Source organism: Rhinolophus hipposideros (assembly GCF_964194185.1).
Source record: "Rhinolophus hipposideros genome assembly, chromosome: 11".
NCBI lineage: Eukaryota > Metazoa > Chordata > Mammalia > Chiroptera > Rhinolophidae > Rhinolophus > Rhinolophus hipposideros.
In genome coordinates this window covers 78,418,912-78,479,859 of record NC_138057.1, presented here as the reverse complement: position 1 = coordinate 78,479,859, position 60,948 = coordinate 78,418,912, and the positions used below count along the sequence as shown (strand labels likewise).

The window sequence follows — 60,948 nt, the reverse complement described above, 5'->3', positions numbered from 1 at the left end:
AGGACCCAGCTGGACATCCTGCAGGGCAAACAGCCCCCCAGATGTCCTCAAACTATGGTCCCCAGACCAGCAGCTCTGGCGATGAGGCAGGCGGGCTGGGTGTTAACAAGTCTACGGGTGACGCTGATGCACTCTGAGAACCACTGGTCCAGACCAATTTGTTTTCAAACATGTTTAAACCTTTATACAAACCCTTTCAAGACTCGGAATAGATGAAGCAGGCAGGAATGGAGATGCTAGGAGTGATACATGGGGTGGGGGCTCACCCTGCTCAACTCTTGGGCTCCCAGAAGCCCTCCTTGACATTTTCTGGTCAAATCATGATGCCAAAGGCTCTCTTTGCAAATTACTTCTTGGGGAAACTGGGCAGACAACACCCAAAGCAAGAGAAAGGGTGTCACAAGAGGAAGGAAAACCTAAAATGAAATGAAAAAAACAGAAACAGACAAAGCAACAGGTCCACACAAGGGAGGCAAGGACAAGTCAGGAAGCGTGTTTAATTGGTGTGACGTGGACAACATACAGAGGAACACGAGGAGGCCTGGGCATGCTACGTGGCCCGTCCACCCCAGGGCCTCGCCCTGCCCCTGCTGCACCACCAGGGCAAGGGCCTGCCCCTTCCCCGGAGACACACACCAGCAGATTCAGACAGGACAGCACCCCAAGAAGAGGCTCAGAGGGAGCTGGGGAGGCAAACAGAAAGAAAACAACTACAGACGGGAAGCACTGCTTTTTTTTTTTTTGTAAGTTACCCAAATTCCTTTCCAAAGTTGAGGCTCGTGGTGGGGGCATCAAGACAATTCAGGCCCCTGCACTAGCTTTTCACTGCTGTGAGGTGCTTTGATGACTGTGCTCATGTCTGTTCCCCACAACGCCCCAGTGAGGTGAGCTGACAGACTCTCACTTCCGTCTGAGGGGTGGAGAAACCGACTCCCATCGAGCAGAAGTGACTTTCCCAGAGTCCCAGGAAAGCTGGTCACTGAGTCAGAGTAGGAGCGAGTGGCCCTCCCTGGGGTCATGGGCCACTGCAAACATGGAGAAAATGACCATGGACAGCTTGGGGGAGAGGGGATTGCATTCTGCACTTGTCCCAGTCCTAGAGCATAGACAGAGCCTGAGCCTAGATGCCAAGACAGAGATGGGACCAGCTGTTTATTCAACAAAAGCCTTTTATTCATTCAAAAGTCAACCATTGGGTTTATTCTGCAGATATTTAAAAAAAGTGAAGGGCAATGCTTCTCATCACAGTGCCCTTATGCTAATTAACTTGCTATCCCTGGGGGACACCTAGAAGAGGGGCATCTGGAAAACACGCTGGCACTAAGGTGGGGCTGGAGGCCCAGGGCCTGGGTGAGATCACCCCCTCCTGCCCTCTGGAATCACCGCTTTGGCCTGTGGGGTCCCCCAAATGCCTATGCAACTCAGTGCCACCAGGGAGCGCTCCCACATTCCCTTGAATCCCTTAAAAGCTGAAGCTGCGGTGGGAACAGGGTAGCTCTCCATCCCTGGGCATGGGACTTTCTTCAGGGAGAGGCTGCCTCATATCTGGGAACCCAGGCACCGCAATCTCTTCCCCCACACAGAGCGAGAAGAGACGATGTCCCCGAAAGTCCAAATGTGCCTGTCATCTAGGAAATTGGCTGTCAAACTGAAAAGCGTTTCAGGGGAAGAGAGGAACGCAACGTTTGCATTGATGTCACTCTCTAAAAGTTGACTGGTTAAACACTGCAAATTCGTGACATTCTCCTAAGTACCATCAACACAGAGTGGGGAGAGCTGCTGTGAGAAGAGGCCAGGGCTGCTGCAGCCAGCTGCCCGAGGCTGGACCCTGCTCCTGGGCCCGGAAGCAAGGACTGGCAGAGGGAGTAAGAGCCTGGCTTCCAGCTAGGCTGGGGTCCTGAAAGCAACATCTCTTGGAGCTGGGCCTCCAGTGGAAAAGGGTGCTGGGGAGAGGGGCCACGGGCTGCTCTGGGTTCCCAGGGTGCCACAGCTAGAGGCCTGGTGAGAGGAAGGGACAGAACTGTCTCTTCCTGGCAACCTTGGGTACAAATGACCAGTGTCCAGCATGCTGCCAGGAAGAAGGGTGGCCTTTCTGGCAGCTCTGAGCTGTCTCAGGGCATGGACCCAAGGTGTGCCTGAGGCATGGGTCCACGGTACCGCTTACTAAGGCCAAAAGCCACATCCATTGCTCCAAACCAAAAGGCCAAACCACCTCCCTAGAAGGTGGGAGAATGCTTTGATGCTCTCCAGTTGTCTAGGGATGGATGTGTCATCTGGAAGGGTCCATATGCTTAACCTTGGGTAAAGCTCAGCCACAGTCCATTTCCCGTGATGCCTCCAGGACAAGCTGCACAATAGCATCCTTCCCACTGGACAACAGACGCAATCAAGGCTGAGGCACAGGCCAGAGAAGCAATCTGACCCGGGACGGGCCCCACTCTCCTCCCCTCAAACCTCAAGTTGCCAAGTTCATCTCCTTCCCTAGGGTCCTAGGTCAGAACCAGGTGAAGGATTTGGTGGTGAGTCCTGGACCCCCTGGGCCAGTGGCCTGAGCAGAAAGGTGACCACAGGGGCCTCAAGGAGCCCAGCCTTCCAAGTCACCTATGAAAATGGAACTCCTCCTCCCATCCCCACAAGATCTGGGGGCTTACAGTGGAGGCCAGTGTAGCCAAAAGGCCTGTTAATGCAAGAAGGGTGAGTTTTGGGGTGGCTGAGCATTCCAGCCAACAGGAAGACCACAGCCCCACACTGGCAGAGCCGCTCTCGTGGAGGGCATCCTCTGGCCGAGGGTCTGTTGCCTGAGGGTTAATTAGCAGAAGCTCTGGCCGCCTGGAAAAGTGCAAAGTAGAGACCAAGGACAATGCAAAGCGGGAACTAAGGCCCAGCATTTCTGCTTCTAGGGCTGGGATAGCAGGGAGGACAGGCTGTTGGCTTTTGCAAAGAAGCGGCAGGGATTCTAGACTCAGGCCTGGCCCTACAGTCTGGGAGGCTCCTCACCCCAGAAGCCTTCTCTGAATGAGGACTAGTTCTGGGCCAAAAAGACAGCTCAGGAGTCCAGGAGGGACCAGGAATCACTGCAGGAAGAGACGGGAGTGTCATCTGAGCCCACACACCACGACCAGTGGCGGCCATGGCCCCGAAGACTTGTGCCAAGAGACAAAATAGTGATTCAGACGCTCCCCGTGTCTTCTGGGGTCTGGCACACTTAGCCACAGACCACAGAATCACAAAATGCAGGAAACTCAGACTCCGAAGTACACAGGGTCAGCATGGAGGGGACTTTCCACATCGAACAGCCAGGTATCCTGGCTCTGCCAACGGGGTAGTTGGGGCCTGGAGAGGGCAGGGGCTGGCCCACATTCTCAGAGCCAGAGCCAGCCTCCTAAGCCAGGCTCCTTACCTCTGGTCCAAGATCGGCTGACTTTCCGGGTGGTGGTTCTGGGGCCACCCTGTCTCAGGAGCAGGCAGAGCAAAAAGCTTCCTGTGAGCGCATGTGGGCCACAGGCCCGAGGAACGGCCATCACCTGAACGGGATGGCCTGTACCCGTCTCCCCCGCCCTCCCAGCATCAGGCTAAGAGGGTGCAGGGGAAAAAGAGGCCAGTGGCCCCTGGACCAGGCAGACAGGAAGGCAGGAAAGCAGGTGGGAGAATACTGAGAGACGATTTTCAAAACCCCCAAGGAGGGAGAAGGGGCCATGACTTTTGCTTCCTTGCTGGGAAAGACTCCCCTCCGGCTCCCCACTCTTTCCTCATGTACCCAACTCCCTTCCTGGTTCCTAGGCCCAGGACAAGCCCCTCTATTCTCCATGCCGCTACAACTACCAAAACAGGAGCTGAGAAACCAAAAGCTGTCCCGTTCGTCCTCAGAAGAGATGTTATGGACCGAGAGGAGGACACAGGACGGGGCAGAGAAAAGGGATTCAAGGAGACATTTGGGCTGGAGGGAACAGTGCATTAGCCAGTTAAGAAACCCACCTTACCCTTTTCCAAACATCAAGCACAGTAACTGAAAAAAAACAAAATAGTTTTTTTGGCTTCTTGGCCACTGCCGGCCGCCATCGTCCCAAGCGCATGGGCAGGTGGGCGAGGGCTGCACATGTAAACGGTGGGCCCCACATCCCTGGAAGCTTTGGACACAGAGGCAGCAGCAACAGTTAATGACCAATAAATAAAAGGTATCAGTTATATATGTATAAAAAAAACACCTCACTTTCCCCACAAAAAGCACAATACTGTTATCACAAAAATCATCATAATCAATCCCCCGGCCACGCAGGTGGGTTGCTGCTCGAGGATGGGACGACAAGTGACGTTAATCAGGCAGCCTTCTGACACCTGAGCCCACCCGTGGTCAGGCCATGACTTCCGTGACCTCTGGCAGAGTTCTTTGAGGTCCCCGAGGCCTTCTCCCCATCTGTCAGTCCGAATCTTCTAGAACAGAAGGTAGCTTTTTTTTTTCTTTTTCAATGTCTGTTTGAAATAAAAAACAAAAGCACACACGCAGGAGAGCAGGAGGGACCGAGAGGCTGCCTGCGAAGCAGCTGAGTCCTTGGTTTTTGCAGAGGGCTGAAGCCTTTTCCTTCTCGTGTTGTTGTTTTCCAGACAGCAGAGGTTGTTGGCAACTGGAGCCAATGGCTTCAGGAGGTGGGTGGGTGCAGGGTGGGTGGGGGAGGAGAGCTGGGCCTCACGGGTGGAGGGCAGCCCGGCTGGGTGTGGATGCGGAGAAAGGCTGGGTGGACACAGGAGGATGGCGTCGGGGCTGAGGTGGCCTCATGGCACGGGAGGAGGTGAGTAGTTCCCAGGCATCTGAAAGACACAAGGAGGTGAGGTGCGTTCAGGGCTGGCTGCCAGGGACACGCACACAGAGCTGAAGAGAGAGCCAACGAGAGGACACGGTGGTGTGATGTGTCAGGAAGCCTAAAACCGCACACCCTCCGACTCACCCATTTGGTGCTTCATATTTACCCTTAAGAAGGAAATAGCACGTGTCCTATAGTATCAACTGTAACGGCAAGATTAAAAGGGAGGGAGCCAGCTCAGTGTCCTCACTCAGGGGCCTGGTTGGATAAAGGAGGACGTCGCCGTAAGATGAAACCGTTTGCAACCAGGAAGAACAAGGAGAAATAGCCAAGGAGATACCAACAGCACTAGCCATCGGGAGTGCAAATCAAAACCACAACGAGATACCACCCCACTAGGATGGTCACCAAAAACCTGGACAAGAACAAGTTTTGGCAAGGGGGGAGAACAATGAGAACGCTTGTCCATCGCTGCTGGGAACTTAAAATGAGGCGGCTGCTGTGGGACAGAGTTTGGCAGTTCCTCAAACTCAAACTTAAGAGTTACCCTATGACCCAGCAATTCCACCCGTAGGGAATCTACCCAAAGAAATTGAAAATAGGGACTCAAACAAACCCACGTACAGCCGTGCTCACAGCAGCGCTATTCACAACAGCCAAAAAAGGCAAACAACCCGGGTGGGCACCAATGGATGATGGATAAACAAAATGGGGTCTATCCACACAATGGAACATTATTCAGCCCTACAAAGGGATGAAGTACTGACACGCTACAACATGGAAGAACCTTGAGGACACTGGGCTGAGTGAAAGGAGCCAGACACAAAGGCCGCATATTATATGATTCTATTTACATCAAATGTACAGAAGAGGCAGATTAGTGTTTGCCAGGGGCGTGGGGGGTGGGGATGGGGGAAAACTGCTTAATGAGTACGGAGTTTTATTTTGGAGTGATGCAAATATTTTAGAACTAGATAGAGGCGGTGGTTACACAACATTGTGAATGTACAAAACGCCACTGAATTGTTCACTGAAATGGTTCATTTGATGTTCTGTGAATTTCACTTCAGTAAATTTTTTCTAAAAAGCAGCATCGGGACAGTCCCACTGCACTGCCCACAGATCCTTCCCATAACCTGCTCCATACCTGTGTTAATAAAGCAAATGTCCCTGTCCCCACCCTTTGGACAGGGTTCGGTGTCTGACCCAAAAGGGGCCGTTTTCCTGCTGTGTGTGAGGCCACCTGAAAACATTCTCTGGGCCCATCAGAACCTATGTGGAGGGGGCCCTGCAGGAGTCAGAAGGCCCCACAGGACCAGGGCTGGGGTGGCCATCATTAGTGCAGGTGTGATAGGAGAGAAGCCAGAGCCCCCGAGGGAGAGGCCAGTGTCCTCTCGCATTCCGGTTCCCCGTGCCAACCCCGGAGGCTTGGCTAAGGTTTCAATCACATTTGTAGCCTTCTGCAGCGACCTGTGAACCCTTGGGATTTTCAGTATTGTATCAGCTGGTTAAAACCGCCAACATGATGAAACTCACTGAATGAATTTAAATCCAGAAATTCGTAATTTATATATATATAAATTATATAAATATATATAAATTGTATATATATAATATATATATATTTGTATATGTAAATTGTATATATAGATATATAATTGTATATATATATGAATACATATATACATACACATACTTTTTTTTCAAGCTTCATTAGTCACCTCTAAAGGATGTTAGAAAGCCAACTCATTTTGAAAACTGAGAAAGAATCAAGTATCTACCCTGCCTTTCCTATTAAAAACTAGGACTCAGGGTAACCAAATAGTTGATACAGGGAAGTCTGCCTTTGTAGAAGTGATCCCGCTAACAGTAAAGAAGGAAAGACAGCATAAGGATGTCACCATTTGGCACCATCTGTGAATGAATGAATGAATGAATGAATGAATGAATGAATCGCAGAGGTGCCCATCATTGGCTGTTGACATCGACATACATCACATGCTGCCTGGTGGTATTCTTGCCAAAAGTGGATCACGTTGAATGCCCATCAAGCCTGTCGATGTATCTGCCCATTTCCAGGAAGAACAGGGAACAGAAGAGCATGTAAACACCATCATGGGATATAATCAGCAAACCCCATACCACAGAAATGCTACAGAATGTGTTTCTGGGCAAACATGAAGAAAAAAAAAGGAAGGGGAAATTTTACAGATTACAGTAAACTTAAGAGACCTATTAACCAATTGCAATACGTGGACTTTATTGAGATTCTGATTCCAATAAGCAAAGTGGGGGAAAAAAAAAGGGAGATAACAGGAAACTGCAATTTACCAATGGAAGATTGGAAAATAGTAAGGAATTAATATTGGTTTTGGGGATCTAATGATTTTTCTAAAGAACCGTTCTTTTAAAAGTACATTTTGAAATATTTATGTATGAAATGATATGATGTCTTGAATTTGCTTCAAAATAACCCAGTGTGGGGGTGGATGTAGGAGGGTAGAGATGGTACAAGATTGGCTGTGAATTGCTGATTCTGAAGCTGGGTGATAGGTACATGGTGTTACACTATGCTCTCTACCATTATGTGTGACTGACTCCGTGATAAACAATTTTTTAACCCACTCCCAAATTTCCAACGACCTGAGGGTCCCACACCACAGGACTGGTTAAATTATGGCCCAGCTACATAACAGAATCCTATGCGGTTACTAAAAATGATGGTCTCAAACAACATTTACTGATGTAGAAAATATGAATGATTTCAGTTCCTGAATAATTTAGTGAATTCTATAACAGTAATTTATCTAAGGAATTTGAGAAGGCAAATAAATCACAAAAATGATACAACGCAAAAGGAATATAATTACTTTCTAGTAAGCTCTAGGAAACGACTTAGGAAAAGAGGAGGGCAATTTTGGGGAAGAGCTATAGAAAGGTGGATCTTGTCACTCCGAAAAGCTTGTCATGGAAATAAAGTGACACCTTTTTGGTTGACATGTTGCTGGTAAGGGTAAGATATATGTCTTCACAAATCGTGATAAGGAAAGCCAGGGCGGGCCCGACAAGATGCGAACTTTAAGCCAGCTAGGGTAAAACACACTAAAAATATCTTTTCTTTGTGTTGAGTCTCCAAAGGAAAAAAACAAATGTTTCCTATACGTAAGCTGTTTATTTAAAAAAAAAAGCCAACAATATATGGTTATGAGCTCATTGTTGCTGAGCAAAAAATAATTATACACACACACACAGAGAAAACTGAGAAAAAATAGAGTGATTCAAAAATAATTCCACACTTTAAGTAAATTAATTACACTGTACAACTTTTTCTTGGGGGTGGACACATCAAGAACCCATGTTTGTGTCACTTTTTCACACCGCCTGGAGGAAAGGAAGCAGTGTATCATAGGACAGTTGCCAACGAGACTACGGGTGGTAATTCACGACAGGGGACTCTGAAAAATTAGACAGTGGATCAGTGTGCACTGTGGGACTCAGAGCTGCAGACTGTTTCCAAGATTTATACACAGAAATACCTGTGATTGTTCCTTTACAAATTGGTATGATTATATGTTCCTATGTGACCTAGTTACTGAGTATTAAGTTTTTGTAATTGTTCAATTCTTTTCGAATCACTCTGGACACAAGTGTTCACAGGTTATATTTGCATTATATATGAAGGTTTTTTTTAAAATAAACTTTTTATTAAGGTTTTCTTTTTTAGACATATTTTCTAATGTCCTTTCAATGAAAAAGGATTCATTGTGTAAAATAATAATGGAAGTTTCAATAGAGTGTAGGTCTCCTAAATAAAATATTAGCAAATCAAATCTGATGACACATAAAAAGGACAATGCATTGTGGCAAAATGAAGTTTACTGTAGGAATGCAAGGGTGGCTTGGCATTCAAAAATCAATGTAATTTATCTATCACATTATCAACAAAAAGGGGAGAAAAATCATATGAGCATCTTGACAGATGTAGGAAAAAACTGATAAAATTCAACACTATTCATGGTTTTTTAAAACAAATAACTCCTAGCGAACTAGAAAAGGAAACCATCTAAATCTGATAAAATCTATATACAAACACCTATTGCAAACATCCTAACTAATGGTAAATTCTTGAAAGCTTTCTTCCAAGACCAAAAGTGAAACATTCAAGAATGTTCACATTCACTACTCTTATGTGACATCGCATTGGCGAGGCCCAACCCGTGGAACGAATCAGGAACAAGAAACAAACAGCAGAAGGATAGGAAAGGAAGAAATAAAATGTAGACAATCCAAAAGAATCTAAGGCGGACTCTGAGATTTAATAAATGAATTTAGCAGGATCATGAATATATATAATCAATAAACAAAAACCAACTGAATTTCTATAAGCCAGAAATAAATGAAAAATATAATTTTACAGCTTCTGTTTATAATACCACCAAAAATATCGAATACGTAGGAATAAATCTATCAAAAGATATGAAAGACCGTTTGGCTGAAAGCATTACAATGTTATAGAGAAAAAATTATAAGACCTAAATAGAGAGATATATACCACTTTCATGGATTGCAACACTCAACATTATACAGATGCCAGTTCTCCCCCAAATTAAACTGTAGATTCAAACTTCATTCCCAATCAAAATCCCAGCATGTGTATGTGTGTAGAAATTTATAAGTTGACTCTAAAATTCATATAAAAATGCAGACAGCCTAAAGTAGTCAAAGCATTCTTGAAAAAGAAATGATGGACATGGCCTCCAAGATTAGGTTATAAAAAGACTGTGGCTTTCATTTTGGGTTCTCTCTCTCTCCCTGTCCTGAAAAGCTCACCAGCCCCACGTAGAAGCCACGTGGCAAGGGATTGAAGCTGCCAAACCAAATGAGAGAGCACGGAAGTGGGTACCCCCAGCCAAGCCTTCCCATGAAACTGCAGCCCTGGCCAACAGCTGATGATTATCCCAGTTTACCTAAGACTGAGGGGTTTCCCAGGACAGGGGACTTTCAGCGCTAAATCTGGGACAGTCCTGGGCAAACTGGGATGATGGATCCCCCTGCTTGACTGCAGCCATATGAGACACCTAGTACCAAGGCACCCAGCTGAGCTGAGCCCTGATGTTTGTTCTTTTCAGCTGCTGTTTCAAGGTACCACAGGACGCAGCACGAGATACCTGACCTAGCACTTCACTAATGGAGATATTAAAGTGGATGGGGCACATTAGTGCCCGGCTTTCGTGCTCATTAGAGAAATGCGACTTCAAATGCCAACGTGGGATCATGACACACCTACCAAAATGGCTAAAATTGAAAAGATGGAGAATATCCAGTGTTGACAAGGATGTGGAGCAACTCGCACTCTCGTGCACCACTAGTGGGAGTCTGGAACAGTCCAGGCACTTTGGAAGCTTTGTGGTCAGATCTGCTACAGCTGAACGGACACGTATCCTATGTCACAGTAATTCTACTCTCAGGCGAATGCCAGCAGAATTCACCATCTGTCCACCAGAAGACATGCACAGAGTACTTATGGCTGGACAGGACCTCGGAGGGGACGGGTCATTCCCGGCTTTCCCTCGCAGCCAACACAGAGGACGTTAACAAAGAAGAGGCAGAATAGAAGGAGGAGAGGACGAGAAAGAAAAAAGGCAGCCAGATCTCTACCAGCAGCACAGGCCCCTGGGGGCACCTACCATGCTGCACGTACAGCAAATCCGACTGGATGAAAAAAGAAGCCACAGGTGAGCTACTGATTCAGTGAGCCAGGAACTCAGGTCTTTGGCCGCTCAGAGAAGGGATGAGGAACCCCTGCTTTCCCAGGCCCCTGGTGCCTGAGAATTGTGATTTTCTTTTTTTTTTTTTAACTGTTTTCTATCCAGGGAAACTTCTTTTTAAGCAAACTCGCAGGCTGAATCTGGGAATACCAAAATGACACAAGTAGAGGGGCTCTGGCTGATTTGAAGGCCCTGCCCCCTAAGCCTCCCCCCAACTGCTATGCCCCCACTGGGCAGACTCCAAGTTGGATACGTACTTATCTGCCAACCCTAGGTGTCCTGTGGCTGGGTTTCCTCCATCCCCCCACTCCAGACCCCAAGTCCCCCTTTACTCACCGCATCTCTAGGTCTGGACTATACCAGCCCGTCGTAGAGGGACAGCGCCTGCACGATGGAAGGGTCTGCCTTGGACCCCTCCTGGAACTCCTGCAGTGTCAGCTTCCCGTCAGCATTCTGTAAGCAGAGAGAGGTGGCTTAAAGTGGAGGGACAACCAACCTCCTCGGACAGGGGCCTCTGGCCTGGCCCCTGGCCCAGGGCTGGTCCCAAGAGAGCTTCCAACGTTAGGTCAGGGGGAGGCAAGGCAGCTTACTAGGTAGGAAGAATCAGGCATGAGATGGGCCGGGCACTTCCTGGCCGGGTGACCTGGGCATATGGCCTCCCGCTCTGGGCCTGTTTCCTCATGTGGGAACTGGAGATAATCTGCATGGCCTCCTCAGGGCACTGCGGTAAGCACTCTACGAGATCAAGCTATGCAAAGTGCTCTGCGACTCGAGGCTTCCTATAAATCCAGAGTTTTCACTGCTACTAATCCCCTCAGTGGAGGTTAATCCCAAGGGCTAAGAGCCTATGCATTTCTCTGGGGTCACTTTTGGAAGGGCATTTAAATGGTTCCTGGAGCAGTCTACACTGGACCCTGGCAGACCTGGGAGGAGGTGGGCAAAGTTCACACAAAGGGACTTCATTGGGTCTCTTGGGTGGTCTGGAAGGGTGGTCTGGGCCAGAATCCCTTCCCCTGGAGCATCTCTCCAGGAGACCTGTGAGAGCCAAAGAAAAAGGCCTTGGGGACTACCCATCCACCTCCAGCACCCAGCGGGGAAGCATGACAAGGGGCCCAACCAGCACAGCAGGCCATCCTCCTGGCTCGTCCACCATACACCCCCACATGCTAAGTGCACATGCTGAGCTCATAGGATCTCACAGCCACCCAAAGAAGAAGTGCTGCTCTTATCCCCATTTTACCGGTGAGGAAACCGAGGCTCAGTCAGGGCCCCAAGACTGGTAACTGGGGAAGCCAGAATTCACACCCAGTCTGACTCCAGGGTGGGGTTGGTTTTCCAAAATAAGGAAGGTATGGATCTGGGGACATAAAATGAGTGAATGGCCTTGGCACTAAATTACATCAAACCACCCTGTGGGGAAGTGAGGCCTGTGCTCCACACTGTGTGGACACATCTTCTGTTTTTTACCAAGAGACCAGGGCTGTCTGAGCCCACATGCCTTGACCGCCCCTCTGACATCTCCCATTTTTAATTAAGGAAGTGCAGCCTCAGGCTCAAAGCTTTCAGGGTCAGTGCTTGTATCCAGCCAGAACATAATACTCAGCCCGATGGCACTGTAATTTGTATTCTTTTACTTAAAACAAAGTTGTCTCAGGTTAAAAAAAATTTTTTTTGATACAAAGGATTTCTTAATCTGGGGTCTGTGTAGACTTCAGCAGGTTTGTGAACTTGGGGAAAAACGAGGTCTTCCTTTTTACTAACCTCTAACTGAAATTTAGCTTTTCCTTCCGATGAAGAAGGTGACAATCCCCAACGAACCATCAGTGCCCGTGACCTCGTCAACCATGGGGACCACAGGTACTTTCATAACACATAACGGCTGCTGCATACATCACATCCACAGATCAACACTCAGAAAACATGGGGTGGTTATACCCTGTGTTACGTCTTATTTTTTAATGTGTTCATAAAGAGGCTCCCATTATCCTCCACCACAAATTCTTTTGAAAAAAACATTTTGATAGCTGTATTCCAAAATAATTAGCTTCCTTCATCACCCTATGGATTTATTTGATACACTTAAAACCATTATTCTGATAATAATGCCAAGGGGGTCCATGGCAAAAAATAAAAAAGGTTAAGAATCTTAGTTGATAAAAGTGTCGGGCAAACTTACTTAAAACTCTGGATGTTCGATGGCAATGGCTGCCGACTGGACCTGTGGACATCTCACCAGGCTGCGCTGCCTGCCTGAGCCAGGCCCACAGGTGATCAGTGACGCCTATGGGGAGGGGTCCCTGCCTGCTAGGACCCAGGGCCTGGCCCCCACACCTCACCTCCCTGGTTACGGCCCAGCCTCACCCCCAATCTCACCTTGTCCATCATGGCAAAGATCCGGTCCACCCTCTTCTCAGGGGTGTTCTCCTCCTCCGGGAGCTCCACGGTGTTCCCCTGCCGGGGACAGACAAGGTGGGGGCTGGACTCCTGGCTTTGGGTTTTTAGCCAAAAATTTGTCCCCCGGTCTGGGCTGGTTCCAGATGGAGACTGCCTCTCCCTCCCAACGCCTCACAATCTGTGCCACTCTGCTCTGGAACATCCACCCACCCCAGCCCCACAATCACCCCAGACACCACCTGCCTCCTAAGATGGAAATGTGCAGAGTGACCCCAAACAGTGACCCTCACCTGGCCAACTGTCAGCCCAGGCAGGAGAGCGGCTGCGCGGGGGTGGCTCCTCCCAGCCAGGCTGGGTCACTAAATTGGATGCCGCTCCTGTCACCCCCTACCCCATGGGACCCAGGCCTCTCACCACCATCTGGTAAATAGCGTCCACAATATCCAGCATCTCGTTCCTGGTGATGTAGCCATCGTTATCCAAGTCATAGAGCTTGAAGGCCCCTGTAATCAGGCAGCCAGGGTGCAGTCAGCCTGGGCCCAGGGCGGGAGGCTCTGCCACTCCCCTCCTGCCCGCTGTACCTCAATACGCACTCACAATCAACAGCCCATCACTGATCAATCGGGTCAACAGATACCGTGTTTCCCCGAAACTAAGCCCCAGTTAAGATCATCAGCCAGACAGATGCATTTAGTATCTTATAATGATGTTCCAGAAGATGACATGACTGCATTGGAATAAAGGTAGATTGTTGTACATGAAAAAAATAAGACATCCCCTGAAAATACACCCTAATGCGTCTTTTGGAGCAAAACTCAATATGAGACCCGGTCTTATTTTCGGGGAAACATGGTGTGTACATGAGGACAGACCTGGATGGGTGTGCACGCACCATTTCAACTAGGGTTATGAAAAAAAATAAACTAAAAATAAAAAGGAGAGGGCATTGGCGAGAGCTGAGGCCTCAGAGGCTAGAGTTGAGAGAAGGAGGATTCTGGCCCAGGAGGAATTCCAGTGCCGCCCCTCCTGTCCCATGCTCCAGCGTCTGCCTCCTCTCAGCCCACTCCCTTTCCACAGTTAAGCCATATCCCTATGGTCAACTTAGAAAATATGAGCTCTGGCCCAACTGTCTTCATCTTCTCCCCAGCTTTCCTTCCATGCAGGCACTGGCCTACACGGCCTCCCCTCTGTAGCTTTCTCTCGTCCAGTCCTCCTCAGGGCCTCGCACATGCTGTTCCCCTGCCGGGAATCCTCTTCTCACCTTCCTACTCCGGCCAGCTCTCTCCTGACTCATTCCAGGGTCGGTTCCTCTCCTGTCAGCTCACACCTCCCTCCTTCTTCCTGTCTCAATTGCAGTTTCATGGGATTTTTTAAAATGTCCCCATGCTAGACAGCCATGAGAGCAGGTACCTATCTGATTCCCCCAAGGACTCCTGGCTTTCTGCCCAGCACTGACATGTGGCCATGTTTGGTCAATATCTATTGGGTGAATGAGTGAATAAGTGAATGAAAGAGGTCAGTCATCAAAACAACGGCCTCCTGAGTAGTGACCCAGCCCTGGATTTGGGTCTTTTCACTCCCAGCTGCTGTGCCAGTGGTCCCATGTCCACACCTGCTGGACGTCCCCTTTGCTCCTGTCCCATCAGTCTACCCCACCTAGGGAAGCTGTGTTCCTCTTGCATGGCCACCTCCGGGAACCCTCCTCTGACCCGGAAAGACACACAGACGTCTGTGCCACTCTCTCAGCCCTGGACAGATAGCCTGGCCCAGTTCTGTGGCCTCCCTCTGACATGGAACCACCCGGCAGCTGCCCCCTGGAGGGAGGACTTACACCGTAGCTTCTCGTCCAGCGTTCCCCTCGAGGTCACCGACAGTGCCTGGATGAACTCAGAGAACTCGATCCTCCCGTCCTGGCAGGAGAAAGGGGTGGGGGACATCCATCAGCACCGGGCCACCTGATCAGGCCAAATCTTGGGCAGGTGGTAGTGGGGAGCAGCAGACAGTTACCAGGGCAGACAGACAACCAAACGGAAAGGGCAGGAGTAAAGGGATGAGGGACAGGACCAGGAAGGGGCCAGGGGAAGGGAGTAGGATTAGAAATGGGACAGGTGGGGCAGGAGTTGGGGAGAAGGGGTGAGGCTAAAGCGAGAGCCCTGCGCCACATCTGATGGGAGAAAAAGCCAGAAGGCACCACCAACACACATGCTCCCTCTCTGGGCCAGAGCCACCGAGCAATCCCCTTTCCCCTTGACCTAGAACCACAGGCTCAGCGGCTCTTAAAGAGCACAGGGCTCTAGACTGTTTAACTCTGTTTTGCAAACAAGGAAACTGAGGCCCGGAGAGGGCAGAACTCTCCCCAGGGCCAGGCAGTGGAACTGTCAGCCTGGGGGCACCTGGGGAGAAAGCCAGGCCATGACGGAACTAACAACCTGCGCGCCCAAGGGCAGGGAGTGTGGAGACAAGTTACAGTAAATCCACCGTGACTACAAGGGAGCCAGGAAAACGCTGGCGTGGGACAGAGTCCGGAGGACTACGGACGCCCATGTGCCAGCTGTTGGCGTGGCCTTCACTAAGAGGGGATACACGCGACAACACGGGCAAGGCTTGATACGTGATGCTCAGTGAAAGAAGCCAGGCCCAAAAGATCCCATACTGTCTGATTCTCAGAACCTCAGTTTCTTCCTCTGCAAAACGGGGCTATTAAAAGGACATACCCCACAGGTAGTTGAAAGGCCTCACGAAAAGTAACCCACGCAGAGGACTTACTACACAATAAATGTTCAATAAATGCCGGTTATGATCATAAATCCCATCATAATCGTAATTTGCATTTGGCGCTTGTAAGAAAAAGGTCAAGGCATACATATGCGTGAATAAACGTGTGTGGTGCATGTGTCATGCATGTGTGAGCATGTGCATTGCATACACACGTGCATTCGTGTGCACTGTGAGGGCGTGTGTTTGTGTATGTGTGTGCCTATGTGTGCACTGTGTGCATGTGCCTGGTATATGTGTGCACACACTTGCATGTCTGTAATGTGTGCATATGTGTGTGCACACGTGCATGTGTTCCTTCTGCAGGAGGGAACATCGGCAGGAAAGAGTGGGTGTGGAGACGCTGCGGGTGCCCGCAGGAGCTGAGCAGGCGGCTGCAGGAGGGAGGGGCTCTGGGCCGGCGCAGGCCTTGTCAATCTCCAGCTCACCTTGTTTTCGTCAAAGACGTTGAAAACGAACGTGGCGAACTTGGTAGGGTCTCCAAATGGGAAGAATTGCTTGTAGATCTTCTGGAAGCCGGCTGCATCCAGCTGCCCGCTGGGGCAGTCCTTGATGAAGCCTTTGTACCTGAAGTGGCAGACCAGGTGAGGGAGGCTAAACGAGAGGCCACCACCACCCACCTGCCAGGAGCTCCTGCCCAGCCCCCTGAAGGCTGTGAATCGCTGTCCAAAGAGACAGTGCCACACGGGGATCTGGGCGCAAACCTGGCCATCACAGGCTTGGGCCCATCCCACCTCTGCCTCTCGGTAGCTGTGGCAGGTGACGGTACCTCTCTGAGCCTCATCTGTACAAGGAGGTTGGAGTCGCATGAGAATGAACTCCGACACCGTGCACAGAACACGTGGCCACGTGGCCCCAGGCTCCACACAGAGGGGCTGAAACAAAACGCACCCCAACAACGGCCCTGGAGCCTCACTCTCACACAAAGCACTTTCGCCTCCCCCACCTTCTCCACTGAGCTGCCATACGGGGCCGGCAGCTGGCTCGCCTCCCACACGCCTGCACCCCCAATATGCCTCTGTTCCCAAGAACTGTGTAAACAGATACTGGGGCAGTGCAGTGAACTTGGAGGGACCCTGGTTGGTTCCAAATGGGCTTTTCCACCCTGTATTCCTGGTGTCCAGCACTGGGACCCTCCAGATACCCAGCTGACAGCTGCATGGCTTTGCAGCTCAGACCCTGGCTCTGCCATTTCCTAGCTGTGCAACCCCGGGCAAGTGGCCTCAGCTCTCTGAGCCTCAGTCTCCTCATTCATAAAGAGGGACAATTATCACTAGTTGGGATCGAGTAAGATGGTACATGTAGTGTACTTGGCACAGGCTGGAGATAAGGAATAACCAATAGCAGGACCTTTAGTGTTAGGAACTGAAGTGTGTTGTTTTAAACCAATCTGCACGTTGGCTCCTGTGCGTAGCTTAGCACTTCCAACTGGGACGTACATTCCTCTGAGGACGACCCCCAGCACAAATGAAACCAGAGAGAAGGATCAGCTGTTACCAGTGACAGCTGTCACCTCTCTGGGCCACTCTGTGCTGGGAACTTTGCAGACCTCACTCCATGGAATAATACATAACAGCTAGGTACTACAATGAAGCCCACTGTATGCATGAAGAAACTGAGGCTCCGAGAGGGAAGATTTGCAAGTTCCCACAGCCCACACGGGAGCTGAGCCCACAGGAAGCTCGAAGACGAAGAGCTGTGATGCTCAGAGACACCGGATCGCTGAAGACTGTCCCACCTGTCCCACCGTCCTCTGCTCTAACAGAGACACCTGAGAAGATTCCACTCTCCCCTCTCGCGTGCGAGGATTCTGGGAGTATTGCGCCTACAGTTGCCGGTGGTGCCATGGCTGGGGTCCACAACAGAGGAAGGTATGGAGAAGCCACCACTCCCCACCCATGGGAGAACAATTTAGGAACCTGGGATGGGTGCTGGATGCATGAGGACCCAAAGGGACATGCAGGGCACCAAAGGACAGGACCTCAGGGATTCTGCAGCCTAAACGATGGAGGTCAGGGGTCAAAAAGCAAACAAGACCTTTCCTAACATGTCAGCTGATCCTGAGGGCTGAGGGGTGCCAGGGTGAGGGAGAGGCTGGGAGGAGAGGCGATGGAGTGGGGTGTGGAACTTCCTCCTTGGGGTCACACTACTGTCCTGACAGTGCCCATAGCCAACCTGAGGTCATGAAACAGGCCAGGCCCATGCGCCCCTCTTCGCCCTCCCCCATCCCAGGCACCTTGAGGGGCCAGAGCCCAGGCAGGCGGGTCCTGGCTCAGTAACCAGAGTCACAGGCTGATCTCACCCTCTGTCTGGAGCTTTGTGACAAACAGTCAAGTGACAACAGCCCCTTGCCAGGTACCGAGCTAAGCCTCTGGATGGTTCCTCATGCGGTCGCCACCTCCGTGCAGTGGGTACAGGGATCCCATTTCACACATGAAGGCACGAGGCACAGGTCGTGTGCTCCTCCCACAGCAGCCCCCCTCCAGGTCCTGCCCTTAAAGCCTTCTTCCCAGCTACGTGCCTCCAGCTCAAATCTCCACAGCTGGGCCAGGACAGAGCCAAGGGAAGGAGGGCTTCGGAGACAAGACCTGGTCCGTGACCCTAGGCGTCCAGGCCAGGACGGGTCCCTGGGCAGGAGGGCGGGACATGCCTGGCACCAGGATTTGGTGGATCCATGTGGGGGCACTCTCCACAGTCAGCAGACGGTTCTGGATGCCAGGATAGGGGCCGTTATTACCTCCGTGCTCCCCAGAGCTCCTTTCTCCACAATGAATGTGTGTGATTGATGATGCTAAAAGATTATGGAAAGCAGTAAAGAGGAAACAAAAGGTGCCCAAAAGGCTTCTCCTGGACCATCCCTGCAGGCAGCTCACAGGGGCCGACTCGGGAGGGGAAAATGTGCACTCAGCATCAGCGGGAGCTGTCAGCACTGTGAGCAGCTGTGGTGGGCTGACAGTGGGGGCCCTGAAGCACTAGTGGGGGTGCGCAGGTGCAGGGAGGCAGCCCCAGGGGGAGCCTTGGGGGGTCCTGTCTGGTTAGCCCTGCAGAATCTGTCACTGGCACTGTGGGACCCCGGTGCCCTTCAATGTCCTTAGCAGGGGCCCCGGGAAGCCCATCCCACTGGGCAATGCCCATTAGGGCTTGGTCCACCATCCTCTTGACAACCGCCCCCATAGTTCACAACAAGCCATACCTTCTAGAACTTGCCATGCCATGTCTAACCTCCAGACCTTTGGACCTGCAGGTCCCTCTGCCTGCAAAATACATCTCCTCCTCTGTGTCGGGCTAATCCACTCATCCGCCGCATCCAGGCTTAGATGTTGCTTCCTCCAGGAAGTCGTCCCAGGCCGCCCAGAGATCGCATGGCTCCTCACTTCCACAGCCCGTGGACGTCCCCAGCACAGTACGGACCCATTCTGTAGCACGTTTGCCTCCAGGCTGTGTCCCCCACCTAAATGTGAGCTCCCTGACTCCATGGTGCCCCAGGGTCTGGCATCGGGTCTGGCATATAACAGAGGCTGAGTAAATGTTTGTCCAGGGAACTGAATGAATGAATGAACAAATGAACGAACGAACAAACTTCCAGGCAGGGACAGAGAGAGCATGGGTCCAGCTGTGCTACGTCTTCTTCTGCGCCCCAGGGACCCTGCCCAGAACTGAGAGCTCCCTGCAGATGGTTAGACAACCACTGATGTGCTCCGCCCTCCATGGATTGAAGAGGCAGAGAGACTGGCCCAAGGTCATGCAGCAAGTTAGCTGCAGAAACAGGCTGAGGCCCAGGGCTCTGGCCTCCCAGGCTCCCCGCTCCTCGCCTGCCCCTGTGGGAGCCGGGCTGCACTGTCCTGGCGTCAGTACATGCATAATGCACCTGCTCCCAAATATTGCGTACCCCACTGTTCATCATCAGGAGGTGGGGGGCACCCCGCCTCGCTGGAGCAGGGGGGAGGCCTGAGCTGTCCCAGACACCCCAGTGCCTCGGGGCCCCTAATTTGCCCTGCAAGCCATCACAGCTCGGAGGCCAGGATTTCATGCCTCGAGCTACCTGTTCCTGAGGTTTAACCCATCCCGCACTGGCTGGCTGAGTCGGGACACCCCACACCAGACACACACCCTACTTCCGGCACCTGAGAGAGCTACTGCCTCCTAATGAAGTTCACACCCGGAAATTTCTTCCCCAGGACAACTGAGACGTGACTGCATCCCCACCCCCGCCAGGCCTCAGGTTCCAACAGGCCGGCCCCTCCCTCTCTTCTTCAGACTTGCTGCCGCCAGGGCACCTGCTCCCTGCCGGATGCGCCCAGGAGACAAGGCTTGTGCTCCAGGCCTGGCCCTGCCTGTCTTCCTGTGAGAGGGACCCAGAATGTCCCTCAATTTTCCAGTTGGTAAAATAAGTGGTTTAGACTAGATCAGGGTCCCTCCATCCAGCACCATTGACATTTGGGCCTGGGTGGCACTTAGGGGGTGGGGGGCTGACCTGTACATTGCAGGGTGTTTAGCAGCACCCCAGTCTCCACCCGCTAGGTGCTAGTACCACCGCTCCCCCAAGTTGTGACAACCAAAAGTGTCCCCAGACATTGCCAAATATCCCCTGGGGGCAGAACCACTCCAGTTGAGAACCACTGGACTAGGTGGTCTCTGGGGACCCCCACAAACTTGGGCAGGGAGTGGGGTTGTCTACCACAGGTGTCTGCCTTTCCAGTGGTCTGTGATTCTGAATAACAGCTGTTAGGGACCTACTGAGAGCCGGGCAGGGGCTATGTGCTTTCCAGGCATGATTTCACCAAATTGTCTCAACAAGCCCAGGAGGCAAGGACTACTATGCCCATTGTACAGATGGGGAAACTGAGGCTGAGGACGGTTAAGTCTCCCCCTGGCTCAGCGCCCTCACACGGCTATTTCTTCTGCTCGACCCACTCTTTCCCTCCTTCTCACCTAGCTGACTCCTGCTTACCCTTTCATTCCTGGCCCCAGAGCATCTCCCTTAGAGAAGACCCTGGTCCCCCCAGAGTAAGTCACGCTCCAGTACACACCCCCACAGCACCATGTCCCCAGGCTGGGCCTTAGCGGTGCCTCGTACAGCTATGCCTGGAGAATGACTGGCATGACCTGTGTGACGAGGGATCGGTGAGTGTAATGTATGCTCCATCGAGGCGGAGACCACGTCTCCCCGTTCACCCCTGAGCCTGCAGGGCCCACCACTGCGCACAGCACATAGTAGGTACTCAGTAAATGTCAAACTGAGTCACACAGCTAGCAAATGCAGTGGCCAGAACTGGAGCCCCTCCCACCACCTCTGTGCCGGGTGCCGGATGGGGAAAGAGGGCCAGGCTGCGGCACCCTCCAGTCTCTGTGGCGGCCGAGTCGCTGAGGCCCGAAGCCCTTGGTGAGCCTGCTTTTGCAGTACCTTCAGCTTGATTCCAGACCCAAGGTGGACGTGACAATAGTCCTAATATTGCCGCTGGCACAAATCGGGCCCGGGAGCGGGGGAAAGACACAAAAAGAATCCTGTTACCACAGTTTGCACTGCTAACTGGTAACCTGGGGTGATCAGCATTGTCAGGATTTCAGGGTGGGGTTTTGGGGGCCAGCCCCAGAATCTCCAGGCACCACAGAGGACAAATGGCCCTGGTGTCCACCACACGGGCTCCACTGTGACAAGCCACCCAGGAGGGCACCCACTTCAGACAAGCACTTCAAGTGTGCTATAGAAAGGAGGGGGGAAGGGATCTCATTATTATTATTGTTCTTATTCTCATCATCAATCTCCATGCTTACTGTTTCACTGGCTGTATTGAACGTGCAGGAATTCTGCAATATGAAAAAGGGGTTTAATTTTTTAAAGTTTAAAAACCTGAAATAGAAGGGCTCAAGCTTCTGAATCACACCTGGCTTGATCCCAGCACCATTCTTGACCTGTGTGGGACCCTGGGCAGGTGACTTCACACTCTGAGCCTCAGTTTCCTCCTCTGTGAGGTGGGAACCAACACAGCACCTGCCTTTCAGGCCTGAATGGGCCTTGACAAATGGTAGCAGTACTGCGGACAACAAAGGGTGTCCTGCACACCTACCCTCCGCCAGGTGCTGGAGCCCAAGACGCCACGGTCAGCCCACCCCCGCCGCCCTGTCCTGCCAGTTGTCCAAGGAGGGCGCTCCAGCTCACTGTCCAGAGGCCCAGCTCTGGCCCCAGGAAGTCCTTCATAAAACCTGACCTCCTGGTACACAGGGAGGCTTTTCGGGGGTCTGCCAGAACCCCAGGACCCCGTCTCCACCCAACCCCTCAGGCTGAGGCATTGATAGGGCAGCCATCCCTCACACAACCTGTTCAACAGCAGGGGTCTTAACTCTCTGGGGACCAGAGACCCCTTGGGCAATTGGAGAAGCTACAGGACTGAATGTGGGACATGGGCACTGCCCAGGAGCAGCGCCCATGATTTCCAGCTCATGGCTGCAGGCTTTTGATACGGCTGATTGTGTTTGGGGACTGGCTCTCTGAGACAGAGTGGAAACGAGAAAAGAAAACCCTGGACTTAACAACTGCATTCTTACTCTTCTTGAAAAGGGAAGGGAAGAAGAAATCTGTCATTTTACAAAAACACTGAAGGCTGAATGCCACTTAAGAAACACTCTCGACTCGACACTGGGCTTCCTCCCAATGGGCCTCCCAGCCCCCTTTCGCCCCCAGTGTGCTAGCCTGTGTCCCCCAACAAATTCCAGGTACCTCATGTTCCTCAATCCCTGCTGCCCCCAGCACGTGGCACTGGCCTGGCACATAGTAGGTGCTCAGTAAAAATTTACTGAACTAACAAACCAACAAATGAATAAACGAGTGAATGAACAAATGAATGACAGTAAATGAATGAATGAACGAATGAACGAATGCTCGCCCTGACACATGGGTCCAATTCTGGCTCAGCTTCTCATTCTCGGGTCCCCAAAGGCCTCAGCCTCCTAGACTTCCCAGAATTCACTGCCCTCTGTTCCCACAGAACTCTCTCCTCTGAGACCCAGCCTGGAGCAAGCTTGCATCACTTTCCGTGCCAATTTTCCTCAGTGCTCTCCGCAGTGTAAAAGGTGGGCACTAAATAGATAGATGGATAAATAAGAAGGCTTAACAACCAGCTACCATCAACCAAATGAGGCTGGGACCGCCTCAGTGCGACTTTGGAATTGTTCTATTATCTTTGCCAACAGCTCCCTTTCCGTAGCATTCCCACCAGAGCTCCCTGGAGATCTGACTTCAGACGATCCTGGAGGAGGAGGGTTCCAAACATGCAGGAAGATCATGCCGCCTCCTTTCTCCTCTCCCCGCCCCCTTTCTCCCCTGCCTTCAGCTTTGTGGGGTTTCCCAGAGCCAGAGCCTGGGCCAGAGAGAAGGAATAAACTGGACTCAGACTCCCCCCGGGCGCGCGCGCGCACACACACACACACACACACACAGAGCTGTGTGACTGGGACACGTGTCCCTGCCTCTCTGGGCCTCAGTTTCTTCATCTGTAAAATGGGGGCTGCCTCTAGACTTTCCTGGCAGCCTTGTTCTAAGTCTTAGCACAGTGCCCGGCCCACAGGAGACACCCGTGGATGTTACGGAGCGGCTGCTTCCAAGGAGGATGGTCCAGGACTGACAGCTGGCCCTGTTGAGGTGGCTGCAGGAGTCCTCCTGCCTCCACTCACTATTTTTGTAACAATACTACTAGGTTATCTGGTTGCTATAAAAGTAATAACAGCATTACAGAAAAATTGGAAGATAGAAAATACAAGTAGGAAAAAAGTACCCATAGCCCACGATGGTATCGCCACCCAACACCCATGACTGCCGCTGCCATTTTTCATCATAGAATTGTTCTGGGGGTCCCGCGTGTGCTCTGTGGCTTCCACTCAGGGTCCCGTTCTCTTCGTCCTCCAGGTGATTCCGATCTTCACAGTTCCATCTGGGGGCCTGGGACCTGCTGCTAATCAGCCCCCATTGTGGGTCCTGATCTTCCACGCTGTAACTCGGGCTCAGGGTGGGAACTGAGATGGTCAAGAGCAAGGGGTCGGCGGGCGGGGTCCCAGGCTGGCTGCGGACCTGACACTGGCCCCACCTCTCTAAGCCTACAGCCTCCTCCATCTGCTAAACGCAGACAACTGCAACAGCAGCCTAGAGCTGGGAACAGCGGAGACAATGCCGTGTGGTCTCCAGCGTGAAGCCTGGTGTGAGGTGAGTGTCTAGTTGGTGCTGTGACCTGGCCTGAGCTCCTGACAACCTGGGATTGGGCTCTCCCGGGGAACCTGGGTCCCAACCAGCACTGAGCCCTGTGTTCTAGTCTCAGCTCTGCTTCTGCTCCTTGTGTGGCCCAGGATAAATCATAGTCACATAAGAGGCTGGGCCTTGGTTCCCCTTCTGTGTAGCTACTAAAAGTCAGCACAAAGCAAGACTCTCCTGACCGTGCTAGAGAAATGGCAGCAGGGTGGTGAGTGCAGACCTCTCTGAGGAGGTGACATGGGAAGTGGAGATGCCATGATCTGGGCACAGAGGGAACAGCAAAGGGAACAGCAAGGATGGAGGCTCTGAGGTAGGAATGAGTTTGGCGTGGGTGAGGAATACCACTATGGCAGGTGCCCAGGGAGAAGCGGAGAAGGTAAGGTCAGAGACCTCAGGGAGCCCTGAGGGCCAGGCAGCGGGTTGGAGCTTTCTTCTCAGTGCAGTGGAAAGCCACAAAGCAGCTTTATGAGAGAGAGGTAGAAAGAAAACACACACACACACACACACACACACACACACACACACACACACACACGGAAGTTGAAGCTGCTTCCCTGGCTGAACCTCCTTGGGCACTTAGTAGGTGGGACGGGACAATTCTGTCCACTGCAGCTACTGCTCTCTGCATGGCCCTCCCTACTGTTTCTCTACCTCTGCCCCAGATAGTTTGGTCCTGAATTATTTGCCGCCATGACAGGCTGGGCTCAAGAACCCTGAGTTTTCCCATGGGAGGGCAGACATCGTGCATTCCCCAGCTGTCGGGGGCCTTGAAAGCAGGTTAGAACACGAAGGGGCACTGGCTGGAGACTGGTGGGAAAGGATCCTCTGAAAATGGGCCAGGGCACTTGGGATGCAGGTGTTCATCCCATTTGTCTCCTGTGCAGAGGACAAGGGGATGGTAGGGTGCATGGATCTGGCCTCTGACCTAGCAGGCTTGTGGTACCGTCCTGGTGAACCAGAGAGGTTTAGACCAATCGAGGGATAACAAATGGGTCCATGTTGTGTATTAGCAACAATTGCACTAGCTGCCGAGAGCACTGAAGGAGAATGATCCAGAGTGCCATAATCTGTGATCCATCACCAATGTCTGCCATAGGCACAGGTGGGGAAAATGGTGGCAAGAGTGTCATTGTTTAACCATCCCAGATCCAGCTTCTCCCTGAGGGATGTAGCCATTCTAGAATCCAACAGTGAGGTGGGTGGTGGGCTGACCAGAGAAAGTCATTGGTTCAACGACCTCCTAGCCTTGAAGGTACCACCAAAATGAACCAAAGGACATTTACTTAAGGTCCACAGAACTTCTGGCAAAGAAAAGATCATTTCTTTTCTTTATAAGCTCTTTGGAAAGAGGTCCCCTACAGCAAGGACTGGGTGTCACAAGGCCTAGGGCCCTGATTTTGTTGTGGGAGCTTCAACAACTGCTCCCCACAGGCCTGGCTCCTTGGCCTCCCTATTCCCACCGCGGAGCCTCTGTCCTCGTTCCCTGTGCCTGGAACACTCCCTTCCATGGCTGAGTCCTCATCCATGTTGTAGCTCCAATGTCACCCTGATGAGCTAATGAAAGTCACTCCACCTGTCTGGCTTTCAGTTTCCCTATCTACACACGGTGTTTCCCCGAAAATAAGACCTAACTGGACCATCAGCTCTAATGTGTCTTTTGGAGCAAAAACTAATATAAGACCAGGTCTTTAATATAATATAATATGGCATGACATGAAATAATATAATATAATACCGGGTATAACATAACATAACATAACATAACATAACATAACATAACATAACATAACATAACAACATAACATAACGTAACAACATAACATAACATAACATATAATATACTGGGTCTTATATTAATTTTTGCTCCAAAAGACGCCTTAGAGCTGATGGTCTGGCTAGGTCTTACTTTTGGGGAAACACGGGAATAAGGAAGGGACCCTCCATCTCAGGATTGCTCCATGGGTTGTACTGATGAGGATATGTGTTGCTGTTGTTGTTTTAACAACACCAACAAAGGAAAGATCATTAGGCTCTGTTCCAAATATTTTATACACAGGAGCTCATTTATTCCTCACAATATTCCATTAGAGTTTGACTACTATTACCCTCACTTTCCAGATGGGGAAACTGAGGCACTGAGAAGTCCAGTAACGTGTCCACGGTCACTCAGCCAGGATGTGGGGAGTCGGGACTTAAGCCCAGCACCCTGACTCTGGAGCCCACCTGGCCACGTGGCCTCCTGCCACTGCAGGGGAAAGCCCAGGTATGGACAGGTCCTACACCTCCCGGGGCTCAGAGGCCTCGTCTAGGAAATGCCGTGATGGGCCAGGTGACTGAGGACAAAACAAAAGAGGAGGACGTATCTCCAGGCCTCAGGTCCCCATGTGACCAGTTAACGGAAGACCACTGGCAATGGCTATCATCTCTTGGGTGCTGTGCGATGACCGGTACAGGAAATGTCTCCCCAGTGTGTCATCATTCCTGTCCAACACATGGGGAAACTGAAGCTTAGGAGAGTTGGATCACTTGAGGTCACTCGGGTAGGAAAGGCAAAGCCAGGGCTCTAGAGTCCCTTTCCAAACCACCAAACTTTACTAGAAGGTCTGCAAGCTCAGCGAACGAATCTCCTCGCTTCCCTAACTGCACCCCCCCAACCCAGGTTCACCCCGTCAGTGACAGACAATACGTAACTCTCCTCTCCTGGCCCAGCGCAGGTATCACTAATGCATCACAGATGTTATTAACCCCTCACTGCTACTTTCCATTTGCTCCACGACATGCAGCCTCAGAAACCTTCATAGCATGTCACTCCAAGCAGCCACTACAGACTGATTAGAGCTGTCCAAGAGGGCTATTTTAAATCCCTGATCCAGTTAATTGATCACTTTATAGAAGGGGCACCTAAGCCCCAGAGAGGGGAAGAGACTTCTCAAGGCCACTGGATGATGCAGTGACAAAGCCAGGCCTGGGACCTTGCCTCCTTACTTGTTTCTGGTCCAAACCCCTCCGTTTGGTGAGCAGGGCCTGGAACTTAACCCTTCAGGGCCTGGTGGTCCTTAGAGATGCCTTACAAGGCAACCCCCGCCCCAACTCCCCACCCAGTTGATTTGGGTCTAAAGCAGCCCATACTGAACAAAGGAATTTGAAAACAAAGGATGCTTGGACTGGTTTGAGGAGGAGCCACTCTCAGAGGCCGTCCTGGGCAGCAGGACAGCTGTCCCATCAGCACAAGGCCAACACGCCATCCCCTCCCCACCAACATTTTGGGGAAAAGCAGCTACTCACCACTGCTGGACTTCCTTCTCGGTAACTAAAAGAGAAAACAGAAAAGCAGCCTTTTAGTTCATGGAGGTGTCCCAGGGATGGGCGAACACTGACTGGGGAGCCTCCTTCCTGCCTTCCCCACCTCGCCCCATGGCCTGCCTGTTCATGTCAGGGCACTGTCCAACTCTGACAAGGGCACCCCCCAGGTGAACAGCCCCAGCCAGGAGCTCTGTGTTCAGCGACCCCAATGGGGCAGCCCTAGCCAACCCCCTCCCAGTGCCAACTATACTGCTGCCAACAACAGCGCCTTACACGCAGGGGCTGGCTTCTCCCTGCCGTCCAGCAGTGGGCAGGCAGGACTGTCCAACATATAAGATACCTTCTTCCCATCTCTCAGTCCTGGGGACGGCCCGGGGCTCAGAGAAGGCACTGGCTTCCCCAGGCACTCGGTTGCCCCACCTGCATGTGGGGCCAACAGAAAGGCTGAGCGCCCTTCTCAGCCCCACAGCACCTGGCACCCTCCCGCCTTACCTGTCTCCCTAGCCCCTCCCAGTGGTCAGTCCCATGTTCTTTCACAGGCAAGACAAGAACAGAGCTGGGAACCAAAAGCCATTTCAAAACCATTTGAAATGAGCCAAATAAAGCGGCTCAGTCTCTAGCTAGGCCCAAATAGTCATCCTGTACTGAACCACGAAACAAACAAACAAAAAAGATTTTTCTGAAAAGTACTGAATCAGTTCAAGTTGGAACCAAACCAACGTTCTCTCTAAATGACTGAACAAGAAGACCTAACCACTTCCAATGCCACACTCACTCTCTGTGAGGGTGACCTGGGGAGAGCAGCTCCAGCTCCCCATGCCTCATTTTCCTCATTTGTAAAGTGGGAATAATAGTAATAGCACCTATCACATGAGCTGTCCTGGGAATTCAATCAAAACAGGTGCGAAAGCTCCTGATTCCCGGCAAGGGGCAGGAATGTGCTCAATACAGGCTTGTGGGATGAATGCATGAGCAAATGAATGAATGAATGAATGAATGAACAAACAGGAAGGCAGGTGTTAGGTGGAAGTCAGGTGAGTAAAGGAACCAGAATCCCTTCCCAGAGAAGTGGGAAGGAAGATCCTAGGGGGTGTCCCTGAAGTGTTTGTACCTGATCGGACTTGAGGTCCCTTTTCAAAAATTGCTCAAAGCAAGCTTGTAACAAGTGCCAAGTACTAGGTGCCCAAGCAAGCCCAGATCTGTGCCAGGGCACCCAGGGCCTCTGTGCTTTGGCTCAGCTGCCCTGACAACAGCCCTGAGGGATGACAGCATTACTCTGTCCAGGTTCCAAATGCGGAAACTGAGGCACAAAGGGCCAGGATATGAAGTTGTAGGGAGAGGGTCTGAATTCAGGTCTGTGGCTCAGCCATCAGACCCACAGCCTGGAAGCCAGTGGTCAGACTCCTGGGACAGGCTAGAAGTGCCCACCAGGCCCCTCCTTGTCAGCACGCCCCTCCCACAAGCCTGATCAGAGACTGAGGGAGAGGCCAATCCAGCAGCAGGCTGCTGCTAAAAGGACAGCCCGGCAATGAGGGGAGATGATGATTAACTGGAATGGCCAGACCTGGTGCAAAAGAATGTAATTTTCCAAGAGAGTTTTGGCAGAGCGCAGAGGGTGGGAAGGGGATCAGGCATGGCAGTGGAAAGGGAAGGTGTCCCTACTCTAACAACGGCTGGCCTGCTCTGGATATGCCACCCACACCTGGCAGTGCAGGGTGGGAGGGGCCAAAGGGCTGATGCACAAAGACAGAATCTGGAGACACAGGAGACCCATCACAGCACAGTCAGGAGCTTAGGGGTACAAATTCTGGAGCCAGCTCCACAGCCTACGAGCTGTGTGTCCTTGGGCAAAGAACTTCCCCTCTTTGAGCCTCAGTTTCCTCATCTGTAGAATGGGCTCATTGTGAAGATTAAGGTGTGTGGTGCTCTTCTCCTGCATAGAAATCCCATAGGTAGGTGTGATCCCGTTTTCCTGATGAGGACATTGATGTCCAGATGGGTCAGCTAACTTGCCAGAAGTCACGCAAGGTCACCCTGCCAGGAAATGGCACTACCAGAGCAGTGTCTCCAGAGCCCAGCATGGATGCCCAATTGGGTGCCCTCACACTTTAAGTCAGCCAATGAGCTTCATGACCTTGGGTGACCTTGGCATCATGTAACATAAACAGGAGCTGAGTGACAAGGGCTTGGGTGGCAGAGCCACTGTTTACCTTAGAGTGGGCCTCACAGGGGCAGAGGTTTCCCCAGAATCTCCCAGCTCAGAGTCCCCACCCTTCCCTAACGCCCTCACAGTCTCCCAGCAGCCTTCCCTCAGGGTCTCTCAGCCACCAGGCTCCCCTGTACCCCCTCACCCAACCAAGCTCCCAGGATGCAGCAGCCATGGGAGGTGGGGGGAGGGGCATGGTTGGCTGCCCCTCCCTCATTAGAAAGGTCCCCAACACAACACTGGGTGATGAGCTGGCAGCCAAGCCCCAGGGGATGTGAGCTGGGGTTGGGGACACAAGCTCTACCAATGCTTTAAGCAGCGAATTAACCTTTCAGAAACAGAGGAGGCCATCAGGTCTCCAGCCCCATGCCAGGGCCAGCAGCTCTTCCTGGCTTCACTGCCTGCAGTCTTGGGGGTTATTGGAAGGGGGTGGGCAGCAGGAGGCTCTCTGGAGGCCTGGCCATCGGCCCCCAGCACCTCCACCAGGGCCAGACAGGATTGCGTCCAAATCCCAGCCGCCTGCTGACCAGCTCTCACCCCAACCTAGAGGTGACAAGTGTGACCCTCACTGTCTAGGGGAGGAAGTGAGCCAGGGGAAGGGAGCCACCTGAGGAAAGAACCTAAGGCCACAGCCAGAAGGAGGCCAGGAAGGACCTCTGCCCAGGTCTGCTCCACACCGAGACTGTGTCCTCAGCACTCTGGCTGGGTCTCCAGACGCTCAGCCATTCCCTCTCCACTTTCTCAACTCGTCTCTATTCATCTGTCCAGTGACTCACTCGGGACGTTTCTTCAAATCAGCTCACTTTCTTTTTACTTACTTGCGTGATCTAGCTTCAGTCTAAGCAATAATATCCACAGAATTACCTATCTTTTCTAAACACAATAAAAATATAACTATTAAAAGATTGTGTTTGATCAAACGTGGCCTCCCCATCATGACACCCCAACATCATGTGCTCTTGGTGTAATGCAGTGAGGGGACGGTATCCAAGGAATTCTCCTGCCAAAAAGATTTCACCTGAATTTAATCTTGAGGACATAATCAGACAAGTCCGGACGGTGGGACATTCAAGACAACTGGCCAGGATGCTTCAGTAAGCCAGGGCCGTGAAAGGTAAAACGAGGCAGGGGATTGTTCCGGAAAAAAGAGACTAAAGAGACAAGGCAGCAAAGGTAACTCGTAATGCCTGGATTGAGTCCTGGATCTGGAACTTAATCCAGCTAAAGGGATGTCTGGGGACGGCTGGGGAAGTGGCACTGAGGGCTGGCGACAATGTGCCCTGATGGGACTCACTGTTGATTTTCTTAGGGGAGCTAACAGCATGGAGGTTATGTGGAACAAAGTCCTTTCTCCTTGGAGATGTGCCCCGAGCTATTCAGGGGTGAGGGTCAGGCTGCCTGCCGCTTCTTGGGAGGTACAGAAATATATCTATCAATATTTAGAAAGAGAAAGGGAGCAAATGTGGCAAAATGTTGACAGGTGACCATTCCAGATGAAGGCTACACAGGTGCTCACTGCAGTGTTTGAAACACAAAGTTGTGGAGGGTGGGGAGAGGAATGTTTGAAATTAAAAGTTGGGGGAAAGATGGGACCACAGTCTGTGTGCCCCACGCTAGCACCAGAAGGGCCGGGGGTCTTGTCCAGGGTCCTGACCTGGGCAGCTCTGACCACCACAGGCACTGGGAGGAAGGAGAGGGATGGGAGACAATCATGGGGTCCCTGTGCCTCCACCTTCTGCCCAGATAACCAGAGTGATATTCGTGGGCTCACACTCTCTGTCCAGGTCCCACCGCCCTTCTCCTGGAGCCCCCATCCAAGTATGAAATTAACAGCGGTCCACCCAAGTGGCTCTTGGATTCAGGGCCTGGCAGGAAGGAAGACCACCGTCAGTGCAAGCAGCCCCTGTTACCCGACCCACACCCCAAACTCGTGACCCCCTCAAGCGCCTCTAATTGGCCCTGCCTCCAGACCTTTGTACCTGCTATTCCCTCTACCCCTATGCACCTTTCCCTTCCCAGATGGGAGGGTCCTTTCCTAGGAATCCCCCCTGACCCTGCCACGGTCCCAGAGGCCGAGGGGCTTCTCCTGACGTGTTCTAGCATCACCCTCAGAGCCCAGCCCCGTGTCCTGCACACGGGAAGCAGAGAATAAACCGTTGTTCCTCTCACTGTCACCAAGCCACGTAACCAGGCTTGGAACACATCCTAAAACTCGTTTCTCACAACATGCTTACCTTCACAATTACAACTGGCTCTGGCCAGTTTTAAAAACGAGCTGCCTTTCTCCAGCACGCTCCTGCCTCCAGGCCAGGGGAGCCCACACTTGTTAGGAAACTAGGATTTAAAACTGGATGTGGACCATTCTCTAGTGGATGGTCCTCATTCCACAAGGCTGGAACGGTGGGCATCCTCTTTGGTCATGTGTAGGCTGGGTTACTCTGAACAAGTTACTTAACCTCTCTGAGCCTCAGAGTCCTCACCTGAAGGATGGGGTATAAATCCCTACCTATCAGAGCCATTGGGAGGAGTTCCTGAGAGGTGAAAGAGAATTCCCAGCTTGGAGTGGGCACAGAGCTAGGAGGAAAGAGGGGCTGGGCGCCCACTCCACTTCCCCTCCCACTGGACTCCCTGAGAACCAGGGGCAGTCGAGTGGGAGGCGGCTGTGGTCTCAGAGTCGGGAGGGGGCTCAGCCCCTGCCCGCTGCCCAGCCTGGGCTCATTGACACCAGCTCGTGTCCCCCAGCTGCGGCAGGGCGCCCACAGTGTGCACCCCAGAGCAGCACTCCCGAGGCCACTCCCCACTCCTCCCTTCCACGCAGCTCGTCTGCCAGGAACCATCCACAGCCAGTCCCTGGAGCCCAGGATAAATGTTGAGTCTGATTTTGATTTCCCTAAAGCAAAATACCTCTCTCCTGACTGCAGCTCAACTCAAACCTGGTGGGAACAGAAAGCAGCAGGCCTGGCGGTCTCCACAGACGCGCCGATGGCAGCACAAGGGACCACGGCAGATGGCAAATACTCCCGGCCTCTTCAGCCACCCTCCTGTGGCCAGCCCACACCGGTTCCATCTCCAGAGACACAGGCTACATCAAGTGTCCTCACATCTCCCCACCCTCCATCAAGCTGAAGGGTAGCAAGGGGGTCATGGGTTTGATTCACACAAAAAGAGACAATGGGGACCATTTGGGCCTGATCCCCCACAGTACCTCATCACTGACTCCCTGAGCCCGGACACCTGGACCACTGACTGTTCCACCTCCCAGCTCCCCCCGGGCAGCTCCTCCCCAGACCCCAGGCCTCTTCTTTGCTCAACCTCCAAACGTTGGGTCTCTCGAGTCTCCTCCTGTGCTCTCCAGGGGCTGTCTATGCTCCTCTCAGGCGGCCCAGGGGCCCCTCCCAGTCCGCATGGCCCAAAGGGACCCCCTCCCCAGCCTGGACCACCTCCTGCTGGGTCCCCATCCCATGAACACCCCTCTTCCTGCCCTACCAGGGAGTCCCACCCATCCTGGCTGCCTGCAAATACGAGAACACCCCAACTGTCCAGGGCTGGCCTGGAGTCCCCCAGTCTGACCCCACCCCAGACTCCACCCCAGCTGCATCAGCCTCTGCTCAGCCTCTCACCTCCATCCCTCCCTCCCATCTATTCCCCACCCAGCAGCTCTCAACATCCCTAATTTGGTCATGTACCTTCCCTCTTAGCATGGCTTCTTTAGAGAAGGGAGGGGACCTCTGGGCAAGCCGGAATACACCCTCCACCCCTGGACAGTTGCCCCCCATCTCCAGGAGGGGCAGTTCCCTGTAAGGAAGGCAGCAGAGCATGGCGGTTTCGGGAGCCCTGGATTCCAGGTGTCTGCCACTCTCTTGTTGCAGGACCTGTCACTTCCCGGTCTGGGCCTCAGTTTCCCTATCTGTGCAAAGAGAAATGGCTCCTCCTCCTGCTCACAGCAGACCTGGCTGTGTTAACTGTGAAGTTCCATACACAGAAGATTGGGGGGGGGGGCAAGAAAAACAGTTAAATGTGGGGGGTTGGGGGGAAGGGGGGAAGGTTCCCACCCACCCACGGGGTCAGACATCCAAAGGCTGGGTGAGCAGACACCTGCACGCTCCAATCCTCCAGGTGCCTCGGCCTCCCCCGCCGCCCCCCAGCTACAACAGACCCGTATATCATAGCTCAGAGCTCAGACAGCACAGCTGGGTGGTTTCCAATAGGCCGTGTGGCACTGTGCGTACGGGGAGGGGCAGGGGACGCCAGGCTACCCACCTGGCCACACTGCTTCCCTTGTCTGCAGACTCCTGAGGTCACCGGGCCCTCCTAGCTCCCACACCCCAGGAAGGGACCTGCAAGCAGCAAGTCAAGGACCAGGAGCCCCACAGGCCACGTGTCCCAGGGAGCCTCCCATGAACACCCTCAGGGGGCGTGGGACCAGGAGGTTGGGCCGCGCTCTGGGCCAGACAACCAGGGCGGGTCCCAGATGCATGAGCGCTGGGTGACCTTGCACGGGGGTGGCAGGCTCATCTGTAACACGGAGCCCTCAGGGACAGCTGCTAGGAAGATAAGATCTAACACAAGATTTGCACAGAAGCCACGAGTACCACGGTCACTGCTGCTGGGCTTATCATTCAATGCCTCTGCCAGGGTGGGAAGAGAGACAGGCGGCCCTCCACCCGCCCCATTCCTGTTTTCCATAAATGCCCAGCTGGAGGGGGGCCAGCGGCCTGAATTTCATCAGAAAGAAGGCCTGGCCTCCTGCCTAGAACTGCCTAGAACTCCCGGGCACTCTGAGCTAAGACACCCCCTCAGCCCTCCCAGCAGGGCTCCAGCCCCTTCCCCCACTAGGGAGAAGCAGCCCACCCCTTAGTGGGCACTATTTCCACCCAGGTTGGCTGAGCGCTGCCCGGGGCCACAGCGGCAGCAGGAACACGCGGGACAGGGCCTTGTTGGGAACCCCAGCTCCTGGGACCTGCTTTTCGCCACCATGAGCTCAGGCCTGGCTGCGCTGCCATAGCCTCAGAAGCGGGGTTCTCTCCCACCCATCGTGCAGTCGCTGTGTGGCCTGGACAACACTCCGCTCTCTGAGCCTTGGTTTCCAACTCCATCATGAAGCTGCTGTCAGCGCCAGCAAGAGGACGCAAGTCAAAAGCACTAGCGCAGGGCCGGCCCGGTGGCTCAGGCGGTTGGAGCTCTGTGCTCCCAACTCCGAAGGCTGCGGTTCGATTCCCGCATGGGCCAGTGGGCTCTCAACCACAAGGTTGCCGGTTCAATTCCTCGAGTCCCGCAAGGGATGGTGGGCAGCGCCCCCTGCAACTAAGATTGAACACGGCACCTTGAGCTGAGCTGCCGCTGAGCTCCCGGATGGCTCAGTTGGTTGGAGCGCGTCCTCTCAACCACAAGGTTGCCAGTTCGACTCCTGCAAGGGATGGTGGGCTGTGCCCCCTGCAGCTAACAACGGCAACTGGACCTGGAGCTGAGCTGCGCCCTCCATAACTAAGACTGAAAGGACAATAACTTGACTTGGAAAAAAGTCCTGGGAGTACACACTGTTCCCCAATGAAGTCCTTTTCCCTTTCCCCAATAAAATCTTTAAAAAAAAAAAAAAAAGCACTAGCGCAGCCTGGGACGGTGCTCAGTGTGGACCATCCTGATGACAGTCACAGAATTAGAATAAACCGTCAGGGTCTCGCTGCCATCAGGGCAGCTGCAGTAGATGCAGCTGGCAGGGCCAGCCATGGGGCTGCTGCTGATGGGAGCATTCCAGGGACACAGAGAGAAACACAGGTGTGAGAGGCAGCTCAGAGCTGCTCAAATCCCAGTTCAAATCCCTCAGGACCCCCCGAGCCCAGACCACGTGGTGGCCGAATTCTTGTGCCACACCAGGCCCTGCGCTGAGAGGCCCCGCCAGTCCACTTCGCTGATGAAGAAACTGAGGCTTCACAGAAACACAAAAGCACTCGTCTGAGGTCACACCTAGGAGCACCTCCCCCTAGATGGCACCCTCAAGGTTTCCTGGGGCTGAGAAGACGTGACATCCCATCTCACACTAAGTGGGATGGACGGGGAAACTAAGACCCTGAGCCGGAGGCTAAAGGCCACAGCATGTCTGGCAGGGCCCCCTCTGGTCAGTGGTGGAGGAGCGGACACGGGAGCCCCGGGTCACCTGATACTGGAGTCTGGGGCTCTAGGAAGGAGGCCACCCACTGAGCCCCCAGGCCATGGCAAGCACTCGCTGAGCCCCTGCTATGGGCCAAGAATTGTGGGGTATGAGACTTGGGCTACACAGTCCAGCCGGGAACAGCTGGCTCCTCCCTGTCAAACTACCCGTTGGTGGCACCTCCCCTGGAGAGCCAGGCCCTTGGCTCCAACTTTCTCCTGGATGCTGTGACCCTTCTCACGTTTAGGTTTACCAAACACAGCTTGAATCTTTGTGCTTCATTTCCCACGCAAGCCTCAGTTTTCTCATCTGACAAATGGGGTGAGAATATTCACTTTGACTACCTCACAGGTAGGTGGAAGTGCTTCGTCCCTGGACCAGAGGCCAAGGGCTCCCCAAAAGCGCCCTCCACAGAGCCCCTGAGGGGAGAGGGCCAGTGACCCCCAGGAGTGGGGGAGCAGAATCCCAGGCGGCCACCGCAAACAAGGTTTAGTCCAAATCCTGTGTTCTAGCTCAAATATTTCCATAAATTTTGCATTCTGCTCCATCATTGATACGTGTTTGTTTTACTCGAAAAATAAAGTTATAAAACACATTGATTTTAATTTCTGTAGAAGTTAAATAACTTTCCAAAAAAATTCTCAAGTAATTTTTCAAGTAAACTGCAGAACGATATACTTCGTCCTGTGGCTTTTAGGAACAGCAAGAGGGAAAGAACTGCCATTTACTAGGCCATTTACCGTGTGCCAGTCCTGGGCTAAACAGCCTTCATGCGTTACTCTCATTCGGCGCCCAAACTGCTATGAAGCGAGGCTTTTGATTATCCCCATTATACAGAGTAGGAAACTGAGGGTCCTGGAGGTGAAGCTACTTGCCCAAAGACTGAAGTCAGTCTGCAGTGGAGCTGGGAGCCAAGGTCTGTGTGACTCCAGAACTCAGAGAAATGTGGTGTTCAAAACCTCACACAAACGTATTCTGGGAGTTGACCATTTTTACATCCTGCCCGACTCCTGAACTGGGTCACTGGGTCCCCTCAAAGAAGCACAGAATCTTTGGTTTCTCTGACTACCCGACAAAGGGCTGCTAGGGCTGGGAAACAAAGGTCCTCAATATCTGCTGACCTATGGACGACTCGCTTTGAGTGAGCCACAGCAAGACACAAGGACAGGGGGTCAAAGCCGGGCACCCCCGTGTTCCAGCTGTGTGACCTGGGGACAAGTCAGTTAAACTCGCTGAGCCTCGGTTTCCTCATCAGAACACTGAGGACGATAAAACCTACTACAGCTACATACATAGAAAAAAGGCTGGAAGGAACTGGGTGGAAATGTTAACCACAGCGACCCCAGAGAAGCATCATGAGAAATGGCTTTGTTCCTGTCTTTGTGACTGCCGTCTTTTCCAATTTTGTCCTTCCCCAATGGCTGGGGGCTCCACGGGGCAGGATCTGTGTCTGCCTGTTTGAGCCATGGAACCGCATCTAGCACATAATAGGTACTCAGTATGTTTCTGTTCTTGAAGAAGGCGGGTGTTATGCCTGTGTGAGGAGGGTAAGTTAGAAAGTACACATGGTTACTTTGATTTCCTAACACACACACACACACACACACACAACCACACACTCACACACACACACACACACACACACCCAAGGTAAGGCTCCAAGCACTACTCCCTAATTCAAGCCATCTCTACTACCAGCCTCTGAATCTTCCAGAAGAGTGGGTCCTGAAGGAGGTGAACCACACTGTGCTCCCTTTGGGACCTTGGGGGAAGGTTGGCATGTGGGGTTTGCTCAGGACTCCCCGTGGAGAACCTCTCAAACACGAACGAGGGTCAGGTCAATTCCACAAACATTTTCCAAACAGTTGCCAAGGTCACACATGGTGGGAGGCGCTGAGACACCTGATCAACAGGAAGGGTCTTTTCAGAACGGAGTCCTTCTTCAGCCCCTGTGTGAACTTGAGAAACTGAATTCACTTATCTGAGCCTCAGTTTCCTCATCTGTAAAATGGGGGGGGGGTGATACCTTCCTCGCAGGATGGTTAGAAGGGAACAAATTGGATTTTTTACCTTTCATCCATCCAGTGATCACTGAACACAGGCCCGCTGGACTCGAGGAACACACCAGGTACCTGGACTCAGGCCCTCTCAGGTACACCCCAGGCCAGGTGCTCCCACAGTGCTGTGCAATGCCTTGTCTTGATGCTTATCCTGGCCTGATGTCTGCTTCCCCACCAAACTGTGAATGCCAGCAGGACCGGAAGGCCACCCGTGCAATCTGCTCTGTGTCCTGGCGCCCACAGGACCTGGCACGAGACAGCTGTTCCATAAACGCTTCCTGCATCAGGGCGTGAGGGGTGACCAGGTGGCCAGGCAGCCCGGGGCTGCCTTCGCATGGGCACTGGCGCCGCCTGCCCTCCTGCCACAGCGGGCCGGACCTCCTTCCTGCGGTGTACCCAGAAACTTCCCACGACCACCCAGCTGCACAGAACCCAAATGCAGGAAACTCGAGTCAGGTTGAGGGCCGTGAGCAGGCTCCTCGACTCTACTGTGACGGTTGCTCTCAGTTTTAATAAACATCACGTTCCGCTCGGGCCCAGCAAGCGCCTCATCTCAGGCGGTCTGGAAACAATACCTACCCAACGCAACCATGTGGGCGACTGAGCCACGGAGGACGCAGGACCACGGGCCGAGGGGCAGGAGCCCGGCCAGTATGGGCTTTGAGCCTGCTGAGCTCCTTGTCTGCCCAGCGCACACACCATATATTTTTGAACACAAGGGAAGCATTCGCTTTTTCCCCCACAGTGCCAAAAATAGCCCCATCTCCTGCCTTTGAACAGGAATCTTTTGGTTCCTACAAAGAGGCAGGAGCGGGAAGCGCCTGGAAGGAGGGGCCGTGCTGGCTGGCTGGTGGCTGGGGCCCCTCGTCTCCCTGGCCCCAGAAGATGACAGCAGCCAGGGGTCCTTGCTCAGCCTGCCCTGCTAAGGCCCAGCCTTCCGGCACCTGACTTCTCAGGGCCCCCCCACGCTGGACATGGCAAATCCTCCATCCCCCAGCCCAGGAGGCAGGAGGGGGCTGGAGAGGAACAGAAAGCAAGGCACCAAGATGGATGAGAAGAAACTTCATTCATTACCTTATTCGCTTATGTATTTGTATTTTCATTCGTTCCAACACATTGCTCCAGGCTCTGCTCTAAGAGCTGGCACACAGCAGTGCACCACACAATGGGATTTGGTCCTGACCTCACGGCTGCTCACAGCCAAACGAGAAGGGAAAGACAGTTAAATGTGTCCTCACACCGACTGGGCACTGGCGCAAGCTGAGTGTGGGCAAGGTGGGTCCTGCCCTGGGTCAGAGGGACAAGACAAATGGAAGGATCAGATGAAAAGCTTCCTCCGACTGCCTCTCGCCCAGGGCACAGACCCTCATTCACCCCAGCAGCAAGCCCACAGGAGGCATTTTCCCGTTTTATGTGGGGGCTGCCAGCACCCGGAGGATGGATTGAAGAGCCTGGGACGTGCCAGGCCCTCTGGCCAATACTCTCACGCTCATTCCATCCCCAGTCCTGGGAGGCGGCATTATCATCTCTGCCCATTTTACAGATTAAGTGAAGAGGCTCAATGGAAAAGGGCTTGGCCAAGGTCCCAGAACTAATGAGAAGAGCTGGGATTTGCACCCAGGCCCAGCGGGTCCCTGAGCAGGAACTCCTGACACTACACCTCAGCTCAAGTCCCCCTCCCCCCAATTCTGCATAGGAGAAAGCAGAGGGTCAAAGCACAAAGTGGTCACAGGGTTGGGATGTGGAGATTGGGGGATTTGAACTGTTCTGTCTGACTCCAAATCCAGGGCCCCCTCTGGTTCCCACAGCAGCTCCTTCGCTTTTTTTTTTTTTAAAAAAAGAGGCCACTTTCTGTTCCCAAAAGGCCTGAGCAGTGGGGGAGCCAGGGGAGGCTGGAGAGAGAGGCACTCTGAGCCCGCTTCCTAGCTGAAAACGCAGGAACGAAACAAAAAGCGGAGTGCTATTTCTGCCTTGGGCTAAATATCCCTCAAAGCCACATTCCTCCAGCCCCCCTTCTCCCCTGCCAGGGAATCAAAGCATCCGATCAGGACGTCCCACCAGCTTCCTGGGGCCACTTCGTAGGACCAGGAGTGTCAGAGCCAGCAGCTGCCCTACACCCCTTCCTGGACACCCCCAACCTGGGCTCACTAGTCAGGGGGCACCGCCCCCTAGATGGCACCCTCAAGGTTTCCTGGGGCTGAGAAGAGGTGACATCCCATCTCACACTGAGTGGGATGGATAGGGAAACTGAGACCCTGAGCGGGAGGCTAAAGGCCACAGCATGTCTGGCAGGACCCCCAGACTCTGACTCCCTGGCAAGTCCCCCCATCCATCAGATTGCAGGTCAGGGGCACAGGTGGGTCCCATCCTGACCAGCTGAGGAGCAAACAAAGCAACCCATGGTGGAGCACCCAGGGAATCTCAAAGCCTTACACAGAGGCATTCCCAGGCCTGCCCCATGCGCAGCTCCCGGCCGGGCACTGCACAAAAACCAAACCCACCAGATGTGTCCCAACCCTGAAGGAGCTTACAGTGGCCCGGGGTGCTGCTACCAGACCTCCAGACCCCAAGGTCCCCTCTATCACTGCGCCGCTGAGCCCCACACTGACCCATGAGGACATAGACACTTCCTGAGGAATCCCCTGGAGGAATCAGAGCATTCTGGACCAGAAGGGCTGTATGTTCACAGCTGGAAGGACCCTACCTACATCCAACCTCACATAGCCAAGACTCCAGGATGCCTGGCCGGTGTCTGTCGCTCCAGGAGCCACTTGCATGCCGCCAGTGACGGGGCGCTCATTACCCTATCGGCAGCTCTAAGGGTACGAGATCATTGGAGACAGGCACGTGGTGGGAAGAGCGTGGCTACGTCAAGACAAAGATCTGAGCCTGAGCCCCAGCCTGGCCACTAACTGGCTGGGAGACATGTCCCTGAACCTGCCTGGGCCCTCTTTTCTCCATCTGTGAAATGGGCATATTGTCCCTACTCCCAGGGTTGTGGCGAGACTTCAAGGCGGGGAGATCTGTACTCAGATCTGTACGCAGTACTCATGGCACGGAGTACCCACCTGGTAAACAGGACTCATCATTACTGTCATTCCTCCCACTGATATTTTCCCACTTGCCCAAGGGCAGATGGGCTCCCGGAAATCACAGGGGACTGGACAGAAGGGGACTGAAAACAGGCAGCCACGTCGCCTGGTCCCAGAGCAGGCAGCTGAGTAATCAGCTTTTGATTCGGACTCCTGGCCTGTCTGTGCCTCCCACCCAAGTGTTCCTGCCCCCCACCCCCACCCTACATTCACAATGTGCACGGAACCGCCCGCACATACCACCATGCGCACGCGCATGCACAGACGTGCCAGCTCACCCACTCCTGACACACGCCACGACCCCATCACGCACACTCGGGGCACGCCCACGGGAGCCAGGGCTTACACACAGGACCCGCAGCTCCCACGCCCCCGCACACCCACACCAGGCACCCACACTCACTCACGCTCACCCGCACACCCCCACAGTGGCCTCTCAGAGCCCCCACCTGCATGGGGTCCCTAACCACCGGCCAGGGTCAGACTCCAGCTGCACCACTCACAGAGGTGTGGCCCTGGGCAGCTCTGATAGGTCCCCTCTGGACCTCAGTTTCCTTATCTGTGGGGACCACACAGGGCTCCTGGCAAGAGGTGGGGATGAATGCAGGTGAGCACAGAGCCGGGCCTGGATCCCATGAACATTAATGCCAGACTCTCACCATGGTGACAGCCTCTGATCTTTCCACGCTGTTCATTACGGATTCTCTATCACCATGGGAGCACCCGAGATGAGCCACCAAATTCAGTCTCCACTCTTCCTAACCTCACACACAACAGCCCCATTATGGAGGTATTAGGACCCCAGGTCGCAGATGAGGAAATAGGCATTGAGACCCTGAAAACTGTGCCTGTGCCGAGAGAGCCCAGGAGCCGGTCATCAGACACCATAGTCCAGCACACGCCCCACAGAAATCTCACCATTCATCTGGCAACCTGAGCCTTATGCAGAAAGGGAAACTGAGTCCTAGGGGGAGCCAGTGACTCCGAAGTCACTGTTCAGGCCATGCTGGTTCTGGGACAGACGCCCAGGCAGGTGTCTCTCCAGCCTTCGGAGCCCACACCGCACAGGATCCTAAGACCCAGCAGTCCAGAGTGAGCCCTCCTTCCCAGCTGGGTGGGCTGGGGGCCCAATGCAGAGACACTGCCCCACAGCCTCGTTCCTGTGCGAGCGTTTACTGAGCACTTACTATGTGCCAGTCCCCTGTCCACCTGCAGGAAAAGCACTAGTGTCGGTGCCCATCTCTCCCATGAGGCGCCCAGAGCTCAGGGTGGTGAAGGGCTTGCCAGAGTCACACAGCCAGAAAGTGACAAGGTGGCCCTCCAGCCCTCAACACAGCTGTCCTGCCCTCGGCCTAGAGCCTGGCCCCAATCACCAAGTTACCTGGGGACTTGACAGTTAATTTATGACAATCTCTGCCCTGGTAAATAGACCACACTTGGGATGTGCAGTGTTTCATCTTGTAATGACAGTAAAAAAGAACGCTGTTTTTAAGTTATACTACGTTTGTGGTGTTTTTTTCCTTTCATTAGCTGACAGCAGAGATAGTTAGGATAAGATGAAGCATACCAGAAGAAATTTCCATGAAGAAAGCAAGACACCCCATCAGCCAACCCATCATGGCACAGTGGGGGCACCCTGACAGCAGGCACAGTCCTAGGCTCCTGCCCAGTATTTGCCATGTGACTTGGGAGACACACATCACCTCTCTGGGACTCGATTTGTCCATTTGCAAAATGAGGGCATTGGACTACAATCCCAAAGTCTCCTCTAACTCACAGATTCTAGGATTCTATTTAATAGTAATCAAGGAAATGAATATTGAAACAGTGAGTTCCCCTTTTCTTCCCCATAAAGTTGGCAATGCTGAAGGAAAACAATAAGACTCAGTGCTGGTAAGAATGCAGGGAAGCGGGCGCTCTCTCGTCCACTCTTGCTGAGAATATAAATGGGAACATACTTTTTGGAGAACAATGCAACCGTTTTTCACTCAAAAGCCTTTTGAGATGTCTCCAGCCTTTAATTCCATAACTTCACTTTGGAAAAATTATCTTTAAGAAGAGACGTGTGTGAAGATTTACTACAAGGACACTCATGCAAAGGCTGAGGACAAAGATTCTTGTGGCAGCACTGTTCACAACGAGGGAAAAGGCAACCTAACTATCCAATGGCATGGGGACTACATAAAATGTTGCTTTTATATATGTACCATTTAAGAATCATGTTTTAGAAGTATAGTTAATGAAGTAGGCAACCATTCACAATTGTCAGGTTTTAATAAGTTACAAAAGCAGAAGTATATAACCCCACATTTACAAGGTAACGAAACCCATGTACCAAGACCTATAGAGTCTTTCTCCTAGATATGTACATTTAGAGTCTGTCCTCACGTCATCCCCACTGATACCCCCAATTCATCACGGTGACCACCCTGGCCTTGACTACAACCCATCCCTCCAATCTATTCTCTGGACAATAGGCAAGAACAATCTCCACACCCAAATCTAACATGTCTCCACCCCCTCCATCCATGCCTGCCCCATCTCAGAAATGTCCAAATCCCTTTCTATGGCTTTGGGCGCCCTTGGGGAGGGATGACGTCTCCCACTGAACATGACCTGCCCCAGAGGGGCTCAGGCCTGGCCCTGGGAGCAGAGGAAGCAGGGTCCCATCCCAAGGCCATGGCTGGAGAAAAGACTTTCACGGGACACTGTGAGATGTGCGATGTCAGAACCCTCTGGGGTGGGGGTGGGGACGGAAGGAGTCGGGTCGTGTTTAACATGGAGCTGGAAGAGGCGGAAGGAGCCAGAACAGGCATGAGGAGGAGTCCCTGGCCCTCTGGCCAGGCCGTAGCCCCACTCAGGCGGCACTGCTCCGGAGGACACAGGACTTGCATTCATTTGGGGCACATGAGGGATAAGCCACCAGGAGAGGTTAAAGGGTCCCCTCGGAACCAGGCACTGTGCTAAACCCTTCATGTGCCCCAAATCCTCCCCATCTCTGGGACCACCGTGAGGCCCATTTTCCACAGGGGGAATGTGAAGCTCCATGAGATAGGGCTTTGCCAAGGAAAGGACCAGAAGCCAGGCCCATCTGGCCCCTAAAGCCCACTTCCGTCCCTAAAATGGTGCTGCCAAGCAGCCCCATGCCCCTGGACCTCAAAGCATTCTCCCATTTGGATCCACGGAGTCACGTGGGCAGGTATTGCAGATGAACAAATGGGTGCTCAGAGAGGGTAAGTGACTTGCCCAAGGTCATAGAGCCTGAGTGGGACCCAGCCCCATTCCCCAGGATATTGAGTTCTTTCCTAACAACACACTTGATGTTTCTCCACCAGGTGCCCAACCTAGTGTTAGAATCTAACCTCGATTCCTCTTGCTGCGATTCTATTTATGCTTCTGGAGACAGGAAGCGGCCTCCATGGTCTTACCCCCACGCAGACAGATACATAGGGAGTGCAGAAGCCACCTCCCTCCCCTGGGCCTTCCCTCTATGGTGGCTTATCCCTCGCCTAGCTGTGGGGCTCTCCACACCCCACCTCCACCATTTGTCCCAAGATGGGTGCCAAACACTGCCCCCCGCCAGGCAATGTCTTACTCCCTCTGGCCAAGCAGAATTGGGTGGGGGAAGCGATAATGAGGGAATATTCCTTAGCCTACACAGGAAGGGACCCTCATGGGACCCTTCCCAAAGCCAGAGAAACCCTAGAGCCCAACACTCAGCATCTCTCAACACGACTCCCGACCCAGACCAGGTTTCCCCTTCTCTGCTGTGGGTCACAGAGGCGTTAGCTGCTGGCTACCCAGACCTTCCATCTGATTGCTCATCCATAAGCTGCCATGTGCCGGGCACCATTCTGGGCAGTAGGAAAAAGGCCAAGGAGACTCAAGGTTGGCAAGCAAGGTCAAGGCAGAGCCTGGGCTGACCAAGAGCGAGAAGGAAGAGGTGGCCTCCCCTGAGTCTTGAACAGAGGGTCCCTGGGGAGTTCCATGAGCATCATGGGGAGAGGGGAAGGAGGGGCAGGCAGGTGGAGGTTTCTGCCTCTTGGGCCAGCTGGCTTGGGCCCAGAAGCCTTTAAACAAATGCCACTCAGACCACGGCAAATAAGCTGAGCCCTCTGAGCTCAGTTTTTCAAAAGGACTACCTAGCTGGTGTCCACCTGAGGGCAGGCATTACATCTCTCTCGTTCACGTCTCTGTCTCTGTACTCCACACAGAGTGAACACTCAGTGAAAGGTAGGTCAGGGCAGCTAAAAATTCACAAATGCGGTGGGAGGGGGAGATGGCTTCAGATAAAACAAGAACCTGCTAAGAATCGGACAAACCAAAGATCCCGGCTTTCTATGCCTCCCGAGGGCCCGGCACAAAGACCAGGACTGTGGGAAGATGGCTCTGGACAGAGGGGCTTCACCCGCAAGCTACACTTAAGACCAGTTCAAGACGAAGCTGTATTGTGTACTAAAAACAACAATATTGATAATGATCGCGAACAAGCCTCCTGGCATCCTTGACAAGAGTTTGTCATGCGTTAAGGAGGACCCCTTACCATATGCCACATATTAGGCTGTTATGTAAATTATCCTGTTGATGCCTTACACCCCCTAGGAGTCAGGCACCAGGGGCATACCCATTTTGCAGATGTGGAAACTGAGGCTCAGCTAGGTGAGGTGAGGGGCTGGCCTGTCCCATAGCCTGGGCACATAGGGATGACAACAGCCTCACCATCAAGCTAGAAGACAATGGGCCGGACCTCAGAAAACCAGGCTGCTGACCACACTGACTATTGCTCTGTGAGTCCCAGCAGGGTGGGAACCTCCCCCTCTGGAACCTCCTTTTGCCCCTGGAAATGAACTATGCCAGGAAGGGTGAGGACTGGGTTATGATTTACAAAATCTTATCTGCAGAGGAGGAAAAATAATTTGCCCTTCGGTGGCAAGCCTAAAAGATGAAGGGTTGTAGCCAAGCTTTATCTGGATTCGTCCAGCGGGGGCCACACAGCTGGACCTTTCCAACCTCCTGCTTCCAGACACACAGACCCCCAGTACAGTCTTTCCCAGGGAGCAGGAGGAGCACCACCAAGGGTGATAGTCGCACTGACTCAGGTGTGACCGTCGGGACTCCTCTCTGGGCCTCACTCAGCGTTGTAGCCAGCTGTGCTATGCCCAACGTGGCCTCGGACACCTCGTGATGCTTATGCATGCCAGGGCCCCAGAACCAGCTGTGAGTCTTCAACTGGGGGTCCTGGGAATCTAGCTGTCCATGACAAACACTTGTCAAGGATCCAATTCTTGGGCCCAGCCTAGACCTAAAGAATCAGAAACCTGGGAGGGCCACCCAGCCCAGGCCTGCTGCTATTGAACAAGCTCTCCAGGAGATTCTGACATTTGGGAGTCCTTCCTAAGCGCTCCTCTCCTGACTCCACAGAGAGTCCCCTGAACAAAGAGCAGATGGCTCCACTCCGCATCAGAAGGAAGCCCATCTGGGGCCTTAGAACAAGCTGGAGGCTTTCTCTGTCTGCTCTTTCTGCTGGAAGACTTTTCATTCAACAAACCTGTGGACCTACTAAGTGCCAGCACAACCAAACAGACAAGGGCCTGTGCTGAGGGAGCCGGCATCAGAAAATGAACCCACCACCTCCACCAGCCCACCCCAAATAAGGGCTCTAGGAAAAACAGCCCTCTCTCCTTGATCGAAACTGTTCTATGTATCCAAAGGCATTTAAAAATAGTCCAGGCAGCCCAGCACCACCAGGCCAGTTCCTAACAGGGCCTTGTTGACTCAACTTCTCTCCAAGTTGACAGATCTGCCTGGAGAGAGGGCGCTGGACAAAATGCTGCCCCAGGTCCCTACCCAACCAGAATCCACCACCGTGTCTTATAGCAGAAACCAGAAAGGGACACAGAAGAAGGGCCCCTCTTGGCATGAGCACTGCGGTCTGTGAAGAGACATAACTCTGGAGATGGACAGACCTGAGTTCAAGTCCTGACACTGCCTAATGACTGGCTGTGGGCTCGTGGGCAAGCCACTCACTTCTCTGAGCCTTAGTTTCTCATCTGTAAATGGGGAGAGGAACAGCGCCCACTATGCACAGGACTGTTGCAAGGATTCAATGTGCTAACGATGCAAAGAGCTCAGCGTGTGACGTGCCCAATAAGCAGGAACCCTGACTTCATTCAGCTCACAGGTGGCTCCCCTGCTGCCCGTGATGGAGACACACCAGTGCAGCCTAGGGCCACATCTCATGGCAAAGTCCACGTGCCCTCTGCCTCCCAGGAGGTCCTGCCTGCAGGCTGTCAGCCCACAGCTATGGACCATGTCTGCACGGAGCCTGAAGGCCCAGCAAATCTCACAAACCAGCAGCCAAACTGGGAAGGGCTACCCACCCACCTTGATAAGAGGGTAAGAGGAGCAAAGATGGAGATCCTGGTCCTCGGAGCCTTCCCCCTTCCAGGAGCAGCTACTGGGAGGTGAGCTCCTTGCTGCAGAATTCCACTGGAGAAGGGCCAGGACCTCTCAGCAGACTAGCCACCCACTTAGGAAAGCCCCCTTTGTTCCAAGCACGTGGGGGCGAGGGACATGGAGCTGAAGCGTGGGCTTGGACAGACCTGCAAATGTGCCCAGAAGACCGATGGGGGGAGAAAGCAGAGGTTGTGCAATGCACCACCAGAACCTGCCTCCCAAGCCTCCATCAACGCACAGGGCTGGCAGTCAATCTGCTGCCTCCAGGGAGGGTGCAGAGGGGCTGGACGCACGCAGGTGCCCAGGTAGGGTCTGAATCCCAACCCAGGCCCAGGGACACTTGCTCCCTTCCAAGTCAGACATCCAGGAAGAAGTGCTACCAGGCTGGAAGCTGTCCACCCTGTCTCCCAAAAAGAAAAACCCATTAACCCCTAGCACGCCAGCGCATCTCCCAAGAGGCTGCACGCAGGGAAGGGAGAAGTCTGGTAAGGAGAAATTAGAGATGCGAGGGGACTGGAGAGTTGTGAAGTTGGGCAAGTGGAGAGATACACACCCGGACAGCTTTAGAGAAGCCGGAAATGGACAGACCCACGGCTTTGGGGTGCCCCAGACGGTTAAATGATGAGATCGAGCAGATCACCCACGGCTGTATAAACCCATTTCCCAGTTCAGCAGATAGAGATAGGAGGGGGGAGGTGAACTCAGGGCCAGAGGAGAATTCAGCCTGCAAATCCTGCAGCTAACAGGGTGCCCAGGACCCTTGGATGCAGCTCTGCCTCGAGCTCCCTGACAAGTTCCGCCCCCCCCACACACTATAGGCCAAGGAGGGGGCGACAGGCCAACCTCGCAGCAACGGCGGCGGCGGCATCATGATGCATGAATCACCCGCCCCGCCGCGCTCGTGCCAGTCGGCTCCGCGCAGCCAGAGCCACCTGGAAACCAGGCGCCCCCTGCCCGGACCACCGCCCCTGGCCCTTGCACACCCCTGCCCTTTCGGACAGCTCTGCAGAGAGGGGGCCTAGGGTGGGCTGGGGCTTTCCCTCCAGGCCTCGGGGTGGCCCCGCAGACGCTGACAGGCGGCACACGTCCCAAGCGTGGGGGGCTGGGTGCCCTAGAACAATAGGGCCAGGTGTGGGGCTGAGGGTGCAACCGGGCCTTTGGAGGGGGGCCCGGGTCGGAGGTAGGACAGGGAATGACCCAGGGAGGGTTGCGGCGTTGAAGAGGGTGGGGAGTGGGCCCGCAGAGGGGACAAGGGGTTTGGGTGGAGAGACCAAGCGTGGGGGAGGGGCGCGGGGGCGCTGGGAGGGGGTCCCGGGCGCGCACTCACAGTAGGTCTTCCTGGTCAGCTCCTCCACAACTTCGGGCTTCAACTTGCTGTTGGATTTCCCCATCCTCGGCAGCCGCGGGCCCCTGTCCCCGGGCCCGACCCCGGCGGGGCGCCCAGAGGGAACGGTGCGGCCGGCGCGGGCCGGGGCGGCTGGGGCCGGGCGCACAGAGGCCGGCGGGCCGAGCTGGGCCGGGCCGGGGCCGCGCCTTTGTCTGCGCCGTGCCCGCGCGGCCCGGGCGCCGAGCTCCGAAGCGGGGCGCTGCGCGTCCGGCGGCCTCAACGACCCTGGACGCGGCGCGGGCCCGGGGCGAGGGGCAGCCGCTGGGCAGGCCCGGCCGTCGGCCGCCGCCCTCTCCCGGCGCCGCGGCGCGAGCTGCGCTGGGTTGGGCGCCGACGCGGCCGCGGTGTTGCCCGGTCGTCCCTGGTTACTGGGCTCCGCGGCACATGCTCGCTGCTGCGCTCGCGGCGCCGCCGCCCCTGCGCTCCCCGCCTCCCGCCCGCAGCCGCGCGCCAGGGGTGGACCCGGAGCCGCCACTCAGCGCCCGGCACCACCCCCCGCCCCGCACCCGCCCCGCGCGGCCTGCGCCGTGGATCCGCGGCCCCCTGAACACGGAGCTGGGGCGGCAGAGGGGCGCTCCCTTGCCTCATTGCGTTCCGGGGCGGGAGGGGGGTCACGCCGCCATCCGCCTGGAATCGATCCCGGGCATTCCAGTCCCCTCCCCCCCACCCACCGCGGAGCAGGGCTGGGGAGGGCCCGGAAGATCTGACTTGAATGAGGCCAAGTCTCTGCTCGGCGAATTTCATTCATTCGACACGGATTCGTTGGGCGCTGGGGCCACAGCTGTGCACAGGACAAGCGCCGCCCCAGCCCTTACGGGGTGGCGCGGGCGCGGGGGCGGGGCAGAAGGCGGCGGGGACCGGCATTGCGGTGCAAGATATCACCTTATAGTGGGGGCACCTACCGAGGCCTGGGGGAAGGTTACCTCCAAGCCCAGGGGAGGGGGGGAAGTGATTGGCAAAGCTGAAATCCTGGAGGAGGGAAGGACGCCTGAGCCCAGAGGGACAGCCCTCCTGGTCCAGGGCCTTCAGGGGCACGGCATGTATGATCTGAGGCCAGAAAGAAGGGGAAGCCCTCTCCTCCACGGAGCTGGGCCTGTGGGATTAAGCAGGGTGGTGACAGGGTCAGATCTGCCTTTTCTACTTCTCTGGCCTCCATGTGGAGGTCGCTTCCTGCAGGGGTTGGGCAGGAGTTAAGGCCAGGCCAGTGGCCAGGACTCCACCTGGATGGACAGAGGCAAGTGGATGGGGGTGAGGGGAGGCTGCGAGGGAAAGAGTCTTCCCGCCCTCCGCCATGTACAGTGTGCTCCCCCATGTACGATGTGAATGTGTTGCCACTTTTCCTATCCCCGGTCCAGCTGTATCATTTTTTTCCTTAGCAACTATCACAGAGAGAACGTGTTTTATGTGTTGTGTTTCTGCTGTCTCCCCCACTAGACTATGCACCCCCGGAGTGCAGGATTCTTGTCTTATCTGTAGGTGTATCTCCAGCACCTAGAAGGCACCGGTAGCCTTCTTCAAACCTCGCATGAGGAAGGCATGAGGGTGCTGGGCACCTGGGGGTGGACAAAGCAGGGGACGGTGAGGCGAGGATGAAGTGTGGGCAGGGTCTCTTTTTCTCTCCACTTTGGCAGTGTTCAGACCTCAGGATGGGAAGCACAGAGGAGTTGGGGGGACACAAAGAAAGCCTGACTGTGGCCAGGCATGCTTCTCAGCCTCCAAATGCCCCTCCCCCCAAACACCTCCATTCCAGCTTTTCCCCTGAAGGCCTTGCATGGCCTGAGGGGCTCTGAATCAGCCAGACCAGCCTGAGCATCCCGCCTGGGAGGAGGGGGAACCAGCATGGGGACCAGGACAGTGACAGTGGTAGCATTAAAGCCCCATAGAAATCCCAATGCTCCTGTATTTCTTGCCCACTGCCCATGTGCCAGGCGCTGTGCTGGGCACTTGGGACTCTGCCATGACTGATGTCCACATCCTCACAAACCACCCCTCCCCCGACATGCCCCACAGGGGTCTCCAAACCACAGTGGAGATTCTTGTCTTATCTGTAGGTGTATCCCCACAGGGGAATGGCAAGAGTGCTGGGGGACCATGCACAGAAACATCTGTGGAAGAGGGGAGTCAGGGAGTTTCCTGGGGGCTTCGCAGATTCACTCTGTCATTCAGCAAATATTTATGAGCACCTACTATGTGCCAGGCCCCAGAGCATATAGGCAAAACCCGTGCTGTCATGGAGCTTACAATTTAGTGAGGGGAGAGCAACATAATAATAAAATGCATGAGCAAAATGCCAGAGGTGAAAACATAAAAGTAAGGCAGGGAAGGGGGATGGGAAGTGCTGAAGTGGGAGGTGGTAGATATTTAAGGGTAAGAGAAGGCTCACTGAGAAGGTGATATTTGAATGTGGACCTGAAGAAGGGGAAAGCCTCCAGAAGGCTCCCTCAGGGCCTCCTCTCCTGTCTCATCTCCTGGTTCCTCCAACAAGCAGTTGCCCCCCCACTATCTCCCACTTTCCCCACCCCCACCCCCGCACCCTGGGCTGATCTCACCCCCCCATTGTAGTGAATGCCTAGACCTTCACAATCTTACACAGAAACCCCTCGCACACACACCCATGTGGCCATTGAAATGTGGCCAGTCCCAACGGAGGTGTGCTGTAAGCAAAACACACACACCAGATTTCCAAGGATCATATAAAATAAAAAGAATAAAAATAGCTCATTAATATTTTTAAAAATGTGATTACATATTAAACTGATTTTTTGGATATAATGAATTAAATATATTATTAAAATTTATTTCACCTATTTCTTTTGTTTTAAAGTGCCTTACTACAAAACTTTAGGGTACACATGCGGCTCACATTATTTTTCTGTTGGATAGCACTGTCTTGGATGACCCTTCAAGTCTCCATTTAAACCTCACCTCCATGGAGCCTTCCTGGATCCCCCAGGTGAGCTCAAGCGCCAACACCTATACCTACCCACATGGCACCTGGTCCCTTTGCAGCACTTCATGTGACTGAAGGAGTTCTGTCCAAGGAAGTCCTTTTTGTTCCTGGGAGCTGGGTGGGAACAGAGACCCAAGTGAGGTGGGGAGGGTGTGGGGGAGGAGGAGGGGTCCCACTGAACCCCCAGCATGGAGCACAATGCCCTGCGGCCCAGGTTGAGTCCTGGTCCTGTGGCTTTGGACACATCGCTTCCCGTGTTCTCATGGGGGAGTGTTTACGAGGGTCAAAACTACTCGCATAAGCACATGACAAAGAGTTCATATCTTTAATCTATTATGAACTTGCTAAGCTCATCAGAAAAAGACGATCCCTCAATAGAAAGTTGGGGAAAGCACCCGAATAGGTGACAAGAACAAGAGCAAATGCCAGCCGCTAGTCCACAGGAGAGACCTCTCTTACACGTCATCAGAGATGCACAAAATGAATTGGGGGAAAAAATTACAGGTAATGATCACACCCGGTGTTGGCAAAGGAGCGAGAAAATGGGCATCCGGACGCCGCCAGGCAAGGTGCAAGTTGGTACAACCTTTGTGAGGGACAGTTTGCCAATAAATATCCGTGTTTTCGGGCTCAGCAATTCCACTTCTAGGAAATCAACCTAAGCCAACAATTAGAGATCTGTACGAATGTTAAGCCTCGGTGATGTTACTGCAGCAGTATTTACAACAAAAATGGAAGCGACCTACATATCCAGAATGCGGGATTAGCCTATCAGACCATGGGATCCTTGTACAGCTGTATTAACTTGTAGCACAGCTGGAAATCTAGTCACATGGTATAGGTCTGCTTACAGCACAGGAAGCACAGAAAGGTTTCCCAACCTACGGGGATCATCCCAACTGTGTGAGGGAAAAACTCCAGGGGCGTCACTGTGTATTTTAATGAAGTAGTTTTTAATCATATTTTTTTCCCAATTCAAAAGATTGTCAAAAGTATATAATCCAGTAGCTCCTGAGAAAAAAACAGTCTGTATGGTACACGTGTCCTGTGGGAAGAAGGGTTCTCTGGTCAAATGCTTTTGGGGAATGTGGCATGCTATAACCACACTCTCCAAGAGTCACCCTGCCCATTTGTATTTACTCAAAGGCTCTGAGAAGTCCTGCAAGAAAGAAATCGGTTTTACTTAAGTATTTTCCACATTTATTTGGCCATTGAACCTTTTTTTTTTCTTCTTAACTCCAGTTAGCATTTGAAGAACCATCATCCTGCGGAAGAAATATCCACGAGGAACCCATTGGTGTCCAAGTCCCACTCCTCAGGGAGAAAGGATGTAGAGTAGGGAAGGGGACGTTTCGTCGAGTGAAGTGGGACACCCTGAAGCCTGATGAGGGTTAAATGGATGGGGGTGAAGTGGCTCACCTTTAGTAAGTATATTCACAGGGCAGGAAGTGCTAGAGAGAGCCCAGCCGTAACCAGCTCCTTCGTTGTATCGGACGTCCCATGGTGCCTGGCCCACAGTGGGCGCTCGATAACCACGCTGGGGGCAGCCCAGCTGATTTGCCCGGTGATTCCCACAAAATGCTTCAGCAGGCTGCGAACGCCAGCCCAAGCACGGGCAGTGGCTGCTGGAGCACTGTGCCGGGAGAAAGCCGAGGCCAGCCCAGGCTCAGCTGGGGAGAAGGGCGAGCCACTGTCCTGTGGGTCACAGTCCCCAGCGAGGAAGAACCAGCCTGGGCACCACCACATATCTCAAGGTTCCCTTGGGAAGAATTCTACGGTCTTCCCCACGCATCTGGCCTGCTAGGTGGCGGACTCCTTTGTTCACCGCGAGTAGACTACTACCCACTTAGGGCAAGTGGGGATTGGCAAGACTGGGCTAGGAGGAGCGGGAGCTAGTCATCTGTCCACATCAGAGCTGCCCACCGTCACTGGGCCCTCTGGCCAGCCTTGTTTTTTCGGGGACTGTGAAAGTAGCCAATTGCTTCCTCCCTGCAGAGGGAAGCAGGATGGGACAGTGGTTAGCACAGGACCTGGAGCTAGATGGTACTTCCTGGTCGTGCGGCCTTTGGTAAGTTACTTAAAACTTCTTAAGCCTCAGTTTTCTTATCTAGAAAGTGGGTGTAATAAAAACAGCACCTCCCTACAGGGTCGTTATGAGAATTAAGTGAGGTGATGTATGTAAAATCCTTAGTAAAGATTGGCTATTAGTATTATTATTGATGAATAATAATACTATAATTATTATTGACAAAGGAAAAAAGATCATTTACTTCAACTTTCTGTGGAAAGGACTCTAAGCGAGGAGTCTGAGTGCTAGTCCTGGTGTGGGACCTGGGCTCAGGCGCGTGGCGTCTCTGAGCCTCGGTTTCCTCATTTGTAAGTCGGGATCTCGGTGTCCTGGGGCGTCTGCGCCTTGCAGAGCTGTTTATGGGCCTTGAAGTGGGGCTTCCCCAGCTGCAGAAGGCGCGGTTATTACATGGAGCAGCTGAGCAAGTGGATTTGTGATTAGAAACAGGTGCAAAGCCCATCTGGCCCGGGGACAAAGGCCTCCCTCTTCGGTCCTCTCAGGTGTCCTGAAAGCTGAAAGGGCTGGCTTGCGCCCGGAGTCCAGGACGACCCCACGGCAGGACCACTGTGACAGCAGTGTTTCGGTCAACAGAGTCCCTCACTGCCCGCTGAGCTTGGGGAGATGCACCTCCTTTGAACCTCACCTTCCCCAGTGAAGCTGTCAGCAGGATCTGAAGTCAGGCAGCTGTCCCAGCGTGGAGACGTGGTGAACGGAGCTCAGTGTCCCCCAAGGGGCAAAGGGTGCTCTCTAGCCTTTGTCTGTCATCTCCAACCCCGCTAAGGCTCTGAGGGAGGGTCAGGAAATCCTTGCATGTACCTGAGAGAGCTGAAGAGAAAGGGGGATTTATCAGGGCAGGAAGGAGACAGGCCCGGTTGCAGGTACGTTCCTGGGAAGGGCTGGTTTCCCTCAGACAATCCCGGCTCCAGGGCCGCCTGCAGTAGACTTGGCAATGTGTGTCCACACAGGAAGGGCTCAGCGGACTGCGGGAGCCACTGGAGAATGTGGCTAAGGAGAGGCTGCACCCAGGACTCTCCGGGATGTGGCTCTACCGGCCGAGACAGGGAAATTTAGGCTGCGTTAGCTCTGCCACTTTCTCCTCTGGGCAGCCCTTTGCTCAAAATTCAGTCCTGCGGAGACTGTCTGATGGGCCATGCTGGGGTCTCAGGACCCCACTGAAGGGGGCGGGCTGGGCATGCAGCTTGCGGGACGGTTCCTCCAACGCTGCTCCAGTGAAGGAGGGGGTGTCTCCCAGAAAAGTAAAATGGGTGCTTTTCAGAAGAATGGGGAATGAATGTGGTGTGTGTGTGTGTGTGTGTGTGTGTGTGTGTGCACAAAATTCAATAAATGCCCAGGACCCTGCCTGTCTGGGTCAGTGTCTACCTCTGCAGACGGCTTCCTCTCGGCCTCCTGCCCTAGCCCAGGTCCCTCCATCTCACCTGCCCGTGGGACTGATAAGTCATAAAGCCCAGTTCTGGGAAAGGACCTCATAGGCTCTATCAGGTCCTCTGATAGGACCTGATAGAAGTCAGGTGTCTGCAGGGTCCAATGAGTCCTGGTCAAGGAGGATTGGGGCCACACAATAATGGCTTCAGAGGTCCACCCTCCGGGAAGGGGGGCTGGACAGATACGCCAAATACCATCGACCACAGAATTTGCGAATCCCTAAAGCTGGAAGCCAGTACAGTAAAGACCACCAGGTCCAATGTACTCATCTCACAGATGGGCGGGCAGGAGGAGGGCTGATGGTGCTTATCCCGTAAAGGACGGTGCTGTGTCCATGGTGGAGCTCCTGGTAACTAGTGGGCTCTCCCAGGGTCAAGCTCAGACACACCCAGAGCAGGAGTAAAGACGAGAGCAGCTTTTGTGGAGGCCCCAGGCCTGGAACCCAGCAGCACCCTGGGTGCCAGGGAGCTGCCTGCCACCTGGCCTGCGCCCAGCTCATCAGCAAGCTGCCTGTGGGTGTCTGAGCCAGGCACAGCCCCTCAGGGAGGCCAGAGCCAGAGGCAGGATACAGATCCCAGGGCCGGCTCCCAGGAGCCCGATGGCCTCTGGGCCTGGCCCAGCTCGCTCAAGGAGAGCTCTCCCAGCCCCATGCATCAGTTACGTCTGAGCCAATCCAGGGCCCCGTGAGGACAGGCCTGCATGGGGCTAGTCCCTGCTGCCTGCCCAGGCCCGACCCAGAGTGGAAGCTCGGACAACACTGATGAATGGGTGGACAGTGACACTCCAGCCTCCCAGCTCCTCTATGGCCATGACCGTCAGTCCATTCCTCTCCTAGAGGTCAGCCACACACCGAATCCGATAATGCCCAGGCTGCTGACCTGGACCAGCTTTCGGTGCAGACTTGGACAGTCGCACTCACTCTCCGGCCTTCAGTTTCCCCATCCACACAAGGAGGGGCTTCAAGGGCCCTTCCAATGGGGACACTGTGTGCTGTCACAGTCCTAAGATGGGTCCGATCTTGAAGCATCAGAGCTGACCAGGACATAAACGGGACACTTGCCTTCTCTTGGAGTCCTTCAGCTTCTCTTGCTTTCAACTTGAACTTCGCGTAGCCTTGGTTCAGAGTAAGTCCCGCGGTAACAACAATGGCAGCTGCCACTTACTGCGCCCTCACTGTCAGTGAGTGTGCCTGGTGCTTCCCACCCCTCCGCTGAGCCTTTGCAGGATCCTGTAAATTAGGCAGTAAGGCCCAGAGAGGTTGAGGAGCCGGGCCTGGGTCACACAGCTGCTGACCCGCTATAGGGATTCAGGTAAAGTCCCTCCGACCCCAGCCTGTCAGCTGACTACGTGGTGCAGAAACACCCTGGAATCGGCAGAGAGATGCGTGTTTGGCTGAACTCTGCTTGGTTTCACAGCTCACCAATGCTGGCAGAAGACGGGTCCACACGATTTGGGGCTACCAAGCGCCTACTGCTGTGTGGATAAGTGAGACGCTCCCCCATGGCCTCTTCCTCCAAACCGCTTGGGGGTGGGGGTGGCTGGGAGGACCACCCCTGCTGGGCTCCTGAGGCTTTGTGGATGAAGGCTGGAAGCCCCCTTCCTGGGGTCCAGCAAACAGTGCAGGACCATCAGTTGCAGGATCTTTAAAGCCCTCAATCTCAATGACATCCAGGGCATCCTTCACATACTGATGTGCTGACAACGGTCCCCGAGTCCCCCTGGCCCAGGCAAGTCCACGCTCAGGGCCGGGCCAGCGACACCTGTCCCCAGGCTCCAAGCCTAGCGCAGGACTCCTGCCCATCCTTCCAAGACCTGCCCACTGCAGGCTTTGTGTGGCTGCTGGGAACAGAGAAGCTGAAGGGTGTAAATTAGGACGTAGGTGGGGCACTGGGCTGAGGGTTTGGAGGTGGAGTTCTGGACGGGTCTTCCCTGGATTCCCAGCCCCCATCTCGCTGGGGCTTCATTTGTAAAAGAATGGCCTCTGCTCCCTCTGACTCTGAAATACACTGGGCGCTAGGCTGCCCCTCCCAACAGGTTAAACATGGGCCGGGGCCAGGGAGGTGAACACCCCACCGTGACTCCAAGAACCCCATCCAACAATGTACCCAGCTGGCAGCTGGCTCCCAGTTTGGGGACAGGAAGGGGCAGAAATGACCCCGAAGGTCCCTGGACGTTGGCCTCTCGATTTCCCACCCACCCAGCCGCTCCTGCTCTTTGCGGCTCTCACTGGGCTCCACTGGAAGGAAACCTGTTGACAGGGGTGGATGGGGGCGCCCCTCAGTGGCCCCGCTGCGGGGCTTAGGGCAGGACTGAAAATAACAAACTAGAGGCAAAGGGAGGAGTAGCCTTGGCTCCTCCTAAAGGGGCTAGGGCTTGCTTAGGGGTGACCTCAGCCAGCCTGTCTGTGGGGGTTAGGTCCAGTCCTTCTCCTGGGCTCAGGGAGCCAGCGCAGGCTGTGGGATGGGGGAGGCCCTGCCACACTAGGCCCTCGACCGCCTGAGCGGCTCTGGATTCTCCCTGCTTTGCTGCATGGCCAGTTTCCCAGCAGGCCCCTCAGGAGGGGTAAATACAGCCTTGTTAATAATTCTGTCTGAATCGCTGCCGGCAGGCGTGGAGCCTCTGAATGCTCCCGTTAAGTGCAATTCACAGGGGCCTGGAGAGACTCATTACGTGAAAGTAAAACATGGTTGAAAATCAATGAGGCCACCCACTGATGGGTTTCATGAGGCCTGACAGCGAAAAGACAGAAGCCATAGTCCAGCCGGGCCCACCCATAAGCAGGTGGGGCAAAGGAGCTTTTTCTCATCAATAAAATCAGCTTTATCCCAGGCTCAGCCCTGGAAGGTTTGTGGCTTCCCAGTTAAACCCCAGAGAGGTGGGTGGAAAGGACTCGGCCCTGGTGACAGCACACCTGGGCCCAGGTCCCAGCACTTGCTGTGTGGCCCTGGGCAGGTCAGTTGCCCCCTGGGACCTCACCTTGGTTGTCACCTTGTGGAACAAGGCCGGAAGATGAGGTAATGTGAGGGCGTGCTCATCAACCCCCTTTCACATGCTCAGTGATGGGTCTGGCGTCAGGACCTCCTCTCTAACAGGCTGCCGAAATCCCACCTGGCTGCCTGCCCTGGGGCACTGATGATGAACGAATGTCATTGGCAGATTCTCAGGAAGCACACTTTGTGTAAATGTTCTCCTCCCCTCCCATGACAGCCCTTCCACCTCCGTGGCTATCTATCCCCTTCTCCTTTTCCACAGGACTTCGGGGACCTCCTAGGGAGACTGAAATGTTCCTTGGGGCTCCCTGATGCCTTGTGCATCTCTTCTGTCAAAGGGTTTATCTGCTGATAAACTTTCACTTTATAGTAGCAGAAAACCTGCCCCAAACTGGCTAAAGCAAAAGGGAACTTACTGATTCGTGTAACCCAGTGGTCCAGCAGTGTCGGCCTTCAGGTGAGGTTTGATCCAGGCTTATAGGCTCCAAGAGGATCTGGGTTTCTTCTGTTTCTGGCTCTGCTTCCTCAGTGCTGGGGCCTTCACAGGAAGGCGTTCCAACTTAGCTGCAGGCAGCCACTCAGGGCTTCTCCCTTGCTGGTGACATCTCACTGAAAGGACCCACTTCCTCCTCATTCTCACCTTGGCAATCAAGACTCCAGGACTGAATCTCATTGGCCCAGATGGCCTGAAGGGGGTCCTGTGTCTTTTCTTGAGCCCATCCCTGGAGGGGTTTGGGGTGACAGGGATATGCGGATCAGCTTAAACCAATCAGGGCTCAAGCTTAGAGCTAGGAGTGTGGGGTCAGTCTTACCCAAACCGTAAGCCTGAGAAATCTGAGGCCAGTCTGGGGTAGAGAAGATACAATGAAAGCCAGACAGGCACCCAAGAGATGTCCCCTACATCGCTGCTGGTGCTGTAATTTCCAGTGTGTCACCAGAATGCAATCTGAGCATGTTTCTTCCCTGTTAAACCTTCCTACCACTTTCATGGTAGGGGCCAAACTCCTCAGCAGAGGGCCTCCTGATACAGCCCATGCCTACTTTTCTAGTCTCATCTCTCTTTGCTCCCAATTTCCCACTCATGATTCCATCTCTATTGGATTCATCCCAATGTCCAGGCTCTCTCACAACTGGTCTCAGCATGTGCTGTTCCCCCTGCCCGGACACCTTTCCACCACCTCCTGTGTCACTGAGTTAATTCATCACACACAGGATGGCATTTCTTCCATGAAGCCCTCCTGGACCTGGCCAGGGTTGGTACTCCCACGGACACTGCTCAGATTGGATTACTGTATTTTTTTAAACAAGTTTAGTGAGACACAATTCACATACCATACCAATCACCCATTTAAAGTGTACATTTAATGATTTTTAGTATATTCATTGAGTTGTACAACCATCACAACTTTAGAACATTTTCATTACTTCCAAAAAGAAATCCCATACTCTTTAGCAGACTCCCTGCACACACACACTGCCCCCCCCCCCAACGCCTGGCAAAACCACTTATCTTTCTATATAGACTTGCCTATTCTGGACATATTATAAATGGAATAACACAATAGGTGATCTTTTGTGTCTTGCTTCTTTTATGGCTTCTTGGTATAATGTCCTCGAGTTTCAGCCACATTGTAGCGTGTGTCAGTACTTCATTCCTTTTTATGGCTGAATAATATTCCTTTGTCTATCCAGACAAAGACCACTTGTATTTATCCATTCATCAGTGAGGGACATTTGGGTTATTTCCAGTTTTTGGCTATGAGGAATAATATTGCTATGGACATTTGCATACAAGTTTTTGTGTGGACATATGTTTTCATTCCTCTTGGCTAAGTACTTAGGAGTGGAATTTCTGGGTCATATATGTAACTCCATGCTTAATCTTTTAAGAAAGGGCCAAACTTTTCCAAAGCAGCTGTACCATTTCACATTCCTGTCAGCAGCGTATGAGGGTTCCAGTTTCTCCACATCCTCACCAACCCTTGTTGTTATGTCTTCTTTATTACAGCCACCCTAGTGGATGTAGTATTGCACTAGTTTTGATTTGCATTTCCCTGATGGCTAATGATGGTGAGCATCTTTTCATCTGCCGATTGGCCACCTGTACGTCTTCTTTGTAGAAATGCCTATTCAGGTGCCAAGACCATTCAATGGGGAAAGGACAGTCTTTTTAACCAAAAGTGTTGGGAAAACTGGATCTCTACATGCAAAAGAATGCAGTTGGACCCTTATCTTACACCGTATACAAAAATTAACTCAAACTGGATCAAAGACCTAATGTAAGAGCTAAAATTATAAAACACAGGGGGAAAGAAAAACAGAAAAAGCTTCGTGATATTGGACTTGGCAGCAATTTCTTGGCTATGACACCAAAAGCATAGGCAACAAAAGATAAATTGGACTTCGTCAAAATGGAAAACTTTTGTGCATCAAAGGATACTATCAAGTGTGAAAAGGCAATCCACAGAGCGGGAAACAATATTTGCAAATCATGTCTCTGATAAGGGATTAATATCCAGAATATATAAAGAACTCCTATAACTCACCAAAAAAAAAAAAAAAAAAACAATTCAAAAATGGGCAAAGGGAACACTGAGGACATTATGCTAAGTGAAATAGGCCAGATTTAAAAAGACAAATACTGTATCATCCCATTTATGTGAGGTATCCAGAGTGGTCAAATTCATAAATATAGACAGTAGAAAGGCGGTTGTCAGGGTTGGGGAGTGGGGGACGATGGGGTGTTGGTGTTTAATGAATGTAGCGTTTCAGTTTTGCAAGATGAAAGAATTCTGGTGATGTTTCAACAACCGTGTAAATGTTGTGCAAACACTGCTGCACTGTACTCTTCAAAATGGTCAAGACGG

The 60,948-nt window shown here is 53.4% G+C and overlaps 1 protein-coding gene across 1 annotated transcript; it reads right to left on the bottom strand.

The window, feature by feature from the left end:
- Positions 1–472: 472 nt before the first annotated feature.
- NCS1 (neuronal calcium sensor 1) lies at positions 473–49,170 on the bottom strand. Its single transcript, XM_081067685.1, has 8 exons — positions 48,571–49,170; positions 27,264–27,288; positions 16,165–16,303; positions 14,793–14,871; positions 13,376–13,464; positions 12,941–13,018; positions 10,904–11,020; positions 473–4,806 (listed from the first exon to the last, which is right to left on the bottom strand). The coding sequence occupies exons 1-7, from the start codon at positions 48,632–48,634 to the stop codon at positions 10,922–10,924; spliced, it is 573 nt and encodes a 190-aa protein (XP_080923811.1). The 5' UTR covers positions 48,635–49,170; the 3' UTR covers positions 473–4,806; positions 10,904–10,921.
- Between the last annotated feature and the right edge of the window lie 11,778 nt (positions 49,171–60,948).

Bases quoted from the DNA above. Each gene is read 5' to 3' on its own strand.
- NCS1 (XM_081067685.1), bottom strand. From the start codon at position 48,634: ATGGGGAAATCCAACAGCAAGTTGAAGCCCGAAGTTGTGGAGGAGCTG. The intron at 14,872-16,164 runs GTGAGCTGGAGA...TTCTCCTGCCAG, and splicing joins ACGTCTTTGACGAAAACAAG to GACGGGAGGATCGAGTTCTC. The intron at 13,019-13,375 runs GTGAGAGGCCTG...TGTCCCCGGCAG, and splicing joins ACGCTATTTACCAGATGGTG to GGGAACACCGTGGAGCTCCC.